This window comes from Schistocerca gregaria, chromosome 8 (assembly GCF_023897955.1).
Source record: "Schistocerca gregaria isolate iqSchGreg1 chromosome 8, iqSchGreg1.2, whole genome shotgun sequence".
In the NCBI taxonomy this organism is placed as follows: domain Eukaryota; kingdom Metazoa; phylum Arthropoda; class Insecta; order Orthoptera; family Acrididae; genus Schistocerca; species Schistocerca gregaria.
Window position 1 is genome coordinate 352,391,201 of NC_064927.1, and position 72,089 is coordinate 352,463,289.

Below are 72,089 nucleotides of genomic sequence, written 5' to 3' on the forward strand. Positions count from 1 at the left end.
CAAATCTGACTACAATAGCTGAACCTATATCTACTTTATATGCTCATTTGCAAATCACTTAGCAGTCACAAACACACCATCCGTGCACCTGATACCTCACACAATGACTTAACACATGCTAATAATGGAATGGGGATTCTTCCTGAGTCATCTGTCGAAACTTAGCAAAAATGGTTCAAATTGCTCTGAGCTCTATGGGACATAACATCTATGGTCATCAGTCCCCTAGAACTTATAACTACTTAATCCTAACTAACCACATCACACAACACCCAGCCATCACGAGGCAGAGAAAATCCCTGACCCCGCCGGGAATCGATTCCGGGAACCCGGGCTTGGGAAGTGAGAACGCTACCGCACGACCACGAGATGCGGGCGAAACTTAGGAGTTCTCACACTAACAACAACGTGAGAATGTAGTCAAATCGGAGCCCCGCGCAGGGCGCCAAAAAATATAGTGAACTCCAGAAATTATTTTCTGACGTCAGATACGATGAAAATTACCAATCAGGTCGCCCCAAGGGGGGCGCCAATAATGAAGTGATCTCTCTCAGTATTCTTTGTCGTTCGTCGTGTACTGGTGTCGGCTGCAGGTGCTGCGCGAATCGGCTGTCCTCATCAGCAATTGCGGCTTTGCGGCTGGGCCCAGGTACGATCTCTGCGTTGTCTGCCCGTTGTCGGTTGCGTCGCCGAAGCTGAGCAATCACGATGTCGGAAGGCGGATCTTGACGTTGGGTGGTAGAGCGTCCATGTACTTAGGCTTCCACGATGTTTCCACGACTCCCCTCTCGCTTGTGATCCCTCTGACAGCTCCTCTTTGAAATTTTCTTCCTTTCAGCGTTGTAATTGGTGGACGATATTTTCAATGCAACCCAATAACAGATGGCCGTTTCATCGCCACGCCTCTCAGTGTGGGTTGGAAATTTACTGTCTGACATGGGTGGGCGTGTGGCAAGTGAATTGCCATCTTTACCTAGATTTCACATTTTTAAGATGTTTTCCTGCATTTCGAGGCTGTTTGGAGAGCTGTTACGCAATGAGCCATGGTAAAAGTTGCTGTTTTGAAGAGCGCGCCGCAGCGCGTAGTGTGAAGCAGTCGACCTCCGTTTCTGGCGGTGGTGCCGCTGTTACAATCGCAGCTTTGGTGTCTCCCTCTGGTGGGAAAGAGGAAAGGTTGCCTCTTCACGTGCATTTCATGAGCTCGCCAGTGGGTCAGTCTCTCGTCCCCATTTGTAAGGCAGCTAGTGTCTGTCGTTCAGAGTGCTAGTATGTCTGTCGTTCAGATCAAAAGGAGAGTCTTTCCACACCGCCAGTAAGAGAACTCAGAGAGTGGTCACTCGGTCGGGGTTTCGTGCATCTGAGTCTGCGCGTTAGGCCGCCAGTCTGCTCGAGTTTGCTCAGGCAGTGGTTATTGGCGGTTGGATTGATCGGTTGGTCGGGCGCGCACTGACGCACAAGATGACTTGTCCGTCTTGAACGTCGACGCATGTGAGGTCGCCACATGAGTCCAGTGGGCCTCGCCGCATAGGAAGGGGTAATGACTTGGTGGTCGACACGAGAGCAACACGAGTCAACCCACGACATCAGTCTGGCCGGTGCGAGCTGCGACGCCGTGGGACGGGAGATCGCGCGCCTTCCTGCGTCCGTTGAAGCGGCTAACAGCGGACGGTTCGGGACAGCGATTTGAGGGTCTTCTCGAGAAATCGAAGTTTATTAGATGTTCAGTGATTGGTGCTGTGTCCAACAACATAACAATTCCAGTATTAGATTTTCACTCTGCAGCGGAGTGTGCGCTGATATGAAACTTCCTGGCAGATTAAAACTGTGTGCCCGACCGAGACTCGAACTCGGGACCTTTGCCTTTCGCGGGCAAGTGCTCTACCATCTGAGCTACCGAAGCACGACTCACGCCCGGTACTCACAGCTTTACTTCTGCCAGTATCCGTCTCCTACCTTCCAAACTTTACAGAAGCTCTCCTGCGAAACATGCAGAACTAGCACTCCTGGAAGGTAGGAGACGGATACTGGCAGAAGTAAAGCTGTGAGTACCGGGCGTGAGTCGTGCTTTGGTAGCTCAGATGGTAGAGCACTTGCCCGCGAAAGGCAAAGGACCCGAGTTCGAGTCTCGGTCGGGCACACAGTTTTAATCTGCCAGGAAGTTTCACCATTACTGTCGTTTGCGTTATTTGGACTGCGTCCGTCACATTTCAGACGTGTTAAACAATGTCACTGGGTCCTGTCTTCAAGGTATCTAAGACATTTCTTCCAACAAGATAACAAAAGATCGCTTGTCAATACAGAAGCACTTCGACTGTTGCCTTGGCCTGCACTCTCACCAACTGAAACATTTCATAACAGGATCCTGAGAGACTGGCATGCCACCACATGCTCCCCCCCCCCCCCCCCCCAATCCCTCTCCCTGCAGTACCTGACGAACTTTGGCATGGAACTCACACAGTTCTATGCAAAGAACGGAGTAGAACAGACAAGTGTAGCACAGCAGTGGGAGTCAATTAGCGGAATGGACTGTTCCAGATTTTCTGGTCGAGAGTATTGCTGAAAGTATGAAATTTAAGAAACATAACTGAGATTTTCAAATTGTGGAGTTCCACGTCTTTTGCGCTTGACATATGTGTTACTTTCTAGAAAGAATGAGAGGAAAGTAATTGTTTAGCGCAATTGCAGTTATTAATGTCATTGCATGTTTTCTAAGGTAAGTACTCTTTCCGAAAGTAATGATTGCTTTGAAGCAAGCTATGAATATAGTAATCTTATAGGTATTTCCTCAAATGTTACACATTTTAACATCTCCACGTGTAAATTCTCTAACGAAGCTCGCCGTGTGTGTGTGTGTGTGTGTGTGTGTGTGTGTGTGTGTGTGTGTGTGTGTGTGTGTTTGTCGGTAAGTGTATGCTTGCTACGAGCACGTGAAAGCAGAGGTAAAACTTACTTTACAACGTGTTTATGCACTTCATTGTTTTCGATGTCTTTTGTGTGGCTGATTGGAATACCTGTGATGCCCAGAATAATAAAACGAATAAACAGGTTATTTTCCCCGGCAGTTGAAGTAACCCTAAAGTGCTCGTAACGTTCGTGCTCGCCCAGTCCATGGAGCTTCCGTAACCTCTGGTGAAGCTCCAAACGATGGTTGTGGACAGCGTACCGTCTTGCGGTACCCCAGTAAATCTTGCAACGAACTGCTCAGTGGACTTCCTCCGAAACGTGCTTCGGCGGATCAGGATTATTTCTCTGCAGTGCTACATGTATACAATCAAATTAGGGTCGCAGCCTCACTTTGACCCGCGACACAGAGATAAAATAGTAATTTCCATACCCTTTATCTGTACCCTGCAGCAACCCAACCATTTTCAGAGCACTCCCAAATCCAACCAGTGGATCGGGCAACTAACATTGGAGTCAGCTACGATAACCTTGCCGATCTTCTTCTCTATGTTCTATACAGGATTATAGCAAAAATCAAACAGGATAAGCACACACACACACGCACACACACACAGACACACAAACAAACACACACAAAAGAAATCTATACTTCAGATTTTTATTGGAAGAAACTGGAATTATTTTCTTCTAATAGTCCTCCAACTTCGCTTCGTGCATGAAACAATACTTCCAGCTAGCTATCTGCTCCACATTCTGCTAGGCGGCCCATCCCTACAGTTCCGCATATTCTCGTTCAACAGGAACGCCTACCCTGAAAATGATTAACTGATTAAACTGGTTCGGATGCCAGTGAATGGTATTGCCCTCCCGAGAAAATTTTCTGTACTACCAGGCAGTTGGCACCAGAACTGGTGTTGTAATCCCACCATGGCAGTGCATGCCAGTGATAGCAGACTTGCCAAGCACAGTCCCATACTGAGGCTACTGACAGCATGGAGTGACAGTGAACAGGATATGTTGGGGGGACAAAGACGCAGTATCAACCTAGAATCAGCACCGGGAGCATAGATGGCTGCGGGACGAGGCATACAAGTGCAACGTAAGGCCACAGTTGGTGCGCTGTCTGGTTTCGTTTATACTCCAGTGTACTTGGCTTGAGAAGTTGGCTGGTGAGAGGTGTGCACCGGGAAGGACATGTGGCACCTGTCTGCTGCTGACAGAGCCCCATCCATTTGGAGTACTGGGTAGCTGCCGTCATCACGAGAGTTGTGTGGAGCTCCAGCAGTGACGAGGCTTGTTGAAGATGACCAGTGAGAGGACACTATAGGAAGCGAGAATCTCGGAAGGTAGTCTACTTTACAACACAGAAGAGGAAAAGTGTGCACCAATCTGTGATGGCGTTTGGGATTTGAGCTTGTTGTGGCTTGCTACCAACATGGGGCATTAGTTCCTGCCTGGGCAAATGGACGTCTTGGCGTCTTGCATCGTAAAAAAGGTGGCTGGCAAGGTACAAGCTGATGTTAGCTGTGGTGTGTACGACCACAGTGGTATAAAAAGAGCGTGTACCAGTTGTGTTAGGTGCAAAATTTCAGATATGCAGACTCTTGTACTTGGTTGGGTTTCATTTTAGGTTGGGCGCGTTATTACATTGCCAAAATAGCGAATCCGCTGAAGGACGTAGCGTTTTGAACTCTAAGGGACCTATTTTATTGTTAATTTTGCTCAACGACATTTCTATTCTTTCTCTTACTGCTGGCTCTGGTTGATTTACACTGACGTGAGGAATATCACAGGATAGTGACATCCACGTATAAAGATGGCGATAGTATCATCTACACGAAATTAAAAAGGGCAGTTCAATGGCGGAGCTGTCATCTACAATCAGGTGATTAATATGAAATTGGGTGCAGACGGGAATTAACAGACTTTGAAGGCAGAATGATTGTCGGAGTTAGATGCATGTGATATTCCATTTCAGAAGGGGTAAGGAACTCTGCTTTCCGAAATCAACAGTGTCGAGAGAGTGCCGACAATACCATATTTCAGGCATTACTTTTCTCCGTGGACAACACAGTGGCTAACGGCATTCACTTAACGACCGAGGACATCGACTTTTGCATAGAGTTCTCGGTGTTAACAGACAACACTACTTGAAATAACGGTAGAAATCGATGTTGGGAGTACGGCGAATCCGTTAGGACAGCGCCGTTGAACTTGGCGTTAATGGGCTATGACCTTAGACCACCGGCGCCCATGCCTTCGGTAACAGCACGACGTCAGCACAGTAACTCTCCTGGGCTCGTGACCATATCGGTTGAATCCCAGACGCCTGGAAAACTGTAGCCCGGTCGGAGGAGTCCCGATTTCGGTTGGGAATAGTTGATGGTAGGGATCAAGTGTGGCACAGATCCCATGACACAATGGACCCTTGTTGTCAAGAAGGCACTGTGAAAGCTGGTGGTGACTCCGTAATGGTGTTTACATGGAATGGACTGGGTTATCTTGTCCACCTGAACCGATCATTGACTGTAAATGGTTATTTTCAGCTACTTGGAGACCCTTTCCAGCCATTTGTTGACTTCATGTTTCCAAACAACGATGAAATTTTTATGGATGACAATGTGCCATGTAATTGGGCCAAAATAGTTCGAGAATGGTTGGAAGAAAATTTTGGAAAATGTAAACTTTCACGGCCGGAACTGTCATGATTAATAAAATTCTTTTCCGGGCTATTATGCCGTGGTCTGATGGATTTCGCATTGTAACCCAACGTTTCGTCCCCATCTGCGGAGGACATCTTCAAGGGGGTTCGTGGCTTCTGTTAACTTCCGAAACACTCACTGAGTAGTGAGACAGTGTATGCTTCGGAAGTTAACAGAAGCCACGAACCCCCTTGAAGATGTCCTCCGCAGATGGGGACGAAACGTTGGGTTACAATGCGAAATCCATCAGACCACGGCGTAATAGCCCGGAAAAGAATTTTATTAATCATGAGAACATTTTGGACAATGTGAGCCAATGATTAGGCCACGCAGATCGCCTTACATGAATCTCATCGTTTATAGCAATAATTGAGAGGTCAGTTCGTGCAAAAAATCCTGCATCGACAAAACTTTCGCAACTGTGTACGGCTCAATATTCCTGCACGGGACTTCGAACTTGTTGAGTCCATGCCACGTCAAGTCGCTTTACTACGCCGGCTAACAGGAGGTCCGACACGATATTAGTAGGTATCTCATGACTCTTGTCACCTCATTGTATTTGCTATGTTTGTATATTGTTTCGTGCCCTCCTGATTATTATTATGAAGCAGAATATTCTGTTGTTTGTTATATTCAACTAGGTATTAAGGTTTGAATTCTGGTGAATCGAGCGCTGACTATCTGAAGTGGGCATGGCTTGATTCATGCACTCCAATTTGCTGAGGAGCAATGCAAATGCTGTTCAGGATTTACACCCACACCGCCACCAGCCACCTTCTGCTCCCATCGTTTCCTGAGTCACTTCCCACTTCCACTGTTTCCAACGCTACAGAACAGTTAGATAATCTTTGCTGTACGAGTAACTCATCATGAATTACTTTATGGTAAAATCCACTTTATTGTACCGCTGCGGTATGACAATTAATTCACTTTGTCCTATTCCCCTAAGAGTTGTCAGCAGCCGATTTTCATTTATGGGTAAATTCAATCGTAAGGAGAAATTTTCAAGGCATTAAAGCCAGAGACCTAATATTCTGTGTACTCACAGGTTTAAGTTAGAACGTAGTGGTGGATTTCGAATTGACATCACTCCTGACTATACTACGTTTTCTTGTCGCCTTCGTTTCTCTCTTACTCACTCACTAGAAACCGTCTGCTTATCTACCTCGTGCTAACATCGCGAACATATCGTCTACGACACTTGCATGTTCTTTCCGTCAACACACATGTGTACACTGATACTCATCGACGTCAGTCTTGAGTTGGTTTTCCCTAACCCATCTGATATTTTGCCACCTCGTGGCTACAGCAAATAGTGATCTAGAAAATGCAAATGTGGGTTCTATGACATATGCTTTCTTGGATGGTGGAGAAAGATAAATGTGTAAATTTGAGACTGGTCCAGAAACGACAAAGTTTATTGTTAAGAAGTAAAACGTGTTGTGGGATTACTCTGCCAGTCCACTACAAATTTATGAATTTTTTCTGAGTGCCGGCTGACATTTCGGGGCTGAGAAACGACCAATATCTCGAAGTAAATCATCACTGGTTGGCAAAGGTAACTCCACTAATGCATTGCAGTTGCGTAATATTTGCTCTGACGTGTACAGTTATCAAAGAAAGGTGTGTGACGTTGCATCCTGTGTTACCTATTTCTAGTGTAACATTTGAAATATATCCAGATACAATATTGGCGTATCTGCGCAACGGACCAAATATTTGAATCCTTCTTAAAATAGAGTAGAAGTCTCTTTGGAGCGCTGACGCACTTGTGACCACCAATGCCAAACGCTATGGTCTGTTTGCTCCAATCTGTTATACAGATCAGCGAAGTAGTATAGATCGACGTGCGAAAGTCACTGTATGTAAGGGGTTTTGTCGTGCCCACAACCACAAGCTGAATAAACTTGCTCCATCTTGTTTTCAAAGAATCCTACGCCATTCGCACCCACGTAACAGGCCAAAAGAAAAGTGGTAAAAAATATCATAACCGATAGGTACAAGAGATGAATGTCACAGATTTCAGTAACACCTGGTTCCAAAGCCAACAGGAAACATTGCTTGCAGGAAATGCAGATGCATCTCTACTAGTTTCCCAGAGAGTGCTGCGGAGGTAACTGTAATGTCAAAAGCCTTTTGCAGCGCGGACCACTGCTAGAGGCGTAGGATGAGTTAGTGAATTTCTGGAAGGTAACGCCTAGGATATGTTGCCATGCCGACCTCACTGACATGGATAGCTTGCGCTAGATTTCTCGGTTGAGTATCTATGGCACGAACAGCCCGATTCGGTTTGAACCTGGGCTTTTTGGTGGCCGGGGGAATACGGCAAATTCATCCCTTTGTCCTTCAAACCAAGCACAAAGTGTGGGAGCTGACTGACACGTTGCTTTGTCCTGATGTTAGATGCCTTATTTCCGAGGGAAATCAAACTGCATGTGGAAGTGGACGTGGTTCCAGAAATACATGCATACTTGTGTTGATTCATTGTGCCTTTCGGAATGACGAGATCACCCAGGGAATGCCACGAAAACAATTCCCCAGGCGATAACGCTCCCTCCTCCTGTCTTAGCCCTTGTGACGATTGTTGCAGAGTGTTTGCTTTCAGATGCTTCACGCCGTACATGCCAAAGCCCTTCTCTCCTATGGAGCATAAACATGATTCATCTGGAGAGGCTACCTGTCACTACTCGGTGGACGTCCAGTTGCGTTATTGATCGCCGATTAACAATACTCATGGTAGGTTCATGGACCAGGCTCCTTTTGCCGAAGCCCATACGGAGCAATGTTTACTGAACAATCGTTGAGGAGACACAGTTGATAGCCCCTTGGTTAACCTGGGCGGTCTTCTTCTTGACAGTTGCACCTCTATGGACTTTCATCTCCAGGTTCGTCATTCACCCCCTGTCATCTATGGCCCGTGGTACAACAAAGCTGCTTCGGCATCAGTTTTGGGTAGCAACATTTAGCCATGCACGGTATACTTTGATCACGGCGGCACGCGGACAATTTGAAAAGTGAGCCGTTTCGGAAGTGCTTCCAGCATTGACTTGAAAGGCAGTGATCATGCCCTGTTGGGCGTCGCATAAATCGCTCTGTTTCTGCATTACGACAACGAGAGCAGTGTACTCCGCGACCTCCCAATATCTGAGGCGTATTCGGAAAGTAAGATCCGATTAGGCGCAATATGTAAACCACTGTGAAAATCCGGTGCCACTTTGCACAGATGTGTGGGGGCAGCGACTTTAGTGTGCCTGTCGATCGCTTCACGCCACTCTTTTCAGTTCAGTGTGCAAAGTGATCACTTAGAAATGCCTAAAACAACAGTGTCTCCCGCCAAGTATGTGGATCTGGTGAGAGATTTCGCCTGAAGCTGTGCAGTCCACATAGCAAATATCATGAGCTTCTTTCTTCAAGACAATTTTCATCCTCATTCTACAGGGGCAATGCTGACGCCCCTGCAGCGTTTTCGATGAGAAGTATTTGATCACCAACAATACAGCGCTTAATCGGCTCCATCCGTTGTCCATCTTTGCTGACATGAACCTCTGGCTACGAAGGCCACGTTTTGGTACAAACAACGAAAGGCAGACCAGCGTAGCGAATTGGCAGAAAGAACAGGCAGCTGCTTTTTGTGACGAGGCTAGTGGAAAGTTCGTGCAGCGTCACGACAACTTTCTAAGTCGAAGCGGCGACTATTTAGAAGGTAGCTGAAAGGTGTGGCTAACTGTAGCGAATAAAAATTTTTGATTTTCACTGTGGCTTTCATTTCGCGACCGATCGGACCCTACTTTTCGAACAGCCCTCGTACTTCATATGCGATCCTTTGTTAGTGCATCAACCTGCCTTCTGGGAGTGGTTGCTGCACGCTCACGGAGAATATAGGCGGCGGTTACCTTAATGTGACACATTCAGTGGACATTTAGATTCGGCTACCGCACTAAAGTCTATTTCTCATAGCAACAAATAAAGCAGCTTGTCTTCATTCAGCTAAACAACACAGAAATTGGGCAGAACCTGGCTGGAAGCGTGTAATGTGATTTACCGAGATTATTCAGGTGGTACAGTCCATCGAGAGCAAACAATGGTCCAGCAACGCGTTCACCAATAGCATGTAGTGGATGAAGTTGATGTTGGAGACGGTACGGTTCTGTGCCGGTTTAAGTGTATCTTTCATACCAAGAATTGGCTTCAGTAATCCAGATTACCGTGAACGTGAACCAGGACGTTTGTTTAAACGTTCTTGCCCTTTCGTTGACGCCTCCATGCTGATTATATTGCAGTCACGACATGATCTCAGCATCACATCAACCAAATTCACGGAGCCGGACATAAACTCTTAGGATCCTGTCATACTTTCACAGTTCCGCTAAATCACTCTACCCTAATCCGTCAGAAAACGTCAGAGACTGTTTGAAATAACAGGTGATACTTAGTAATGGTCAACCTTGCAATTTGATTGTTCTTCGTATTTCAGTTATCAGGGTGCGTCTTCAGTAGGACATGGATGAAGGAATTTCTGGACTCTCTTTGTCTAGAAATTGGCGCTATTATCAATGCTTGCTGTGATGTTTCACAGTGCTAGAGTGATGTCTCAATAAGGTGACATATTTTTTATCCGATGTCCTAATGTTTTGCCTGTACAGACTAGCAAATGGAAACTGTAAGCTGCCACAGAATACTGAACATATTCTCAAACACACTACACATGTTTATTAAAAATTATGGAAGCGATTTCAAAAATCCATTCTAGTTAGATTAAGTGACATATTGTTACAAAATTCAACAATGAAATAGAAAAACTGAAAAAGTTTTGTACTTTTTCAGGCACTCTTCAAATTTCTGCCATGGGAGCGCAGCAGTGAAAGGGTGAACACGATGGCGACAGGCGCCGAGAAATTGTACATTGTGCTTGAAATTCATCCACATTAATTTGCCTTTCCAGTGCAACGATATTTCAGAGCGAAGTTCAACAAAGATCCACAAACTGCCAACTTTATATGTCGATGGTGTGCACAGCTTAAAGCTTCAGGATGCCTCTTCAAGTGGAAATCAACAGGTCGGCCTGCAATGAGTGTAGAATCGATTAACCGCGTGCAGGTGAATTTTAAACGTAGCACAAAGAGGTCGACGAACAAAGCAAGCAGAGAGCTGAACGTATCACAACCGATTATTAACGAAACGACGGAAGCTGAAGCATTACCACCTGAAAATGCTACAACCCATGATTCCTGACGATAAATTCAGAAGCTTTGAATTGTCAGCGCACTTACAAAAGCTTATGCTTAAAATGGCTCTGAGCACTATGGGACTTAACTTCTGAGGTCATTAGTCCCCTAGAACGTAGAACTACTTAAACCTAACTAACCAAAGTAGATCCCCGAGGCAGGATTCGAACCTGCGACCGTAGCGGTCTGCGCTTCCAGACTGTAGCGCCTTGAAACGCTCTGCCACTTCTGCCGGCAGCTTATGTAAGAGGCTGGGTTTCGAGAAATTCATCTTGCGTGATCAACCAACGTTTTTTTGTGAATGACACATTGAACAGGTAACTTGTGGGAATCTAGGGGGCAGAGAATCGCCAAACTATCATACAGCACATTTGAGATTCATCAAAAGACTATTTATTCCGTGCCGTCTCACATTTTACGGTATACAGTCCGTTTTTATTCTGTGAAAAGGCTGTTACACGACGCGTGTGTCTGGACATGTTGGAAAAGTGACTCAGTGTGGAACTGATCAACCATCGGGATGGTGATCCACTCCGCTTCCATCATAATATTCGTAAATTCTTAAGCAGGAAATGGAAAAACCGTTGGATCTGTCGTGGTAGGACTGATGATTAGTAATTCATATTATGGCCTCCACACTCCCCATAAATAAACCTACACAAACTTCTTGGGTGGTGGTATGTGAAATATCTGGTGGTTACGCCTCCTTTACCAATAAGCCGACTAGAACTTCGACCCTGCATCAAAAGTGTTTATGGAGAGGGTGATAGGGACATGTTGTGCCAAATATACTCATATGGATATGGTGTCTGTTCTTTCGGACGTTTCCGAAAGAACAGACAGCATTGATGACCTGCAGCCGTCTAGAACGAAATGGGAATTGTAAAATAATACCTTCAGCTGTTGACGGTCGTTTATATATATCAACGGGGACAGGTCAAAATGTGTGCCTCGACCGGGACTCGAACGCGGGATCTCCTGCTAACAGGGCAGACGCTCTATCCATCTATCGGAGATGTCCGAAAGAACAGACACCATGACCATATAAATATAAAGTTATGGTAATACCAGCTATGACCTTCCTCTCCTGTGCGGAGGCACACATGTCACCCTCACTCTTACGGGGACTTGGTAAGAATGTCTTCCACGAGTAATGAGTGTGCTGGGGAAGGAACACTACGAATGTAGTGTGTGGACATTCAGGGTGGCGCAGGAAATGTGTTACCATTTTGTTTTTGAATATAAACTTTATTGTCAATACAATCTGAAAGGAACATGTACTACAATGAAGAGCCGTCCATGGAGATTTGTTCTAACTCAGCACATGCTCAATGTGTCCACCATTTTGTTTCCTAACTTCCATCAAACGAACACTGAAGTTAATGATTACCATACGGCACATGTCTTCCGTAATTTCACTGCAAGCTTGAAGAGTGAGTCTTCTGAGCTTTATTAAATCACGTGGAAGTTTCGGGAAAATGTTTTCCTTTTTCCCCACACAGAAAAAAATCACATGGATTTAGGTCTGGACTATTGGGAGGCCAATTTCGTCCGTCATTGAAGCGACCTGGAAACCTGAGTGAAATAATCCGCACGTCGAAATGCTACTGTAAAAACTCCAGCAGAGTGTTTGCAGTATGTGGTTTGCTCTATCTTGCATGAACTACTGCGTGTTGAAGGGCAAGGCAGTAGCAAGAAGCTGTGGAATGAAGCTATTGCGAAACATGCTCAAATAACGCCCGCTGTTCACAGTTTCTTCATAGAAAAAGTGTCCAATGAGTCCGTGACAGGAAATTGCTGCCCACGCTGTAATCCTCGGAACATAATGTTGTCGTTCATGAAGCACTTGTGGGTTTTCAGAGGCCCAAAAGCGTACATTTTGTTTGTTAACCAAACCGTCTAAATGAAAATGCGCCTCGTCTGAAAACCAAACGTTGTTGAGAGTTTCTTCCCTATCCTCCGCCCACTGAGCAAACAGTAGTCTCTGCTACTTGTGTTCTTCAGTGAGCTTCTGTGCACAGGTCATCTTGTATGGGTACATATGGAGGTCACTTTTAAGAATGCGTTAAACGGAGCGTCTGGATATTCGCAGTTGCCCTGTTGCCTTTCTACACGATTTCCCGGGACTTCTCTGTACAGCAACTCGTACCGCTTCAGTATTCTCCAGCGAACAAACAGGCTTACGCCAAGGTCGCTTCGCTTCCAATACTGTTCCTTCCTGTACAAATTTATCGTACACCCTGTTGATGGTCTTCTTGCAAGGGACCCATCATGTGTTAAACTGTTGTCAAAAACGCCTCTGAATCACAACAAGGCTTTTCGTTTCATGAAAAAGTAACACAATTGCCGATCGCTGCTGTGTCGTCAGTCTTTCATTGTTACAAATTGTTGCTTACTAGTCTCCTAGCGGCTGTATAGTGAATTACATGTCACTTCGTAACTCATTTCTTTTTCCAAAATCTGCTGGTACTGGTGTAGGGATGCCAGCGGGATATCTAATGTGCGTCGTAAATTGTGAAAGAAACAATTGGTAACACATTTCGTGCGCCACCCTGTATAAGCTGAGAATCTAGATCTCGCGGGAGGCGTACGCGAGAGAGTCCCTGCAGTCGCACTATCCTTTGTGCCCTCGGTGGTTCAGATGGATAGAACATCTGCCATGTAAGCAGGAGATCCCCGGTTCGAGTCCCGGTCGGGGCACACATTTTCACCTATCTACGTTGACATATATCAATGCACGTCAGCAGCTGAATGTATTAATATATAATTCAAATTTTGTCGGGCTGAACGTGGAAAGATTTTGATTTTCGACTTGATATCTGCAGACTCATAAGATTGCACATTCACTGAGGTGATAAAATTCATGGCGTACCTCCTAATATCGTGTTGGATCTCCTTTTGGCTGGTACATTGCAGCAGCTCGACGTGGCAAGGACTCAACAAGTTGATGGAAGTCCCCTGCAGAAATATTGAGCCATGTTGCCTCTATAACCACGAAAGCGTTGCAGATGCACGACTTTGAGCATGAACTGACCTCTCGATTATGTCTCACATATTTTCGATGGGATACATGTTGGACGACCTGTGTGGCCAAATGAATCTCTCGAACTGTATAGAGTGTTCTTCAAACCAATCACAAACAATTGTGGGCCGATGATACGGCGCATTGTTATCTATAAAAATTCCGTCGTTGTTCGGGAACATGAAATCCAGGCATGGCTACAAATGTTTTCCAAGTAGTCGACATAACCAGAGGACCTAGTCGATTCCACATAGACATCCCACATCATTGTGGAGCAACTCCAGCTTGCACAGCATCTTCATAAAAACTTTGGTCCAAGGCTCGTAGGGTCTAAGCCACACTCTAAACCTACCATCAACTTTTAACAACTGAAATATGGACTCATCCCATCCAGGCCACGGTTTTCCAGTCGTCTAGGGTCTAACGGATGCGGTTACTAGCTCAAGAGAGGCGCTGCAGACGATGTCATGCTGTCAACAAAGCTAACTGCGTCGGTCGTCTGCTGCCATAGCGCTGTCCTAACAGATATGTTCGTCTACGTCCCATATTGACTTCTGCTGTTATTTCACGGTGTTGCTTGTCTGTTAGTACTGACAAATGCGCGAACGCTACTACTCTCGGTCGTTAACTGAAGTCCGTCGGCCACTGCGTTGTCCATGGTGAGAGGTGACGCCTGAAACGTGCTATTCTCCGCACATTCTTGACGCTTTAGATTTCGGAATGTAGAATTTCCTAACGATTTCCTAAACGTAATGTGCTATGCGTCTAACCACCGCGTTAAAAATCTGTTAATTCCCTGGTGCGGTCATAATCAGGTCGGAAACGTTTTCACATGAATAACTTGACTACAAACAATAGCCTCGCCAATGCACTGTCCTTTTATACCTTATGTACCAGATACTATCGCCATCTGTGTGTGTGCATATCGCTATTCCATGACTTTTGTCCTCTTAGTATATGGGCGCTTGGGTATGTCAAAAAAACCTTTTGAGTTCTCTACCGGTGTGCAGAGTCCTGTGACAATATGGTAAACAATACAGCTACAGCAAATCTGAGAAATCGCTTCAGTCATTTATAATAATCCCCTGTTTCTGAACCTGTTTACGGAAAATAGATACCACAATGCAGCGATCAGGAGGACAGCGTATCGTTTGTTTGGTGTTAGCAGAAGAGCCGACACCGTGTTACGAGTGGTGGCCGAAATGCACGCGCTTTAGCTCACGCAGGCTGACGTGAGAAGGGAAGAACTATACTGACGTGAGGTCTGAAACATAAGGAATGAGAGGAATTCAGAAAGCGGACGTAATGAGTTTGATACTTAACTTTACTCCATTAATGATGAACGTCGCTCTTGACGGTAAATAATTCACAATATTATCTGTTCAGAATACATTCTTGAAATAATTATAGGAACTGAATATGGAGCCTTGCTAGGTCGTAGCAAATGACGTGGCTGAAGGCTATGCTAAACTGTGGTCTCTGCAAATGAGAGCGTATTTAGACAGTGAACCATCGCTAGCAAAGTCGGCTGTACAACTGGGGCGAGTGCTAGGGAGTCTCTATAGACTAGACCTGCCGTGTGGCGGTGCTCGGTCTGCAATCACTGATAGTGGCGACGCGCGGGTCCGACGTATGCTAACGGACCGCGGCCGATTTAAAGGCTACCATCTCGCATGTAGTGCTCCCTGCCGCCGTTGAATAAGCAGCTGCAGCAGCAAGTCGTATAACCCTGGCTTACTTATTTGTTAGATAGTTTAATTAATTTCTTTGCGTGTTTTTGGGTACTTGCATTGTTTAATTCATATATTTCGGGCGTATTATAGTATTTGAGAGTTGTAGCATCGCGCCTTAGTACCTGAATAGTGTAAATTCGCGTAGTCGTCTGTCTTCTGCTTTTGTTTTGAACGGCCAGTGTCGGTTGGTCACAACCAGTGTGCTCCCTGCCGCCGTTGGATAAGCAGCTGCAGCAGCAAGTCGTATAACCCTAGCTTACTTATTTGTTAGATAGTTTAATTAATTTCTTTGCGTGTTTTTCGGTACTTGCATTGTTTAATTCATATATTTTGGGCGTATTATAGTATTTGACAGTTGTAGCATCGCGCTTTAGTGTTTACTTCGTAGATTATTATTTAATTGCGTGTGAGTTTCGTATAGGAGGTGCAATTTCGAGTTTTAGTCACTGCAATCGTAAATTCAGCAGATTTTAGCGCAGTCGTTACGCATTTGTACAGGTTAGTTGATACATTATTTGCGTGTTTCGCTTGCGTTATCTAGGCACGGACTCGTGTTTCGGTAACTGTTGTTCAACATCGATTAGAATGGACAGGGACTGCGATTGCTGTGTTCGGATGAGGGCTGACTTGGCGTCCCTTCGCTCACAGCTGCAATCGGCGCTGACTTCGGTCGCGCAGCTTGAGGCTGTTGCCAATGGGTATCACGGGGATGTCAACCTCGTCCCGTCTGTCCCCAGATCGGTTTGCCGCTGTGGTTGCCCCGGTTGCTGCCCGCAGTGGGGCTGAGCCCTCGCCTGTGGTTGATTGGGAGGTCGTTCCAACGCGTGGCAGGCAGCGAAAGGCGTCCCCGGAGGCTGATCAGAAAGCCTCCCCGGTGCGTCTGACAAACCGGTTTCAGGCACTGTCTCTGGCTGAGCCAGATGCAGCTGCCTGCCCTGTTTCAGAGGATCATTCTCAGCCTTCAAGGTCAGGGCAATCGCCGAGGGTGGGCTTACTGGTAGTTGGGAGCTCCAATGTTAGGCGCGTAATGGGGCCCCTAAGGGATACGGCGGCTAAGGAGGGGAAGACATCCAGTGTGCACTCCGTGTGCATTCCGGGAGGAGTCATTCCTGATGTGGAAAGGGTCCTTCGGGATGCCATGAAGAGCACAGGGTGCAGCCAGCTGCAGGTGGTGGCACATGTCGGCACTAATGACGTGTGTCGCTTTGGATCTGAGGAAATTCTCTCTGGATTCCAGCGGCTATCTGATTTGGTGAAGGCTGCCGGTCTTGCTTATGAGATGAAGGCGGAGCTCACCATCTGCAGCATCGTTGACAGAACCGACTGTGGACCTTTGGTGCAGAGCTGGGTGGAGGGTCTGAATCAGAGGCTCAGACGGTTTTGCGACCGTATTGGCTGCAGATTCCTTGACTTGCGCCATAGGGTGGTGGGGTTTCGGGTTCCGCTGAATAGGTCAGCAGTTCACTACACTCAGCTGGCGGCTACACGGGTAGCGGAGGCTGTTTGGCGTGGACTGGGTGGTTTTTTAGGTTAGAAGGCCTCGGGAAAGTGCGGGATGGACTGCAATGTCAAAGGGTGCATGGCAATTACAGGACGTGCTTGGATCAAGGAACAGTCGGAATTATAGTTGTAAATTGTTGTAGTTGCGCTGGAAAAGTCCCTGAGCTTCAAGCGCTAATAGAAAGCACAGAAGCTGATATCGTTATAGGTACAGAAAGCTGGCTAAAGCCTGAAATAAGTTCTGCAGAAATTTTTACGAAGTCTCAGACGGTGTTCAGGAAAGATAGATTAGGCAGAATTGGTGGTGGAGTGTTTGTGTCTGTCAGTAGTGGTTTATCTTGTAGTGAAGTCGAAGTAGATACTCCGTGCGAATTGGTATGGGTGGAGGTTATACTTAACAGCCGAATTAAGTTAATAATTGGCTCCTTCTACCGACCCCCAGACTCCGATTATACAGTTGCGGAACAGTTCAGAGAAAGTTTGAGTCTCGTAACAAATAAATACCCCACTCATACGGTTATAGTTGGTGGGGACTTCAACCTACCCTCGGTATGTTGGCAAAAATACTTGTTCAAAACCGGTGGTAGGCAGAAAACGTCTTCTGAGATTGTCCTAAATGCTTTCTCCGAAAATTATTTCGAGCAGTTAGTCTACGAACCCACGCGAATTGTAAATGGTTGCGAAAACACACTTGACCTCTTAGCCACAAACAATCCAGAGCTGATAGAGAGCATCATGACTGATACAGGGATTAGTGATCACAAGGTCATTGTAGCTAGGCTCAATACCATTTCTTCCAAATCCATCAGAAACAAACGCAAAATAATTTTATTTAAAACAGCGGATAAAGTGCCACTAGAAGCCTTCCTAAAAGACAATTTCCATTCCTTCCGAACTGACTATGCGAATGTAGACGAGATGTGTCTCAAATTCAAAGATATAGTAGCAACAGCAATTGAGATATTCATACCTCATAAATTGGTAAGAGATGGAACGGATCCCCCGTGGTACACAAAAAAGGTCCGAACGCTGTTGCAGAGGCAACGGAAAAAGCATGCGAAGTTCAGAAAAACGCGAAATCCCGAAGATGGGCTAAAATTTACAGACGCGCGAAATTTGGCACGTACTTCGATGCGAGATGCCTTTAATAGGTTCCACAACGAAACATTATCTCGAAATTTGGTAGAAATACGAAGAAATTCTGGTCGTATGTAAAGTACACAAGCGGCAAGACGCAGTCAATACCTTCGCTGCTCAGTGCCGATGGTACTGTTATCGACGACTGTGCCGATAAAGCGGAGTTATTGAACGCAGTTTTCCGAAATTCCTTCACCAGGGAAGACGAATGGAATATTCCAGAATTTGAAACACGAACATCTGCTAGCATGAGTTTCTTAGAAGTAGATACCTTAGGGGTTGCGAAGCAACTCAAATCGCTTGATTCGGGCAAGTCTTCAGGTCCAGATTGTATACCGATTAGGTTCCTTTCAGATTACGCTGATACTATAGCTCCCTACTTAGCACTCATATACAACCGCTCGCTCACCGATAGATCTGTACCTACAGATTGGAAAATTGCGCAGGTCGCACCAGTGTTCATGAAGGGTAGTAGGAGTAATCCATTTAACTACAGACCTATATCATTGACGTCGGTTTGCAGTAGGGTTTTGGAGCATATACTGTATTCAAACATTATGAATCACCTCGAAGGGAACGATCTATTGACACGTAATAAGCATGGCTTCAGAAAACATCACTCTTGTGCAACGCAGCTAGCTCTTTATTCGCACGAAGTAATGGCCGCTATCGACAGGGGATCTCAAGTTGATTCCGTATTTCTAGATTTCCGGAAATCTTTTGACACCGTTCCTCATAAGCGACTTCTAATCAAGCTGCGGAGCTATGGGGTATCGTCTCAGTTGTGCGACTGGATTCGTGATTTCCTGTCAGGAAGGTCGCAGTTCGTAGTAATAGACGGCAAATCATCGAGTAAAACTGAAGTGATATCAGGTGTTCCCCAGGGAAGCGTCCTGGGACCTCTACTGTTCCTGATCTATATAAATGATCTGGGTGACAAACTGAGCAGTTCTCTTAGACTGTTCGCAGATGATGCTGTAATTTATCGTCTAGTAAGGTCATCCGAAGACCAGTATCAGTTGCAAAGCGATTTAGAAAAGATTGCTGTATGGTGTGTCAGGTGGCAGTTTACGCTAAATAACGAAAAGTGTGAGATGATCCACATGAGTTCCAAAAGAAATCCGTTGGAATTCGATTACTCGATAAATAGTACAATTCTCAAGGCTGTCAATTCAACTAAGTACCTGGGTGTTAAAATTACGAACAACTTCAGTTGGAAGGACCACATAGATAATATTGTCGGGAAGGCGAGCCAAAGGTTGCGTTTCATTGGCAGGACACTTAGAAGATGCAACAAGTCCACTAAAGAGACAGCTTACACTACACTCGTTCGTCGTCTGTTAGAATATTGCTGCGCGGTGTGGGATCCTTACCAGGTGGGATTGACGGAGGATATCGAAAGGGTGCAAAAAAGGGCAGCTCGTTTTGTATTATCACGTTATAGGGGAGAGAGTGTGGCAGATATGATACACGAGTTGGGATGGAAGTCATTACAGCATAGACGTTTTTCGTCGCGGCGAGATCTTTTTACGAAATTTCAGTCACCAACTTTCTCTTCCGAACGCGAAAATATTTTGTTGAGCCCAACCTACATAGGTAGGAATGATCAACAAAATAAAATAAGAGAAATCAGAACTCGAACAGAAAAGTTTAGGTATTCGTTTTTCTCGCTCGCTGTTCGGGAGTGGAATAGTAGAGAGATAGTATGATTGTGGTTCGATGAACCCTCTGCCAAGCACTTAAATGTGAATTGCAGAGTAGTCATGTAGATGTAGATGTAGATGTAGATGTAGATGTAGTGGTGTCTGGTTTTGAAATCACAGTTTGGCCTTCCAACTTGGAAGACGCAACACTTGCAAGAGGAAATGTGGAACATTCAACCATCACTGGATCACTTGCACTTGAAATGGATGCCGTGCACAATATTGCATTGAATGTAATACGGAATCATTAGTTGCACCCTTACAACTTGCAAAAAGTTGTAGACTTAACCACGGCTGACTTAGGACTGCGAGTGATTTTGAGCAAGTTTGTGTAGTAGAGCTGTATGGTATGTCCTCTCCTGGGAAGCTTGTATTCTTTTCTTGGTGGCTGAAGGTTGTTCTGCTACAAGGAGATTGTTCAATACTCTCAACAGTCATACATAGGCTGCTGAGAATGCCAAAACCTACAGTTGTCAAGAACCATCCACTTAGATTTTCAGTGCACTTTTCAATGTTATTTTTCAAGCTCTTACTCGATTCCTTTCCGTTTAACAGCACCATAGTACACTGTGTTTGCAAATCTCCTCGTCGTTGGAGGATATCGTACTTCATCTTCGTGAACGTGTGTTAATCTTGTATTATAAAACTACTAATCAATTTCGCACGTGCCGCCCGGGGTAGCCGTTTGGTCTAGGGGCGTCTTCTCACGGTCCGCATGGTTTCCCACGTCGGTGGTTCGAGACCTCCCTCAGGCATGGATGTGTGTGTTGTCCATAGCGTATGCTAGTTGAAGTTAGATGAAGTAGTGCGTAATCTTAGGGACCGGTGAGCTAAGCAGTTTGGTCCCATAATATCTTACCACAAATTTACAAATTTCGCACTTTTTCCCTGTGAACTCCTGCGTCAGACATTCTACGTTAATAGGAAGAGGAGGTCTTGCTTGTTAGCCAGTGTGATCACCTGATCTAATTCCACTTTATATCGTCCTGCTGGGTCATGTGAAAAGTTTTGTGTATGAGGCGCCTTTTTAGGTTCTCCTTTCGAGAATTGAGGCCATAGTTATTTGGACAATAAAGTTTTATTAGAACAAATACGACGTAACATTGAATAACGATGGCAAGCGCGCACACAGCAGTAGTATTGACTTTGAGTTAGCAGATGAATGAAATTATTACAAACGGTTTTATCAACGCCCCTAACCAACGTTAAATTGTCGTGCTAGGTGGTGTAGCGGTAAAGCGCGTGCTTGCCAATTGAGAGGATAGAGGAATCGAGTCCTGTTCGGTGAACTGAAATGTTCAACCTTTACCTTTCAACAATGTGAGGGTCTCCAGGGGCGACACGTGATTCAGATTCCACGTTAAATAGCAGGTTACCTTGGATAACTGGGGTGGGATGGGACACGCAAGTTCCTGAAGTGGCGTCCTAGAAAAACACTTTCTCCCGGCGTTTGAGTCACACACACGCAACGAACGTTCAAGTGCTAAGTATTTTATTGTCGCTTGTAACTTACGACTCAATCACTTGCTGGTTATGTGTTTCAAAATGAGAATATTGTCCTGGGAATTTCTATCTGTTCTACAGTGGTGTTCAATTAATTGTGAGTGTGGGGGATTGCTGCATACTAGCACGATAGTCTGTACCGTGTGGCACATCCCCAACAGCTGCGTTTTGTGACATCTGTCAGTATCCACACCATGCAGCAAGGAGGAACAAGTAACTACACGGAACATTCTCAATCGATCCTTGTGGTTTGCACCCATAGCTAACTCCACAGATTCCAGCCTTTACATTTGCAGCTCGATTTACGCATAACGTAATATCTACTATGTGGAGATTGATGCGTCTGCTGCGGTGGACTTTCGTCTTTTGAAACTCAAAGATGGTTTAATTAACGACCAACACAAGTCACTTTTCCCAGCCTCGATTATAACATGATGTCAGTAAGTTTGAGCATGTGTTGGTCCTGTAGACAGCTACATAGTACGGACTTAAATTTGTGAATCGTCATGGTCTGTCAGATTCGTGAGTCGGTATGGTTTTTCAGTAATGTATGACATCATGTCGATTACATGTTATGATGAGGCGCCACTTGTATCAAAGCGAGAAGAAGTACTACACACTAGTAGCAAGGTGTCTCAGTGTCGTAAGTTGAAGAAAACCCAGCAGTTGTAGCAGTAGGAGTAATAATAATAATAATAGTAATAATAGTTTATCTGCTTTAATATCGTTTTACAATAATAGTGAACAAGTCAGCTTGATGTGAAAAGGTAATATAATAAATCAATTAGTTTTTAAATTAATTAATTATACGCAGATCTACTTTCATAAAGGTTCACGTCTTGCGTATAACGCTGAACTGTGTGTATGTACATGGAAACGAAGTACATGATAGCGCTGAAATTTGTTACATTTCTGAATAAAATCGCTTCCACAGCGACTACACATACTTATGACTAAAGCAAGGGCCAAAACAATCCTACTGATTTCCCGTCATGTACGGCGTTCTTTGCAAATAGTCTGCCTGAAAAAGAATCTCATATCTTTCCGCAATGAATAAGACGCTGAACTAAGGAAAATGATAATGGGTTTCTGTTGGTGTTATGTATCTTAGATCACGTGCGAAAGATTTTCCAGTATGATACATTATCCGGTAAATGTTTGCCGTAGGATGATGCAGCCTCTTCTTTTTCTTAAATTAATGTGTATTACCTTTCTATCAACCTGTTGTTCCCTTATCCAAATAAATATTCGACTATTATTATCTGAGAAGTTTATTTCCAATGCCTATTTGAATTGTTGAGTTCAGAATTTCTCTCCAGTAACTTTGGGCAATAAATTGTATAATTTGACAGAGTATACCGTTTTGGGCTAATTTTTCTTGGTCAGTGTAAGATAAACCTAGCTCTTGTCACAAGGTCACGTAATGAATTGTATTCGTAGTGCATTTAATGCACTGGTACATGTACTTTCACGATGCCGTTAGATTCAACAACTTTTAAAAAGGTCTGTACCTCTTAAAATTGATGTATATTTCTACTCGAGGTGTCTTCTAGAACGATTCGTCTGACGTCGCAGATCTGTGTGGTGCACATGAATGAAGACAGAAACTAAAAGTTTATCTTGTTGTCACATGTAAATTGTTGAAGTTAATCTAAATAAGCCCTTTGTAGGGAAGCAGCCTACTCATGCCGTATAAAATTCACATCAGTCTTTCATTATGTGCCAGCCAGTCCGCTTTAACTAGCTCTGACGTCATAAATGATGCGTAATACTTTAAAATTCAAGTAAATAACCTGAAACGTTGGTAGCATGTTAGGAGTAATACTAAATCAGTATGTTTTGATTATCAGTTCAATATCATCTTTGGTTGTCGGGTGTTCTGCCGGATATCAGCGTTGTACTTGCACGATATTTCGGTCACGTAGCTCGTAACCTTCATCAGGTGCGATCTGAGACTGCTCCTCGAGTGCACCTGGTTCAGTATTTATGCCTATGGCCTTCCCCCTCCACCGACGGCTGTAGGCGCTTCCTCTGCGGTCCGCGCCCACCAAGCCCGCTCCTGGGGGTTTCATCTACGGAGAAAACTGTTTTGAGACGTTCTATCTCTATAGGTAGATTCTCTTGGTCTGACAGGGCACGTGCTCTGTGGACCAAAGTCTTCATAACCCCATTCTTCTGTGCAGGGTGGTGACAGCTGCTGGCCTGCAGATATAAATCAGTGTGTGTTGGTTTTCGGTACACACTGTGGCCAATTGATCCATCTGCTTTCCTTTGGATTAGTACATCCAGAAATGGCAGCTGGCCATTCTTCTCCAGTTCCATGGTGAACTTGATATTAGAGTGGTATGAGTTAAGATGTTCAAGAAACTCATTGACCCTGTCCATCCCATGTGGCCAGATCACGAAGGTGTCATCCACATACGTAAAGAAGCATGTGGATTTAAATGTGGCTGTCTCCAATGCTCTCTCCTCAAAACTCTCCATAAACATGTTGGCAACCACTGCTGGCGAGTGTCAAAGACGACTTGGGGTTACGAAAACCAGGGATTTACAATGTACCTTGTCAATGTGGCATGTCCTACATTGGCCAGACGACAAGAACTGTGGAGATCAGGTGCAAAGAACATCAGAGGCACATTAGATTAAGACAGGTTACTACGTCAGACATAGCTGATCACTGTCTAGAACTAGATCATGCCATGAAGTACGAGGATACCAAGAGTCTAGCACAAACACCCAGATTTTGGGACAGTGTTATAAGAGAATCGATAGAAATAAAATGGCTCACGATCTTACGAACCATGACACAGGGTACCAGCTAAGCAGAGCCTGGGATCCGGCTCTGGAATTTTTAAAGGAGCAACGGGGCCAGCTGCAACTCTACGCAAACAGAAGAACCAGAGACATGGAGATGGAAAACGAGCCCCTATCGGACTGCCAGGCCCACCAGACCGAAGATGGAACACCCAGAAGTGGGACTGGTGGGCGCGGACCGCAGAGGGAACATCCAGAGCCGCAGCGGACGAAAAACGGAGCGGCAACGCTCCAACAGATCGTGGTGAGAGGGCGCGGACCGCAAGCGGAACGCTTTGTACCCCAGACCGTAGATGAAAACCCCTAGAACCGCAGCGGACGGAAAACGGAGCTCAAGTCCACTATCATCTAACTACATCAAGTGTTAGAATGTAGCATTTACCCGAAGGCATTTACTACACCGGCTGAGAGTCGGAAAAGAGAAACGTCAGGATTTTCTCTATTGTCGTCTAAAGATGTGGTGTTGGGAACGGACTATCTGGGGGAACTGAAGTTTCTGTATGTTGCAACTGCCATCGTTATCGAAGCAGCAGCGCAACGGGCCTCTGATAGAGGTCACGGCCAACTATAGGCGCCCTAAGGGTCATGATAAGGGGATTATGCGATGCAGCAGCTTTGTCATACATCTTCTGTGCGATGGCCTGAAATCGAGCGAGCACTTCCTGTTCTTGGACAGCTTCATGCAGATATCGCGCCGGAAACTGCGGATGGACGTGGAAGATCCGGCGAAGAGCCTTATTCTGCTGCGCCTGCAGGCGATGAAGGTGTCGATGCGCCGCATTTCCCCAAGCACCACAGGCATAATCTATAACAGGACGCACGAAAATCCGGTAGATGAGGAGCCCATTGTTGACAGAGAGCGCCGAGTGCTCGTTCAGCAGGGGATAAAGCGCCCCCAGCCGCTGCTCAACCTTCCGACGAACTTCCAGCACCTGCTGCTGCCAGATGAGTTGGCGATCCATGACAACCCCGAGATAGGTGGCCGTCGGCGTCCAGGGGATGACCTGGCCGAATAACTGCAGCTGCTGATCGTGTGGCGGGGTCCTCTTGCGCGTGAAGACCACAGCTTGGCTCTTCTGAGCGTTGAACTGTACACGCCAAACAGTCGCCCACGCCTTGAGGGTGGCGCACGCATCCTGGAGACGGCGATACATGGCTTGGGGCCATCGGCTGCGTGTGAAGATCGCCGTTTCTTCGGCGTACATCGCGCGCTACACCCGGGGAGAGGTAGCACGGTCAGCCGTATACAATGAGTACAGGGTCAGACCGAGGACCGAGCCCTGCGGGACGCCGGCGGCAATAGGATGGAGCGTCGAAGTGGAGTCATCAATGCGGACCACAAAGGTGCGCCCCCGCAGATAGCTAGCCATCAGGCGGATGAGGGACCGAGGAAATCCATGCATATGGAGCTTCCACAGCAGCCCGGAATGCCACACGCTGTCGAAGGTCTTGGTGACATCAAGGAAAATGGCGCCATAGTACTCCTGGTTGTTGAAGGCCGTAGTAATTGCCTCAACAATGCGGACGAGTTGCTGCGTAGAGGAGTGGCCACCCCGGAATCCAAACTGCTCCGGAGGCAACAGGCGACGACGGTCTATAATAATCTTGAGACGGTGAAGGAGGAGCCGCTCGAATATCTTGTTGAGCTGCGGAAGCAAGCTGATGAGCCAGTAGTTGTTGGGATTCTTCCTGTCCTTACCCGGCTTGGGTATGGCGACTACAACAGCGTGCTTCCAGGCAGCTGGATAGGTGTGTGTCACCTGAATGGCAGTGAATAGGCGGGCCAGATAAGCATAAGCTGCAGGAGGCAGTTCCCTGAGCGCCCTCCCAGGGACGTCGTCGGTGCCAGGAGCCTTGTTAGCAGCCGTCGCCCGGATGCAGGTGGTCACTTCATTGGTGGTGAAGACGGGAAGATGATCGTCATCAGGGCGGTCGACAGAGAGGTAGGCCTCGAGGCCACGGTCCAAATCATGAACGAACTGATCGTCCACAGGGTCGTCGAGTGGGACGAAGTTCGCCTGAAAGACATCAGCAAGGGCATTAGCCTTATCCACAGGTGTATACGCAACACCAGTCGGCGAGTCCAGAGGGGGCAGAGCGTGCTTCTGCTTGATAAAGAAGCGCACCGCATCCAATGCATTGGGATCCGGGGTGAACGATGCCAGCTTCTGAGCCCACTGCTCGTTCTTGTGAGCACTGATGGCGGCCTTAATGTCACGGCGAAGAAGATTGACGCGGCGCTTCAGAAGGGGATCGTGGGTAAGGCGCCATTCCTTGCTGAGACGGTTCCTCACACGGATGAGATCCAAGATGTCGGCCGGTAGTCCCGGGCGCCGGGGAAGCGAACCCCGGGACGGCGGCGTGGATCGGAGCAGCGCTGAGTGGACGACAGTGGCGAAGGCAGTGACGTCAGCATCGACGTCGTCGGCGTCAAGACATGGCAGCACACGGGCGAAGACATCGGCACGGTAGGCACGCCAATCTGTGCGCCGAAGATTAAGGCGAGGAGAGTTGACGGCGGGATCAACAGCAAGATTGAAGAGGACCGGCAGATGGTTGCAGTTGAACTCATGGACGACATCAGCCGTCATGAATTGATGCAGGCCATTAGTGATGGCGAAATGAAGGACGTCCGGCGTGCTGCGGGACAGGTAGCAGGTCGACTCTTCAGGCCCGGAAGCATAAGCGCCAACCCTGTCGATGACGTGTTGAAACTGGCGGCCGCTGTGGGTGGTGTGCATGACGTGTTGAAACTGGCGGCCGCTGTGGGTGGTGTGCAGAGAATTCCACGCCGCATGTTTGACGTTAAAGTCGCCGGCCAAAAAGAGCTTCCCCAGGAGACGGAGCAGTTCATAGGCATCGTCTATGTCCAGCAGGTAGCGAGGAGGACGGTAGACGGAGACGAAGGTGACCACCCCTGCTGATGTCACCACAGCCACAGCCGTCGCCTCCATCTGTCGTAATGGTGGAGTAGGTACGACATAGTGGCGGATGTTCCGCTTGACGTAGATCGCGGTGCCGCCTTCAGGTGCGTCTCCGTCACGAGAAAGATTTCGGTGTTGTGAGCTTCAAGGAAGTGCTTAACTTCCAAAAGATCGCTGAAAAGTCCGTCGACATTGTTTGTTGAAATACGGAGTTCCTCGAAGCGTCGCACCCCATCCATGAAGTTGGGGAGCGTCATTGGTGGTGTGAAGAACGCTTCGGATCGTGGATTCGACGGTGGCAGTAAGTGTGGCGGGCAACGCCTGGATGGCGCGGCTCATCTCGGTGACCGCCGTCATCATGGTTTGGCGTAAGGTGAAGAGGTCGTGGGAGGGGAGTCGACACTCAGCTGCAGGCCGTGCTGCGGAGTGTGGTCGACGGGATGGCGGCGAAGCAACGGTGGAAAGGCGGCAGGCCTTCTGGAACGTCCGTCGGAGCGGCAGAGGACGCAGGGGCGTCTCTGCGGATGACAAATGGTGCAGCAAGTGGACGCTGCCAGGCGTTAGGAGGACGAGACTGCGAGAGTGAGCCCTGTCCCTGCTGCGGGGCGGAAGCTGGCAGGAGTGCTGCTGACGACGGTGGTCCTTCGGCGGCGATCCCTGGCGGTGAGCGGGTGAAGCCCTCGTTGCCGTCGGCTGGCCTCCTTATGTTTTGGACACGACCTGAAGTTGGCGGGGTGTCGTCCACCACACAGGCCACACTTCGCTGGTTCTTCCCTAGGTACCGGGCATTGCCGGCTGTCATGGGCGCCGCCGCACTTGACACAAACAAAGGGGATCGTACAACCACGAGCCACATGGTTGAAGCCCTGGCACCGGTAACATTGCGTCACCCCACGTGACTTGCGGAGTGTTTCTGCAGACATAACAAGTCCGCAAAGGCGGGTGACGTTGAAAATCTTGCGATGGTCCGGCGTGTCAGGAAGGATTACAATTCTGAGGCCTGACCGACGGTTAGTGCCCGGAATTTTGTGGTAGTCCACGATCGTGGCGGCGAAGCCGAGGTCTTCTAGTTCTTCTTTGACCCAGTCGTTAGGGAGTGAATCCAGAATCCCACGAAGAACCACCTTCAGCGTCGGCGGCCGAACGACCGGGAAAGTGTAATTTGGAATCCCTTGCGCACCCAGGAAGTCCATAACGGTGGTGTAATCGTCGAGGGTGGAGACCGAAAGCTTCAGTTTGTCACCGCCCGTCTGCCGAGCGGTGAAAGGCTGCTTTAAGTGCTGCTTTAACCACTCGTAAAATTCTTTATACGACGAGGGAAGCTGCAGCACGATAGGCGGAATGCGCTTCTGCTGTTGCGGTTGCTGCTGCTGCTGCGCCTGGTGCTGGAGACTGGCCTGAGCTGCATCGTCAGTGTCTTCATGGATGTCATCAAACCGATTGTGTACCGCAATATCCGCAGCCTGCGGTTGTGCTTGCGCCGCCCGCGCTTGACGCTTCTTCGGTGGCTTGCGGAAGCCATCGTCTGGCACGTCGGCCGAGCGTGAACCACCATCAGTGCCCCTCTTCTGCCGAGAAGATGCCGTTGATGGTGTCTGCCTCAGGACGACGTCGTCGTCGATGGAAGTGTCGGAGAAATCAGGCCAAATCGAGGTCCATAGTCGAAGCCGGGTCCGTCATATTCTTGTTCCTCTCCTCCATAGCCCTGGTCGTCATAGATGGGGGGCCGGATGAGGGCAAGCCCCGCCGGACGGCGATCTGCCACACCCTTCGCTCCGCACACGTCTGTCAGCTGCGACATCTCGCACTCGAATGGAAAACGGAGCAGCAACGCTCCAGCAGGTCGCAGGGAATGGGCGCGGACCACAGAGGAAGCGCTGGTGAAGGGGGAAGGCCATAGGCATAAATGCTGTACCAGGTCCACTCGAGGAGCAGTCCCAGGTCGCACCTGATGCAGGTTACGAGCTACGTGACCGAAATATCGTGCAAGTACGACGCTGATATCCGGCAGAGCACCCGACAACCCAAGATGTCATTAGATCGCCGGGAAAGCCTGAAGAGTAACATCAGTTCAATAACTTCAACCACATTCGAAATTTGGACATTTTTCTGTAAAAAACATTGGCGCAACAGAAAAGAGCTAGAAACTTAAAAATTTATATTTAGATTCCTTTTGCATAATAATGTAGCAGAAACAGTATTCTGGATCTCACAAATTAATATTTTAGTTGAAATTCATGATTATCTGGTTTTTGTCTTAGAAATTAAGGAAGCAAGATATATTAAGTAGGTGAACAAATAAAGCTAGGATGTTTAAACTTAAGTAGAAGGTAGATCCGCTATAATCATAAAAATGTGAGAAGTTTCAACAGAATAACTATAAAACTATAGCTATAGCGTATCTCCAAAGAGCAAGTTCAGAGCTCATCTACTGCGTGTAGTTTAATTAAATGAATTATCTCGCCCAAAATATGTGACTGAGCCACGTCAGACTTTTATTGTGATTACTTACCTGTGTGCACCACTGATTTTTACAGAAAAACATCCAAATTTCGAAAATGGTTAAAGTTATTGAACTGATATCCAATACATATTGATTTTGTATTTCTCCTGACATGCTAGAAACGTTTCAGGTTATTTACTTCATTTTAAAGCATTGCACAATATTTATGACGCCAGAGCTAGTTACATCGGACTAGGCTGGCACACAGTGGAAAGATTGAGATGAATTTTGTAAGGCGTGAGTATGCTGCTTCCCTACACAATCACGACTACATGTGGAAAACTTTATTTCTGAGGAGGACGGAGCACCACTGCTGTCGCATATGTAAGTAAGGGCGTTTTTTAACAATGAGCTGCCTCAACTAATGACCAGCTGCAAGGACTATAACTGAGATATATCTATAAAATATAGGATGGGTTGCACTATAGTCTAGATTTTGTCGTGCGTCCAGAAGAGGCACTTTAAACATTTGTAAAAAGCAAAGGAAATGTCTGATCGCAAATATAAAAAGGTCTACGTGCGTATATGTAAAACATATACCCCCTTGTAAAACCGTGTTCCTTAAAAAAAAAACTTTGCATATTGTGCGTAATTCAAAATTCATCCCTATTTCATCTACATTTGTACTGAAGATTGAATCCTGTGACACAAGGTGAGTCATTTTGAAACGTCCAGTACGACGGAAAAGAGTGCAGCTACAAGGCACTAGTAGTTACAACCTTATGACAAGACTCCATACGGATGATTATGAGCGGAGGGACGCTATAGGCAGCCTACGGAAGAGGGACAGGTGCCATGCAGCACCAAGAAACACTGTCAAGTCCGCAGAAACAGAGGGGCGCAAAGTGCCGGTAATGATCGAGTGTGGATGGACGAGAGCTGCGACATAAAACCAGACTGTCCTAACGACGGCGTGTGGCAGACGTTACGCAGGCGAGTCTGGCTCTGTTCGCTGTCCTCCCACCTCTTTTACTGCCTTTCCAGAGAGGGTAGAGAGCTCCGAAACAGCTAAAGTCCACGTTTATAGTCCGAGCGGGTTCTTCCATTCACGATACTCCCTCTCCTGCGAACCCGCACCCCCCATAGCAACCGCCCACGTCGCCGTGTTTCACTGTGAACACCCCTTAAACGTCAAATTTTAATACCTGTACTGAGAGTCGGATGTAAAACATGTTCAAAACTGTTATTTTGTTACTCGTAGTCATCAAGGTGGAAGGCTGCATTTGTCCAGAGAGAATGTGTTCCTCACAGCCGTTTTCTGATTTTACAGATATTGCAGATCTTCGTTTAACGGCGTCTAATACAAGATGTCTACTTTTTGTGTCCACCTAAATTTTCTTAACGTTTAAGACGATATTTATAGCCTCCTCGAGATTTCATCCAGGTGTCTTTGTTGCTGGTTTCAAACTTGAAATAACGTAGGTGTTTAATTGATTGTTATTATCTGATTCAAGCTGAAATTATTTAACAAATGAGGAGCTGGGGGTGTTTTGGTGCAAGGGCAGAAAAACGTAACACGTCACCCATAAAAGACTTCACTTAACAAATTTGCAAATATTATTTTTCTTTGAAACACGTGAGATTTAACGATCCCAACACAATGCAATAACAGAGCAAAATATTGAATATTTGCAAATTAAGAATGTCTCAAATCGAAAAAAGCACCATATGAAATTATGCCTCAGTAGAACAGACAAGATTTCACTTAAAAGTAAAGTGTATCTGTTATCACCAAATATTAGTCAACACAATAAGCCCAGCAAGTCGGAAAAACCGATGGGCATCTATAAAATACTATAGATGAAATATAAGCTTCACAGAAATATACACTGACAGAAAATATCGCACACCCAAAAGTAATTAATGTAGAGTAATGAAATTTCAGGAAAACATCTGTCTAGGTAATATATTTAAGATCAAGATCATAGGTTAATGTAACTGCGAGATAAGTCATTGCAAATGTGAAACGGTGGTACGTTAATAGCCGGCGTCATCGAGAGATTTTCGACTGCAAGAATAAAAACGTGCATCCATTGTGTTTTACAGGCGTCAGATATCAGTTTGTGGGATGGAAGTCCTTGCTTGTTGCACTTGGTCAACCAATACAGGGCCGATTAATGTTGTATATGGATGAAGCTGGAGTTGTCGTCTGATGTGTGCTAGATTGGAGACAACTTTGGGGATTGAGCAGGTCAAGAAAAATTTCGACACTCTGTAGAGTGTTACAACAGCGGAATGTGGGTGAGCTTATCCTGTTGAGAAACACCCACTGGAATATCGTTTTTGAATGCCAGCACAAGAGGTCGAATCACCAGACTGAAATACAAACTTGGACTCACTGTGCGTCGGATAACCACGAGAGTGCTCCTGCTGACATACGCAGTCACATTCTAGACCATAACTCCAGGTATACGTCCACTGTTTTTCACCCAGACAGGTAGTTTGTAGGTCTTCAACTGGGCTCCTTCTAGCCAACATACGACCATCTCTGGCAGCGAGGCAGACTCAGCTTTCATTACCCTGCCATTCAATGAGCTCTCGGTTGACGCTGCTGAAGTCGCAAATGGCGGTGGCTTGGGATCAGTGGAACGTATGTTACAGGGCATGTCTCGGAGCTGAGGTAACCGATCTGTAACAGTTCGTTGTGTCACTTAAATGCCAACACCTGCTCAATGAACTGCTGCAGATGCAGTACGATGCGCCAGAGCCATACGCCGAACACACGTGGACGTCTAGAGGCCGGTCTTTCTGCACCGTACACACCCGTGAGCACCGCTGCCAGCAATCAAGTACAGTGGCTACATTCCTGCCAGACATACCTGAAAAACGCAGAAGAAACATCTACCTTCTTGCAGCTCTATTAGACGACATCGTTCAAACTCAGAAGGGTGTTGAAAATGTTATCGCCTTCTAATGAAATGGTTCAAATGGCTCTGAGCACTATGGGACTTCGCTTCTGCGGTTATCACTTCCCTAGAACTTAGAACTACTTAAACCTAACTAACCTAAGGACATCACACACATCCATGCCCGAGGCAGGATTCGAACCTACGACCTTAGCTGTTGCGCGGTTCCGGACTGTAGCGCCTAGAACCGCTCGGCCACTCCAGCAGGCTGTCGCCTTCAAATATAACATCATCACGTCAAGTCTCACACAAAACTAACGCTCAAGAACGGTACAGCGTATATTTAAAGCAAGCCTGGTTTGCGTCCCCAAATGACGCTACTAGTGCTACCCTTATGCGACTGGAGAGAAACTTATGGGTACATCGTCTTGCAGGTGTAGAAACACGTCTACCAACGTTCGTACAATTCCATCATGGTGTGGTGATATTTTTTCCGTCCTTGTAATTGAACTCTTGAAGTTGGATTCAAATAAGTCAAGCTGCTACTGTAAAAAATCTATAAATAGAATTTAAACACTAATGCCCACTAGGTATCAACTAAAACAGCAATCGGGAAATTAAACCTGAGCTCAAAAATGAATTACGTATAGCGAGCACATGTACTGTTCACAAATTACAAACCAGGCTCAAACCCGTTACATGCGGATTACTGTGACATAAATCATCAGAAACCTTTCCAAATGTATGTAATAGAAACTGGAATATGGAAAGTCCTTGATTAGAATCGGGTTTAGCTCAACGGGAAACGTGACATAAAGAACCGTGCGGCAGAGCGGGTAGTTCCGAATAATTTCCAAAGTCAATACACTGTGTGCTTACCAAACAACGTCCAATCAGCACCGGTGACCACGGCTCATTAATCCCAATTTGTCTTCGAATTCAGTAGCAACAAATGGCAGATCGAGTTCCAGGCCAGCCTTTCATCAAAATCGACTGACGAGATTCTGGGGGACGCAATTGATTTAATACTGATTTTTTTTTCCTTTTGGATCATCGGTTTCCCGACTTGTTTGATGCGGTCCGCCACAAATTCCTCTTCCGTGCTAGCCACTTCAGCCTAGCACATGTCCTCTACGTCCAGAATTATTTACTGGATGCATTAAATCTCCGTGTCCCCTACAGTTTTCGTCTTTTACAGCTTCCTCTAGGACTAGGAAGGGTAAACGGTAGTGCCTTTAACACATGCACTGTCATCCAGTTCGGTCTTCCTGCCAGTCTTTCTCTACAGGTTCCTTTCTTCGCCGATTCTTCAGAGAATCTCCTTATTAGTCTACCGAATTTTCAACATGACAAACGCTTCGATTTTCTCATTGTCCATGCTTCTCTAACGTGCAATGCTGCGCTCCGAATGTACATTATCAGAAATTTCTTCCACGAATTAAGGTATATTTTAGGTACCAGTAGACTTCTCTTGGCCAGGAATGCCCTGTTTGCCAGTGTTAGTCTGATTTTTATGTCCTCCTTGCTCCGTCCATCATGGGTTATTTTGCTGTCTCTATAGCACAATTCCTTAACTTTGTGTACTTCGTGGTAACCAGCTGTGATGCTAAGATTCTCTCTTTTCTCGTATCTGCTATTACTCTTTACTTCCAGGCTTGCTCTCAGATTAATTAGACTGATTATTCCATTCAAAACGCCCTCTAATTATTCCTTCACTCATTATAGCAACTTCATCATTGAATCTTATCACTGATACTTTTTCACCCTGAATTTTAATCCTACTCTTGAACTATATCCGCCACTGCTTCTTCGATGTATAGATTGAGCAGTAGGGGCAAAGACTACATATACGTCTTACGCCCTTTTTAATGTGAGCAGTTCACTCTTAGTAGTCCAATCTCATTCTTCTTTCCCGGTCTTCTGTATACTATTGCACATAATCAGTCCTTCCCTGTAGCTTACGCAAATTTTTGTTCAAAATCTCGAACATCTTGCACTACTTCATATTGTCGAATGCTTTGTCTGTGTCAATAAATCCTAAGACCTTACCTCGATTTCTCTTCACTATTGCTTCCATTATAAAATGCGAAGTCAGAACTGCTCTCTGATGCCTTTACCTTTCCTAAAACCAAAATGCTGTCATCTTAAACGTAATTAATTTTTTTCCGTTCATCTTATCAGAAGGTTGGTTGCTTGAGATTATGTTGACTCTGCAATAGTTTTCACACCTATCTACCATCATCATATAGCTGCTCTAAATGTTATTCAGTCTTGGATGATTCTCATAACGTCCTTCTGCCACATGACTGCCGGCACTTTTCCTTGATTTCTGTGCAGCGAACGGCGTTAAACAAGGGAGAGTGAGCTCGCACATATAGCCGTTAGGTCGGCGTATCATAGAGCCGCATGCCCTCTAGGGAGACATGAATTAGGCGAGTGCTTACTTAGGTACACTGGCAAAGAGAATACATATTGAATCCACCCACGGGTCATAAGTACTTCATATTTCACTTGTACTTTTCTACTTAATGCAGTCTCCGTTAAAAGTCGTGGCTTTGTGCTGTGTTCTGGCGTAGTCTTTTTCATATGCAATTTTACCACTCTTATCAACCTCTTCTCCAAGAAGACTAATCAAGTTGTTAGAACCCGCCAGTTTCTGACAGTATAATGGATAGGGCACCATAGCCCACTCTAACAAAGCAATAACTTAACTTATTGTCAAAGTGATGTACTGCTGTGACTTGTCAAGACTAGCGTGGATCACTTTCAACTTCCTTTGCGCTCTCTTTACCTTCTTGACTTTCTTTAAAGTTCTTGAGTGTCTTCTACGAATGGATTCTTTATCCCTATGCATAAGCGTCCCACCTACATTAATGATATCGAGAAATAGTGAGTCTTTACTTCTTTTGAGAGGTTCAGACAGTCACGGTCGTGTGTCACCAGCTTAGGTACTCACATCACACATACTTCACTCCCTCCCAAATCTTCTCTTAATTTATGTGCGGCCCTGTGACACAGTCCACTTCGGCAACGAGATCGTTGGCTGCGACTTGTCTGTTCTTGCCAGTCACTTCGCCTACACATTTATTTTCCGTGGCTCATGTCATAGTTAATGGTCAATGATTGTGCTGTTTGTTTTACACACTGATTGCAGCTTCTGTATCCATCCATTCATATTGCCGTTATCTATGACGACATGTTCATACACACTCTGCAGTTTTGCCCCACTCCTCTTACAACAGCACCCTCCGTATGAGGGTATGTCCAGCGTCGTCTAACAGGATCGTTTCAGTGTCCAGGTGTTGTAGCGGGGGGCTAGGTGTAGCTCTGCATTGGAGTATTAACATCCAGATTACTGACCACACTACAATCTCTGCTCAACGTTTTTGTGACACAGTATTCCCTGAACATGTATAACACAACAGTGATACATATGGACCAGATTTCCGTATTGTCGATGACAATGAAATACCACATCAAACGGTGAAGGTGTAGCAGCTTTGGAAACAAGAGAATATTGGGCGAATCGACTTTTAGTCCGCTCTCCCGTCTCAAACGCTATCGAGTTTGAGTGGGATGCGTTGGATGGACGAACTGCAGCGGCATCCACATGCACCAACAAACATGCAGTTTGCGGGCTTTCAAAAATGAAATGATGAATGGATGGTGGTGTTGTGGCCCTCAGCTACGCACCCTAACCTCAGTGTTGAAATATTATAGGTTTTTCTATCCCTCGCGACCATGCGCAAACCGCTCAACACTCCAAGTCTCTCTCACGACCCTGCGTCCGTCGTGCCGTCGCGTCTTGCACTTCCTGTGTCCCGTGCCACACTGTGCAACGGACCCTCGCGCCGCACTGTTCACCACTGCCTCAGGTCCACTCCGGTAAATAATTCTCCTCTCCCACTTCCATACAGTCTCTCCTTGTGTCCTTTTTGGAACGATCGCTGTGACTGGCTAGAGTGCTCCTGCCCTATCTCCAAGCCAACGCCCACTCACGAACACTTTGAAACACATTCGAAATACTGGATTTATATTTATATAACTTGAAATTAAATAAGCATTCGTACGTCTGGACCATAAACACGTTCTAAAACACATTATTCAATAGATAAATAAATTAAATAAACATATATCAAAGGAATAGCAAGCAAAGGTAGGCCAGTTGCCTAATGTCTTCATGAATAGGATATATCTGATATATACAAAGACACAGATGACTAAATAGCATGCTGCTACGGCTTTTTCGTGTAACTGTGGAGCAGTTGTAGTCCGGATGCGATCGATAGTAATTGACTACTTTGACCTCCAATAACTCATGTACTATTCAAGTTACAGGCCTGTAATGTATACCAATTTAGGTTGACACTAATAGCTTCCTAGAGACCTGTCGACCGACGAAATCGGATGAACCATTTAGATTTTGGAAATTTGTTGCTGGGTATCACTTGTATAGTTTACCATCAGATACTAAACTTTAAGCTAATAGAGATATTGAAAATCTGATTACACCATCAGAATCGTCGTGCATATAATATTAATGTACATGTTTCTTTTTGAGGTATCATGATTTGTCTGGCTACTATTAGTTTTTATACAAACTGTGAAATGTCTGCCATGGGGGATTCACAATATCCGCCATATTTGGTACTCTCCTTCATCGAAACAAGGTCACCGTGGAATTCCCAACCACGCAGCTGGACCACTCACTGGGGATGCCTCTCATGCTCAGCTAACATTCTGTACCATGTGATTGCTGCTGGGCCACGGTCTACCTAGAGGCTCCCATGCAGCCTCGCCAACTCTGAACTTAGAATAATTCCAGGCATCACATCTCTCCCGTTACCTCACAAGCTGTTGTCAGTTCTGGTCGTGGAGGAATAGAGCACCTTACAACAGGATTAGCATGACCGTATGTTGCAGTGCATGTACTGGTGTCACACTCACAATTAAGTACCGCCTTTTGTAATGTCTAGCGAAGCATCATGAATTGCGGCGACTTCAGTGAAATTACTGCTTTCGAATGAAAGTGTTATTTCTATTCATCTCACTGCATATTTCTTTCAGTTACCTTGTTTACTATACTGTAGCAGTATTTTCTGTGTATAGTTCATGTTTCATCGACATATATTACTTAGCAGTGGCATATGATGTGAAAGGTACCTAAGACTCAAATTTTGCACACAAGTGCATTTTATCTTATAACGTAGTCTAGTGACGAAGGTCTGCACTCGTGGTCTCGAGGTAGCGTTATCACTTCCCGAGCAAAGGATCCTGGGTTCGATTCCCGGCAGGGTAAGGGATTTTCACGTGCCCTGAGATGACTGGGTGTTGTGTCGTCTTCATCATCATCATTCACCCCCATTATGGTCAGAGGACATTGCCTAGTACGGCAGTGCGGGTGTCCTGCATCGTTCCCATATGCTCTGTGAAACAGTTTGGGACTTAATTTCATTTCATTAGTAAGGAGGTATAATTCCAGTTACTAATAATGATTGTGTGAATAACAGTAAGTGGTAGGGCTGAATTGAGTGGTAATATTTTTAAGTCTTTTATTTAAAAACTTGGCAAAAGTTAAGTTTTACAACATTATTGTTTTAAAAAAGAACTAAAAAGAGCAATGCGTTAAAATCAACCACAAGTGGAGGTGAGACGTGGTATTTAATTGTGCTAAGGAAAATGTGGAAGGGAGGACCCACCAATGTAACTTCCTTTTCACACAATCTGTTTATTTTCCAACATATAATCACAAAATTGTTTTCCTTACAAATTAACAAACTTGTGAAATGAATAAGCTTTTACAAGAGAAATAAAAACAAGAACAACATTACAATTATTACAAGGGCCTGGACCTGCAGCCCGTCCATTATAGGGTGAAACAGAGATGTTTACTACCATGTTGGACACAGTTTCTCTTATTAAATGCCCTTCTGAAGCACATGAAAACATATAAGTAATATTCCAGAATGAGATTTTCACTCTGCAGCGGAGTGTGCGCTGATATGAAACTTCCTGGCAGATTAAAACTGTGTGCCCGACCGAGACTCGAACTCGGGACCTTTGCCTTTCGCGGGCAAGTGCTCTACCATTTTTTTTTTGTTTTTTAATCTCATTTTGTTCGCTTTTGTTCGTTTCATCTGGTCAGGGCGGACGTCGTAAGACATCCATTTATGTTCGTTTTTGATCGATTGACTCCGTTTTTTTTTATTACAGAGGGCGCGTAACCCTCTGACCGAACACGCTGAGCTACCGTGCCCGCTTGTTAAAATTCTGGAGGCGCTGGGTATCGATCCCAGTACCTCTCGCACGCTAAGCGAGCGCTCTACCATCTGAGCTACGCCCCCCCCCCCCCCCCCCCCCCCAAACATCTGAGCTACCGAAGCACTTGCCCAGGAAAGGCAAAGGTCCCGACTTCGATTCTCGGTCGGGCACACAGTTTTAATCTACCAGGATGTTTCATATAAGTAATATTGATTACAATATGTAACACGCCTAGGAGTACTAATGGGGGTGGGGGCCCAAAAGCTCGTTGTCATTTCTGCTCTTCTTGACCGTACGCCCTGTTCACACCACGTACCCGATAATCCCGCAGCGGTCGTAGAGTTCAGCTTCACAATGCTGCTGGCTTGCCTGAAATTATCGTCCAAATATGTAAGCGGGTTTAGGGGAGCCACTCAACGTTAAAACGCAACACTGTCCGACGTTTGGTGTGAAGAACTATATTCTGAGACGCAGGTTGCACAGTTTACATCTTAATTCAGGAGTGTTATCCCATTTAATGGATGATTACCAGTCCACAATATCATTCGGACGAGCGCACGCTTAACCGACCCCACGCAGCTGATTGTTGATAATGCGGAACGCGATGACCGAACGCACGTTCTCACGGTCGCTACAAAACACTGGCACTTGACTGCAACATCTTATGGTGACTAATTTTTTACTGATTCACATCAGTTTATTCTGTGAGACCGTACACGGCGCGGATGATTGATACAGTACAGTACGACACTCATCGAGCGGATACACAAATACGTTATCAGCAGCACTGCTCATTTTAAAATTACTTCTTGACGCACTTTGCTCTGAATCATTTACTTATTTTATCACTTTACTGTAATAACAATTGCAGGAACACTTCAATTTCCATACTAACAATGTCTCTCACATGCAGAGCTACACACTACACAATATAACAGTTCCGTGTCGACTGATGCGGCTGCCCGCAAAGATACTCCACAACTAAACCAGCGATATGACAAGACACTTATATTCCCGCACGCAAAAGTTTTCGAATTGTCGAAGAGAATATCGAAATCTAGATAATTCCCTACTACAGGGGGTTAAAGAGATAGTGTAAGGGGAGGGGGTACACTGACCCATCCCACAGGCATAGACCCATTGCCACATTGTGGACCAGACGTGAGTTACTCACAATCATGGAATTATAAAGAACAATTGTCAAAGACACAAAATTTTCATAATAAAAGAACCCTGCCTACAGTGCAAGCTGTATAGCAAAACACAGTTAGAATACAGTGGATAAACAAAGAGTTCATACAATAAGACACAAGAATATTAAGTATAGCAAAACACAGTTACAATACAGTGGATAAACAAAGAGTTCATACAATAAGAGACAAGAATATTAAGTCCCTGAAAAAGAAAATTTTACAATTACAATTACTATAGATTAGATATGATAGGCAGGTGCCTGAAAGAAGGAGATAAAAAAAGTAATAGAAAAACACAAACATTCACTGCTACTCCAAGTAGTCAGTATCACTCGTGTCACTATTAGACAAAAACTAAAGAACCTTCATCAGCACTAGGCCGTAAAAAATCCAGATGAAAAATGAAATTATTTCATTTCTCACAGCACTGCGTCACAAGGGAGCATTCTCTACACTAAAAGGGGGTGGGGAGTGGCTGTAGTGTCGATGCTGCGCCTACTAGCAGATGTGCAGTATAGTCGTCAGCTCGCCACTCTCGCCTCGTGGTAATCCGTCCACTGGCGTACATGAAACAGGTTAATGGTGCTCTCAGTGTTGCCGTAGCAATGCCTATTCAACTTAGCCTTAGTCTGTTACTACTACAATACACATTACGATGTTCTATAAGACATAATAAGCACATAAGCTATTAAAAATACACTCCTGTGTCAGACCCACCATACTTGCTCCGGACACTGCGAGAGGGCTGTACAAGCAATGATCACACGCACGGCACAGCGGACACACCAGGAACCGCGGTGTTGGCTGTCGAATGGCGCTAGCTGCGCAGCATTTGTGCACCGCCGCCGTCAGTGTCAGCCAGTTTGCCGTGGCATACGAGCTGCATCGCAGTCTTTAACACTGGTAGCATGCCGCGACAGCGTGGACGTGAACCGTATGTGCAGTTGACCGACTTTGAGCGAGGGCGTATAGTGGGCATGCGGGAGGCCGGGTGGACGTACCGCCGAATTGCTCAACACGTGGGGCGTGAGGTCTCCACAATACATCGATGTTGTCGCCAGTGGTCGGCGGAAGGTGCACGTGCCCGTCGACCTGGGACCGGACCGCAGCGACGCACGGATGCACGCCAAGACCGTAGGAGCCTACGCAGTGCCGTAGGGGACCGCACCGCCACTTCCCAGCAAATTAGGGACACTGTTGCTCCTGGGGTATCGGCGAGGACCATTCTCAACCGTCTCCATGAGGCTGGGCTACGGTCCCGCACACCGTTAGGCCGTCTTCCGCTCACGCCCCAACATCGTGCAGCCCGCCTCCAGTGGTGTCGCGACAGGCGTGAATGGAGGGACGAATGGAGACGTGTCGTCTTCAGCGATGAGAGTCGCTTCTGCCTTGGTGCCAATGATGCTCGTATGCGTGTTTGGCGCCGTGCAGGTGAGCGCCACAATCAGGTATGCATACGACCGAGGCACACAGGGCCAACACCTGGCATCATGGTGTGGGGAGCGATCTCCTACACTGGCCGTACACCTCTGGTGATCGTCGAGGGGACACTGAATAGTGCACGGTACATCCAAACCGTCATCGAACCCATCGTTCTACCATTCCTAGACCGGCAAGGGAACTTGCTGTTCCAACAGGACAATGCACGTCCGCATGTATCCCGTGCCACCCAACGTGCTCTAGAAGGTGTAAGTCAACTACCCTGGCCAGCAAGATCTCCGGGTCTGTCCCCCATTGAGCATGTTTGGGACTGGATGAAGCGTCGTCTCACGCGGTCTGCGCGTCCAGCACGAACGCTGGTCCAACTGAGGCGCCAGGTGGAAATGGCATGGCAAGCCGTTCCACAGGACTACATCCATCATCTCTACGATCGTCTCCGTGGGAGAATAGCAGCCTGCATTGCTGCGAAAGGTGGATATACACTGTACTAGTGCCGACATTGTGCACGCTCTGTTGCCTGTGTCTATGTGCCTGTGGTTCTGTCAGTGTGATCATGTGATGTATCTGACCCCAGGAATGTGTCAATAAAGTTTCCCCTTCCTGGGACAATGAATTCCGGTGTTCGTATTTCAATTTCCAGGAGTGTATATATGGAAGTCCACTACGTCAAATTTAGTTACTAAGAGCATGTTTCAAAAAAATAATAGCAATCATTAAGCAGGAGTAGTAAGAACTTTTTAAATCAAAAACTTTTGGATAGCACAACATGTATACACTAGACACTAGTAATCACTCAAACCATGTCACTGTGTGATACATATAATGTAGATTATACAGATAGAAAAATGAAAAAAAAAAGTTATTGCATGTGATGGGAACCAATCCTGGTTAAATCTCACCCAATTAGAGTATCGTCATAAAACCTCATAATAATCAGAAATTACTGTCTGTACTTACGACAAAAGCAGCTGACTTGTGTACTGTTCCCAGATGTCACAGAAAACAAAGTCATTAATCTTGCTCACTGTGACATGGTTTAATTTTTTTCCACGTGGTGTTTTCCCTCATGACATGAGGTATGCTACTGATAACGCCCTCAAAATATGTTATATACTCTTTCCACTTGCTATGTTTTCAATTACGCACCTGGTCATCCGTTGCATCGTGCCTTGAGTTCTGATATCCGTAGCCGCCACCGTCGCTTCTGTTACCACCATGGACACAGAAACCACCGTAATGTCTCCTGTCATTATTATTCCAATACCACTCATCATGTCTATTGTTATCGTTTAAATGGGTATCTGTAAAGGATTCGTTGTTCCCTGATACTCTACTATCCCCTTCTCCTCCTCCTGTTCTTCGTGAATGATACAATGTGTCTAATTGTCCCAAGGCTGACTTTATTGCCTCTACGTCATCTCTAGGGATTGCTAGCAACTTATCCTGAACTCCTGTCGGTAATTTACTTATGATCAGGGACACAACTGCTTCTGTCGTCATCGGCTTATCTAAATACAAGTTCCTCTAATAATAATCTTGGAAAAACGTCTTTAAGTTCTGGTCATACCCTCTCTCAAACCTTCTACCTTGGTATAGACTGCTACATACTTCATTTTGCTTCCACCTCCACCGATATTGTTGCAAAAATTCCTTTTCAAATTCAGCAAAGGTTGTACACTTATTTCCTGTTCTCATACCCCAGGTACCAGCTTTACCTTCCAATCTTGCTGCCACGAAGCGTACCTTTGTTTGCTCGTCCCGTAATTCAGGTAACACGCCCTTAAATTTATCTAAGAAATCTTTGCGATGCCATTCCCATTTGGTTCGAAGTTCTTAAAATTCCCTATCCCAAGGAAGACTTCATCATTTTGTATAACAATTAACCTATCTCCAGCAATGCTTCCATCACCTAATAGTAATTTCACTTGACTCTTCACCTGTTGACCGACCTGATCTTTAGTCTTTCCTACCTCACTGTACACCTCTTCTACTCGCCGTGCGTATGCATCCTGGTTAAGCACAACAGCTGATATCCTGTGTTTGCAGTGTTTCACTTCCTCATCCAGTTGTTCGAAATGCTCATCGTAAACCTTAACCTTTTTAGTAAGTTCTTCCCTCACTTCTTTGACTTCCGATTATACCTTTTCAAAACGTTTAGTATTGCCTGCAACGTTCTCCTCAAAGCAAACAGTAAGTTCATCTATCCTCTGACGACTTGACTCGGCCAGTTTCCTTAGAGCCCCATTAGTCTCGTCCATATTCTTACTGAGTCGTTCATTTATCTGCTCTACCAATTGCCTAATTTCTTCCTTTAATTGTTTGTTGTTATGCTCTACTGACCGCCTAATATCTTCTTTTTGGCACATAATATCTTCCCTTAATTGTTTGTTTTCCTGCCTCTCTTGCTTAATGTCTTCCTTAATTTGTTTGTTATCATTCAGTAACAGTTTCAGTTGTTGTCTACTGATCGCTTAATATCTTCCCTTAATTGTTTGTTGTTGTCCTGCAATAAAGTTTTTTGCATGTCAACGATGGACAGGTTAGGCCTAAGGTTACACTCATACCTTCTAGGGGTCTCAATGATTGAGGACGACATTGCATTAGGCCTTTCCATCTCTGTTGATAGATTACTGTCCCTATACCGGAATCCGATACTACACTTACCTTGCTTCTGTTTTCGTCTCCACCTGATTATTTTCGCCTAAAGAGTCTACCTTCACCTCTCTGTCTACTGCAGTTGCACCAATCTCATTATTTGCCATATTGAACCACAGATAAGTTACTCAAGCGATCAATAAACAAATCACAACACTCGTAGCACAGAATGGATGGCAATAGCCACAACCAGACTACAACGTCCTATGCACACAACGCTGTAATTCGTGCTCAGAAGCACACATAGCATACACGATCACGTAAAAAAAAAGAATTAAATATAAGCTAACGAGAATATAGTTCTGCAATTGTATTAACTGTTATTAAAATTTAGACTACTAAATAAGCAGGGTCTGACGGTGACATTTACTTTACTGTACGCTCTGCAAAGTACTTATGGTTCGTAATTTTATGAACAAAAGTATTTCAGCTGTCACTGTGTGTAATTACATAATTATAGAACGCAATCTGCCCTGCCAGTTAATTACTCTCGTTGCTTCAGTTGCAAGAGGTAACGTTGTGATGCGCGACTTACTTTGCATTGTCTTCTGGCTCCGTAGTCGCGGCTGTTGCGTAGCGCCGACTCAGTTGACGCCGTCCGGCTGTCAGCACTGCACCCTCTCAGCAAAGCATGGTAATATTTGCCACGTCGCTCCGAGGCGCCGCTCACGTCGTACAGGGCGATGGCTGCCAAAACATTTTCCCTTTTGCCCATAGGTGACACTGGCGTCGTCTTCCGTAATGGCTGCCAAATAACTGTTCCCTTTCGCACATAGATGCCACTGAGACAATAAAACAAAGTCATAGGTTGCACGGGTTACATCCTAATTCAGAAGTGTTATCCCAATTAATGGATGATTACCAGTCCACAATATCATTCGGACGAGCGCACGCGTAACCGACACGACACGGGTGATTGTTGATGATGCGGAAGCCGAATGATCGCACACAAGTTCTTACGCTCGCCACGCATACACATATTTTCTATGAGTCCTCCTTGAGACTAGAAATGATATAACACACTATTTGCAAAGTTAATTTTTCAGTTCTCAGTTCTCACTTGTACGAGCGTGCGCGTAACCGAAACGACGCAGCTGATTGTTGATAATGCGGAACGCGATGACCGAACGCACGTTCTCACGCTCGCTATAAGACACTGGCACTTGACTGCAACATCTTATGGTGACTAATTTTTTACTGATTCATATCAGTTTATTCTGGGAGACCGAACACGGCTCGGATGATTGATACAGCACAGTACGACACTCATCGAGAGGATACACAGATACGTTATCAGCAGCACTGCTCATTTTAAAATTATTTCTTGACGCACTTTGCTCTGAATCATTTACTTATTTTATCACTTTACTGTAATAGAGCTCTTGTAGCAACACTTCAATTTCCATACTAATAATGCCTCTCACATGCAGAGCTACACACTACACAATGAAATAGTTCCGTGTCCCGTGCTCGACTCGACAGACGTGGCTGCCCGCAAAGATACTCCACAACTAAACCAGCGAAATGACAATTCACCTACAAAGAATGTTTTAATTATTCAAACAAATGATGTAAACTTTTTTATTTGGAATCTTTCTGACGAAAAGTTCGGGTTTAAGATGCGCACCTAAGCTTAAAGGTAAAACAAAGTGGGAAACAATTACGACAAAGCTTGATTCAAAGCGAGGAACCTTTTCATTTCAATCAGCAACACGGTGCGACTGGATACCAACCTGTCCCTTTTGACAGTTTTAACTGAATAACGCCATGGAGACAGTTGGCTGTTAATATGTCAAAAGTTGAATTGCTTCTCAGTTATGAAAGCCGCTCTGAAGGAACGTTTGAAACAATACGTATGAGTACTTATTACAAGAGAACTCACTCGGCGGAACCTCAACATCCAGTTAAAAACACAGCAATAATGGCACAGTCTTTCAAAGGCAGGAACGCACAGCTCAGTACAACAATTAGTTTATATTATCTCAAATACAATTACAATCAAGAAATTGAACCGGTTAACATCTAAATCTAACCACAAGACCCCCGTTTCTTTAACGGCCACCTATGCTTTGGTACCATTATTCCGACTGTATTTCCGACCAGGAGCTGATTCATTGAAACGTTAATGATCGAGTATGAACTAGAAAGAAAGTGCAATATAATATCAGAACAAATTTTCAAACGACGACTAGTGTCTAGTACAATACTACGGTCTACATTTACGACCAATGAGCCGACCGAGTATAACTCTGAGGATCGGGTACAAACCAGAAAATAATAGAACGAAGGCAATACAGTAACGGGGCAAATTTTTAAACGACAGCCAGGGTCTTAGTACAATACTATGGCATATATTTACGACGAAAGGGCCGACCAAGTAAAACTCTGAGGGTCGGATGAAAACCAGGAAATAATTAGGAGCTCGGATAGACAATGACATCAGTCACCACGAGGATTACAGAATGTTACTCCCCTTTATCAGATAGCAGCTCAATGGCTCCAAGTTGCGTCACGACGGTTGCTGAGTGGTCTCGATGACAGCCAGGTAGAACGGGGCAGCCAGGTCACGGGCGGTCGTCCGACACAAAAGTTGCCAACCAGCTGACCGGGTGGTGGCCTGCTTGTAGTTGATGCTGATCCCAGTGCAGTGCTCCGGTATTGTTCTTCTGTGCAGGACCTCCTTGCGTAGCCGACGACCGGACCTCGTGACAGCCTCTTGTTGCGACGCTACTGTCAGTCCACAGACTTGGTGCCTCTCACTGTCGGGTCAGCGAACCCGTATATCTATCAGCAAGCAAAGAGATTCTGAGGACACAACCCACAAATGCCAACTCTTCTCCATAGGTTTTGGCAACGGGACCGCAAGTGGAATAGTCGATACTACCTTTGCGCTAGCGGCGCCAGACAGAACAGTCTAGTAACTCAGTGGCACGAAGGCTCAGGTGGAATAGCAATATATATTCATTAGAATTAATTAAAATACAAAAACAGGCAACTAATATTAAAAACAAATTTCATAATAAAATTACGCTGGAGCAAGCCACAGAATGAGAAAATTTTCAGAAATAACACATACTTAATTCAAAAAAGAACTGACTGCAAATTGGAAAGAGCACCAAATGCAATTTTACTATGACAGTGAATACGTGTGTATGTAAGTATGCTTCGAATAATAGTGTCCACTATCTCTGCCAAGTAACACAACGACAAGACATAAAAAACCGAACAAAATGTAAAACGATTAGTTAGAATTAAGAATTACAACAGACTGAGAGGATGTTTCAACGTTGTACTCAAACTCGACGTTGTGGGCAACAAGATTAACAAAAACGTGCATGGATCATTACTCACTCATTACAAAAAGAACCAGAGGGTAGTTATAACAACGCTGGCAGAAATCATTAAAATCTTCCAAGGACGTGCTTACATCCCCTCGAAAAAGGTTCAGTGACATAATACAATCATTTACTATTGCTGCTCAGCTGGCCGATATGATTACAACACCAGAAGTGAGAATCAAGGGTAAACCATTGCAAAAATACCTAACAGCCACGAATAATTAATAATCATTCTTGCGCAGAGTGAGAATCTATGTACATACCAGTAATGCTTTCTGCTCGCTCCTATAAGCACGACACCAGCGGTATGAGTGAGAGACGTAGCAACGACTCCCACCAGAAATGAGGGAAACTTTGCATTATAACACATTTACACAGATCGAGACGCTGTCCCAAATCGTGTGTTTCAGGAACTGCCAGGAACAGACTGTTCTACAGCAAACAGCACCAGGCGTACCATACTTTCACTCCAGAATGAGATTTTTACTCTGCAGCGGAGTGTGCACTGATATGGATCTTTCCTGGCAGAATAAATCTGTGTGCTGGACCGAGCTGTGTGAAAGGGGCTTCAGTCGTGCTTGGGTAGCTCAGTTGGTAGAGCACTTGCCTGCAAAAGACAAAGGTCCCGAGTTCGAGTCTAGGTCTGGCACACACTTTTAACCCGCCAGGAAAATTTCATATCAGCCCGCACTCCGCTGCAGAGTGAAAATCTCATTCTGGAAACATCCCCCAAGCTGTCGCTAAGTCATGTCACCGCAACATCCTTTCTTTCAGGAGTGCTAGTCCTGCAAGGTTCGCAGGAGAGATTCTGTAAAATTTGGAAGGTAGGATATGAGGTACTGGCTAAAGTAAAGATGTGAGGACGGGGCGTGAGTCGTGCTTGGGTAGCTCAGCTGATAGAGCCCTTGCCCGTGAAAGGCAAGGGTTCCGAGTTCGAGTTTTGGTCCAGCTCACAGTGTTAATCTGCCAGGAAAGTTTTATACTTTCACTATTTGGACAGCACACTCTTCTTTCCAGCTGTCGACCATACCATAGCTTCTCAGATGATCGGCCCAATCTGTCTTGATTGGCTGCTCCATGTTACTCCAGGGTCCCCTCTCATACGAGGGGCTTCCTCCCATGTCACTCATTCTGTCGCACTCACAGTTCCGCCCGATGTACCCAACTGGTCTCGCATGCCGACTTTCTCCAGAGGTGGTGTCGGGACGCAGTCGCTGACAGCACCCTCAAGCAGTTGCTGCTCTGCTCACGCGGCTTTCCAAACTACACAGGCTGCATGTCGTTTTTGACAGCATAGATCTTTAACTTTTTTCCCATCTTTCATTGGCAAAATCCCGGCTAGTGAGAACAAGGTGGACAGCAGGAGGCCTTCCTTCTTTTCAACCAAGTAGTGGGCAGAGGGAATCCTAATTAGCCGGTCGGAGTGGCCGTGCGGTTCTAGGCGCTTCAGTCTGAAACCGCGTGACCGCTACGGTCGCAAGTTCGAATTCTGCCTCGGGCATGGATGTGTGTGATGTCCTTAGGTTAGTTAAGTTTAAGTAGTTCTAAGTTCTAGTAGAGTGAGAACCGCAGAAGTTACGTCCCATAGTGCTCAGAGACATTTGACCCATTTTTTAAAAAATCCTAATTGAGAACGGTTGGGAGGGTATCTCCAGTTACAGCAATTGCCCTATATCCAAGGGAACTGTCCCGAACTGTTTTTATTTATTCTTGGGACAATGTTGTTGAACGCCCCATACAAAAATTAATATATTGAGCGTGTGTAAGGGCTGTGTGTGTATGTATACTATTTCCACCAAGAATAACTCCGAAAGTATTATAGAAGCTGAAAAATTTGTAGGACAAAAGCTGCAAACGACAACGGAGGCCACAATATGACGTAGGTTTTTTGTTGCTAGGTGGCATCGTGTCAGAGATATGAAGGTCAACTTTGTTTGTTTAAATGGATGGTATATTTTGTTACTTATTTTTTAATAGCGGCTGTCGAGGCGAATCCAATGATATGTAACAGTAAGGTCTTTGAAGATAATCGAAGGTCACAGAGGCGGCACGAACGTCCATTTACAGAATGTGTTTGAAGTGATGACCATTGGTATCAATGCAGTGCTGCAATCTTCTATCATGGAATGAGTGGTATTCCCTATCACATCGCAACTTATCGAAGTACAAGCTCTGACAATTCTCTCTTGCATACACTCAGGTGTACTTGGAACGTGTTTATAAACGATGTCTTTTTCGAATCCTCACAAGAAAAAGTACAGACGCATCAAGTTTGGCGAACGAGCCGGCCACGACACATCTCCTCCGTGTCCATTCCAACGAATTGGGAATTGTCTCTGCAGCTCATTTCAAGCCATCGGCGAGAAATGTGCCCGACACCCATCGTGTTGATACCACATCCTGTTCGTTGTTCCTAAAGATATTTCTCGCAATAACAGACCTAATGTTTCTTGCAGGAATGTAGTGTACTTCCAACCATTAATATTTCCTTCGATGAAATAGGTGCCTATAATTCAGTCCCCCAGAAGCCCACACCGTACATTCACCGACCACGCTTCTTGGTGTGCAACTTGGCACAGCCAACATGGATTTTCAGTTCCCCTATAATGCATGTTTTGCAAATTAACATTTCCATGGTTCGTAAATGTAGCCTCGTCAGTAAATAAATCAAATTAATAAATGTGTAATCCCTCTGAAACTCAAGTTGAATCCATTGACAGAATTCAATGCGACTTATACAACCCGTACCAGTTAATTCTTGGTGGAGACTGACGTGGTAAGGATGCTATTTATGGCGATGCAGAACACGAACAGCAATACTCTGCCTCATGCCAGATTCCCTTGCGATTTGACGCGAACTAACACTAGGATATCGAACCACAGTGGCAAGAGTACCAATTTTCGTTTCATCGTTGGTAACTTTCCTTTGCCGGATATGTTTCCGATACATCATACACGTATTTAAATGTACGACGTGTAGCGTCAGTACGTTGAGGATATCTTTTAGCGTATACGTCTCCAGTTCTCATTGAATTTCATTGGCATTCTCCGTAAATGACAAGCATATCGACTTGTTCTGCGAAGGAATACATCACTCACATGCGCTTGATTTGACGATACTAGTCTTACCGTTCGTATTAGTGTTATATCGCGAAACCGCCGAATGGTATCAACATGTCAATGACACGTTAGATAGATATGTCGTATTCGCCGAATAATTAGTACTTGCTCGATATACAAGAGAGAACTGTCAGAGCATGTGTTTCGGTAAATGCAGAAGTAATAAGGAATACCACTCAGTCCATGATAAGAAGATTGCAGCCCTGCGTTGATACCAATGGTCATCACTTCGAACACCTTCTGTAAATCGACGTTCATGCTACCTTTTTGACCTTCGTTGATCATCAAAGCGCTTACTGTTACACATCATTGCATCCGTCTCGATAGCCGCTATCACAAAATAAGTACCAAACTATAGCATCCCATTTAAAAACCAAAGTTGACCTTCATATCTCTGACGCGACCCCACCTAGCAGCAAAAAACCGACGCCATATTATGGGTTCTGTCGTCCCATGCAACATTTGTCCCACAACTTCTCAGTTACTATCATACTTTCGAAGTTATTCTAGGTGGCATCGCATTTGGGAGGACGACGGTTCAATCCCGCGTCCAGCCATCCTGATTTAGGTTTCCTGTGATTTCCCCAAATCGGTCCAGGCAAATGCCGGGTTGGTTCCTTTCAAAGGGCACGGCAGACTTCCTTCCCCGTCCTTCCCTAATCCGGCGAGACCGATGACCTCTCCGTCTGGTCTCCTCCCTAAACAACCCCATCCCAACTACGTGGCAATAGTTACTGACTCACCCTGCATATGTTTGTGACATGTGTTCATGCCACTTAAATATTTTTTTCTGCTTTTAGTGCTACCTACAGTTTATCATAAAAGGATGTTGCTCTTGTAATACCTGTGCAATAACATTAATAAACAAATTTACCAACTGTCCTGCTATATTCGTCTGTAAATTTGCTTCTGAATAGTTTTTTTCCTACAAAAGAGAATAAAGTCATTAATCTTGATGTTGTTTCTTGCTATGTACACGTTACAGATCTTCGAAGCCTACAGGTTTATGCAATTAAGTTCCTACTACCTGACGGTGTATATAGATTGCGTCTAATAGTATAATGTACTAAGATGTCATCAAGATTTTCTTAATTTTGTGCGAATAAACGTCGCAATGATTATTGGTTCTCTTTGGTAACAAACTTGCTTGCGTTGAAACAGATTTTTAGAAATGCAGAAAAGAAATCGGAACAATATATGAAGGAATACCTAGGTGGCCCTAGCACATTAAGTTTACTTAAAGCCAGCTGTCTGATTCTCTGATTTTAGATAAATATTAATAACTCTTGTTATAGCACTCATACGACATAACATATTCATATCCGAGACTTACATATACACAAATTTACTTATTTCTGATAACACACAAGACAATAATTAAAGAAAAACTAGAAACAATTCTGTAAAACATGTCCTTATCGTTTCTCAAGATGAAACAAAGTAAAGGTTTAAAAAACAGTCGTAAAACATGCGGTACGAAGCTAAAAGGAAGATAATTTGTTATTTACAATAACAGATTTAATTTTTCCGAACACTTACTTTTACATCAACCGATAATGCTTTGATATATGGTGGCTGGTCGATTTCTCATCTATCAGTTCATTTCTGTCTATCTTTAATATCCCTGTTTTCATTTTTTCTCTTGCTTGTACAGAAGCACTTTCTTGTTTTTAAATAGCCAGGTTTCCCGATATACAAGTTCGATTAGATTTTTATTGATATTTATTCCCATGTTTACATTTATTTTCTTTTGGGTGCACACGCACAATGCTGCTCACGGCCAGAGAGTCATGCTCCTCCACTATCTCACAGTCTGCCCACGTTAGTTGCTGACGGTAGCGGATGTACATCTCTATAAAAGGTTGATATCTGGCATTAATTTCTGCAGCAGCCTGATTCTTTCTTAATAACCGTTCCTTTACCTCTTAATTTGCACACTTAGCAGTTACCTTCCACTTCATGACTTCACCAAATTTATCTAGCCTCTTCTTCTTTTCCTCGGTACTGACTTTGTTTCTTTGCCTCGATGGAGAGAACGTTGTATAATATTTTGTAATTCTCTCAATTTATAATTGACTTAACTGTTGATGCAGCTGCGGATCCCACCCTTTCTTCATCCTCTACCTTACTAGGTCCCCACCACTTCTCCTGTCCTTTATCTTCTCCTTTTGTTCCATTTAGTTTCATCTCTCTCGTTCCCTTACCGGAACTATTTTCATACCATATACAATTGGCAGTTATTTCGCGTAGAGTTGCCTGTCTGTTATCACTGACAATTCTACGCAAACGATGCTGCTCTCGGTCGTTAATTGAATACCGTCGGCCACTGCTGTGTCCGTGGTGAGAGGTAATGCCTGAAATGTGGTATTCTCAGTGGATCTCAGAATATTGAAATCCCTAAGGATTTTCAAAATCGAATGTCTCTTGCGTCTAGCTGAAATCACCATTCCGCATTCGGCCTGTTAATTCCCGTCGTACAGCCGTAATCACGTCGGTAACCTTTCACATTAATCACCTGAGTGCAAATGACAGCTTCACCAATGCACTGCCCTTTTGTACCTTGTGTATTCGATAGTACCATCAGTTGTACACGTACATATCGCTATCTCTTGACTTGTGGAACCTCAGAATAAACCCTCTCTACAATACTGCAGCAGTTCCTCCTGCACATGTTGCGTGTTTCGCCTAGTTATTTTATTTGGCAGTGCAAAGTTTCTTTCGCTACTAAGTTTTGCACACAAGTTTATTTAGCGGTTGTTAACCGATACCAAAAGATGAAAGTGAACCTGTGGGCGGCACGTCATTTTCCTCTGTGCAACGTTGTAGAGAGATGATGCGGACCTCTGAGCAGCTGTGGTGCAGACCGGACGCCAGAAGTTGGGAGCGCGGATGGCTAGCAGCAATCTGTCGTCCGCAGGCCGGCGCGCCCGCAACGCCTCCCTCGGCTTAGCCGTGAACTCTGCCAACCCCGTCGCTCCACCTCCTGCCCCCTCCCCACCGACCGCCCACCCACGCGCCAAGTGTCCCAGAAGACCAACGTAACGCCCCAGGCAGAACGGCCACCTCCCCGCAAGACTGGCTCACTTCATCACATTTCCGCACGTCGGTCCTCAGGCTGCGCCCGCACACCTCTTAAAGTGATTAGTGGAGGTACCACCTCAGGTGGCTGCAACAACACAGGCTCTTAAGCTTGTTACCTGGCATGATACTGCAGGCTGAAGAACACAGCAGATTACACACTTTAACGTCCGGAGTGGCTATACGAGTTACATGAAATGTATTCGCAGTTGCGAATATGAACTATCGTCAGCTGTATAATGAAATGAGACAATGAAAATTTGTACTTGGCCGGGACTCGAACCCAGATTTGTCGCTTATTGCGAGCGGTCGCCTTACCATTCCGAGTTACGATGCATAGTTCATTCGGAATACATGGGTGTGCTAAGGAACTGGCACTGTGGCGACTACAGCCTCATGAAATACATGACATGCATTCGCAGATGCGAATGTTTCGAAGTCTGGGTCTCGCCGTCAGCCGTGCACAGATATCCAAATGGTGGGAAATACAGGTTCGAGTCACAGTCTGTAATGGTTATTTATTTACGTGACCATTACGGCACTCCAACCGCAATTCTCGATAACAGTAATATCGAACTACTTTTCTGCGAAGTAACAGACATATTTTTGTGACAATATTCAAAGTTGGTTTTATTAATGTATAGGTACTCCGATGTATCGATATATTACAGTGATATGGCTCTTGTGTGCATTCATTTCTGTGAGACTGTCATAATCTTTTACTTACTTGTAATCGTTTTGGCGTGAATGCGCACAGAGCAGTCTTTGTTTCACATTGTAGAAGTTATGTTGTTATTTCGCGTCGTAAAAGAACAGTCAGGTTTTGTGTTTGGTTAAAGTGTAAATTAAATATGTGAAGATTGATAAAAAACTGTTTTCCTGATGATGTAACAAATAAGAAGAAGTATATGTGAATTTAGAAGAAGTCCATTAAAAATGTGGATCGTGAACACCAAGTAAAAAATTATTTCTACCATTGCATTATTCCGATCTGGGATTGTTTGATCATTAAGAATTTCCTGAAGAACGCATTTGTTAGATCTTCAAATATTGCTAAAATACAGATCTGGACCTTCTAGCAGCCAAAGTGGAAGCACCCTAGAATCAACAATATGAGCCATAACGACTTCGACGAAATCTACGTGGGAATCCATTCAAGATCAGTGCCAAATTAATGACTTCATTACAGTGACCTCATTATTTCGATTCTGACGATAACATCCACAGTCAACAGTTTTGTCGTTGCCCGATAAAGCGAACATATGCTGCGTGAGCAACATCATTAATCTGATTTCTAATCTACTTTCCAAGTGGTGGTATTGTTAGAAGTCTGACACAAATTTTCATTGTCATCGTTCCATTATACAGCTTATGGCAGTCCACGTGCGGAACTGCAAATTAATTTCATGTATTCCATGACGGTTTTAGTAGCTGCAGTATTTTTTCTTTTGGGCATGCACGTGTTTCCAAGGAATTTTACACTGTAATTTGGAATAAGAGAGACAATGTAATATCGTATCGTGATTATACCTGGCCTGTGCGGAAAGTAAGGTCTGACAGGTCGCGAAGTGGACACGACAGTGAATCTTTGCATAGATGTGTTGGACAGTGTCTCGAGTATGCCTGTAGATCGTGTCATGTCACTCTTTTCAGTTCTCAGCGCGTAAAGATGCCTAAAACAATAGTGTATCCCGCCAAGCAGGGGTGTCAACTGCGAGGTTTCACCTGATTTCACGCAACCCATGACGTAGCTGTCATGCATTTCCTTCTTCAAGACAATTCTGTGTGGCACACTCCAGGGGCAATCAGAACAACTTTGTTGCGTTGTCAATGGAGAGTGTTTGATCATCCACCATACAGCTCGATTTGGCTCCCTCTGATGTTCATCTCTGCTTGCATGAACCACTGGCTGTGAAGACAACATTTTGGTACAGACAATGAACTGCAACCAGACTGGAGAAGTGGTGCAAAGCACAGGCGGCTGCCTTCTATGACGGGGGTATTGGAATTGGGAAGGTGGTGCAACGCTACGACAAATGTGTAACCCAGAGGCGCGACTACGTAGACAACAAGTTGTAAACTGTTGCAAGTAAACATTTTTGATTTTCATTGTGGTTTCCATTTCGCGACCGACTAGACATTAGTTTCCGAATAGTTCTCAGAATTAAAGTCCAGTTAATTACAGAGGTCCAATGAGGGCTGTAATTATGGTATGACAGCGAAACTTGCTAGACATCCTAAAGTGTTAATGCACAGGTGATTTCCACTGGAAAAAACCTTTTCCAGTTTTGGCCACCAGGTGCAGACCTGCGCCGTGCACAATTTGTATGACAGCCCCGCTATCACTTTACAAGCCATAACGATAGTGGACAGCATGGCTTTTGGCAAAAGAGACCATTCACTGTTAGTGAAACTTTTTTTTTGTGAACGGCAGCAATTACAGTGACCCACTGACAGAGTATTATCGACTGAAACGTCTGAGGAAAAGCCCATTGTCATTAAATGGTTTAACGAACATGATAATTTAAATTTGAAAATACGGGTAAGTTTGTTGTGGCTCATTAAGGCGTCGTACCCCGATGGATGTTATTGGCGAGGTTGCTGTTGATGTGAGTGATCATGCAACATCTGACCTGGGTAGTGATAGTGCTCTTGCAATATCACGAGAACTTTCCATCTCATGGTCAACAGCACGAATTGTTTTGCTGTATATATTAACACTGGTACCCATGCGAGACCTATACGGTACAACAACTGATACCTCATTATCCACAGCAATGTTCGGAATTTGCTCTTCGGTTTCTAACTCATATCCAAGCTGACGATGTGTGACTGGGCAGTATTCTGTGGAATGTCGAGGCGCATTTTATACTACAGGCCGCAGAGAATACACAGGACTGCCGAATTCGGGGTACTGTTAAACAGCGTTTTGTGCATGAAGAGCAACTGCATTCGCTGTGTGTGATTGTGTGGTATGAATTCACAACCTCCTTTTATCTCTGGTCAGTTCCTGTTTGAAGAGAATACACACAGAGGGCCTGTCAGATGTACCTTGACATCTGCATGTTATTGAGAATTCCTCGTACAACCCGTGGTTTCTACAAAGGAAGAACGCAACTGAGAGGAAACAACTGTTTTTATTCAAGATGGTTACTGATAAAATCAATACCGGACCTTCCTCACTTGTTTGACCTTTTCTACCCACGTCCCACTCCTAATCCATTACATGTGGAAACACATCTAGATATGAAACTTCCTGGCAGATTAAAACTGTGTGCCCGACCGAGACTCGAACTCGGGACCTTTGCCTTTCGCGGGCAAGTGCATATCAGCGCACACTCCGCTGCAGAGTGAAAATCTCATTCTGGAAACATCCCCCAGGCTGTGTCTAAGCCCTGTCTCCGCTATATCCTTTCTTTCAGGAGTGCTAGTTCGGCAAGGTTCGCAGAAGAGCTTCTGTAAAGTCTGGAAGATAGGAGACGAGATACTGGCAGAAGTAAGGCTGTGAGTACCGGCCCTGAGTCGTTCTTCGGAAGCTCAGATGTTAAAGCACTTGCCCGCGAAGGCAAAGGTCCCGAGTTCGAGTCTCGGTCGGGCACACACTTTTAATCTGCCAGGAAGTTTCATATCAGCGCACACTCCGCTGCAGAGTGAAAATCTCATTCTCGAAACATCTAGATATCTTTCTCACATTCACGGTGCCACGCATCCTGGTCGCCATAATTATTGGGACTAATTTTTCGCAAGCTGAATCGGTTCCGGATTAACGCATTAGTATATCTACCACGTTTCGCTTACATCATGGACAGATGACAGCTGTTTAGTCCCCCTTAAACATACCCCCCCCCCCCACCCCGCGCTAACACCATGTATCCACAGCCCTCACTGGATCTTTTAATTATAACCACCCGTTACTTGTCGTTCCACGTATAAGATGAAAAGAAAAGCTACAGTCTGCATCTACATCTACGTCATATTCCGCAAACTACCATACGGTGAGTGGTGGAGGATACTACTTACCTCTACAGCCATTTCCTTTCCTGTTCCACTCTCAAATATAGCGAGGGGTAAATGCATGCCGGCCGGGATGGCCGAGTGGTTCTAGGCGCTTTAGTCTGGAACCATGAGACCGCTACGGTCGCAGGTTAGAATCCTGCCTCGGGCATGGATGTGTCTGATGTCCTTAGGTTAGTTAGGTTTAAATAGTTCTAAGTTCTAGGAGACTAATGACCTCAGATGTTAAGTCCCATAGTGCTCAGAGCCATTTGAAATTTTTTTTTGAATAATGACTCTGTATTAACCCTAATTTCTCTTATCTTATTTCGTGGTTTTTAAGTGGTAGTAGAATCCATCTGCAGTCGGCCTCTAATGCTGTCATCAATTCCCCAATAGTGTCACCTGAAGAGAGCGCCGTCTTCCTTCTACAGATTACCATTTGAGTTCACGAAGCATCTTCGTAATGGAGCGATGGAAAAAAATCGCAACATGAACAGTTATTATGTACGATAGGGAAATATTTGGAGTACGTCTAACTAGGTAGCATTGTAAGAGCACAGATTAAGGTAACCGCGAGATAAGCCATTGTAAATTTGAAACGCTGGTACATTTACAGCCAGTGTAACCACCAGAATGTTGAACGCAAGTAAATTTGCATACGAGGTCTGTTCAAAAAATTCGTAATATTGCGCCAATGGTGCGTTGGAGAAATATATGGTTCGCATCCCTGCGTACGCCTGTAGCTAATGTGTAACTGGCGAAGTTTCATTGTTCTTTGTCTGTTCTTGTTCAATGCTGTATTGAAAAGAATGTTGTACCACACAGTTTGGGAATTTCGAGATGGTAGAGTTGGAGGAGCAACTCGTCTGCATAACATTTTGCGCGAAACTCAAGAAAATCTTTGCAGAGGCACACAAAATGATGCAGAAAGTCTACCGTGATGGGTGCCTAAGCTGCACTCGGTGTTGAGAGTGGTACACGCGGATTAAAAATGGCCAGACGGAAGTCCAGGAAGACCCTCTTTCAGGACGGCCTTCGGCGTCTACCAACGACGATCGTGTCAGGAACGTCAACGAAACTATGTTTGCCAACCGAGGACTGATTGTCCGAGAAATTGCAGAAGAATGTAACATTTTAGTTGGACTATGGTACGAAATGCTGACACAGCATCTTAGGACGCATCGTGTTGCCACGAAGTTTGTCCCACGGCTCATGAGTCAGCTCAGAAGGACGTTCACTTCGCTATTTATGAAGAGCTTTTGGACCGCTCAAACGAGAACGAGATGTTCTTTAACAGAATCGTAACTAGTGATGAGACGTATGTCTACGATTATGACGTTGAGACCAGGGATTAATCGTCAGAGTCGGTCTGAAAGATTCTTCGACAAAAAAAAGCTCCTCAGGTGAGGTCAAACGTCAAAGCCATTCTGATAGTTTTCTTTGATTTTGTAGGATTAGTTCATGGTGAACTCGTGTCATAGGGACAACCTGTTAATTGATGGCACTGTCGGGACGTGTTGCGATGCCTGAGAGAAAATTTGAGAACTTACTGACTCACCCTTCGTTTTCTCCAGCTGGCCCCTTCGGCCTTTTTTATTTACAATTTTGGAAGCCCTGTTGAAAGGACGAATATTTACAGTGATAGACGAGATACAAGAAAATTCGCAGACACGCTTCGCGCTATCCACCAAGATGCATACGAAGACTGCGTCCGGAAGTGCAAACGGCGTTGGGAGCGATGAATCAGCTGTGGAGGAGCGTATTTCAGAGACCACGTACAATAAGTAAAAGGTAATGTGGAAAAATGTTGTGAACAAAGTTTCGGAGGTTTTTGAACAGACCTTGTACACTTTGTTGTACAAGTGACGGATGTCAGTTTGTGGAGTTCCATGCCGGTTGCAGTTCGTCGAAGGGGATAATGCTCTTTGTGGATGACGCTGGACCAGCCAACGGATGGTGTGCCATATGTGCTCGATTGGAGAAAGGGCTGATGATGGAGCAGGTCAAGGCAAAATGTCGACAGTCTGTAGAGCAGTATGAAGGCAAATGTTATCCAATACTCCCTGGAACGCTGTTCATGAATGGCAGCAGAAGAGGTCGAATCACCAGACAAACGTATAAATTTGCAGTTAGGGTGCGTGGGATAACCACGAGAATACCTCTGCTTTCTTACGAAATTCCAGCCCAGACCATAACTCCAGTTGTAGGCCTAACGCGTCTAGCACGCAGACAGGTTCGTCGCAGGCCGTCAGTTGGCCTCCTTCTCGCCAACACACAAGCATTACTGACAACGATGCATAACCATCTTTCATCGGTAAACACAACAAATTGTCACCCTGCTCTCCACTGTTACTTCGCTTGAAACCACCGAAGTCACATATGGCGTTGGTCTGAGGTCAGTGGAATGCAAGACAGGGTGATAGGCTCGGAGCTGTCCTTGAAGTAAACGACTTGTAACAGTTCGTTGCGCAAGAGCCATACGCGTGACGCGACAGTCTCCCCTCTAAGCAGTGCCACGTGGCTAACCGAAGTCAAGTCTTTTTGCGACCTTACATTCTCGTGACCACCGCTGCGAGCAATCATGTACCTACATCCCTTCTTGGTCTTCCTGCAGTGTCATTGAGAGAACACCCAGCTTCTCGTAGCCGTAATACACGACCTCGTTCAAACTCAGTGAGGTGTTGGTAACTTCATCTTTGTCGCCTTAAAGGCATTCTTGACTCACACCGATTCACCACGTCCAATCTCAGAGCTAACTACCGCTCATGACCGTTACAGCGTGTATTTAATGGAAACCTGAATTGCATCCTCATAGTGATACCCCCTATGAAACATGCACCGTAGGTGCAACCACAACGGAGGGGTATCTGTTGAGAGGCCAGACACACGTGTGGTTCCCGAAGAGGGGCAGCAGCCTTTTCAGTAGCTGCAGGAGCAACAGTCTGGATGATTGACTGATCTGGCCTTGTAACAATAACAAAAACGGCCTTGCTGTGCTCGTACTGCGAACGGCTGAAAGCAAGGGGAAACTACGGCCGTAATTTTTCCCGAGGGCATGCAGATTTACTGTATGGTTGAATGATGATGGCGTCCTCTTGGGTAAAATATTCCGGTGGTAAAATAGTCCCCCATTCGGATCTCCGGGCAGGGACTACTCAGGAGGATGCCGTTATCAGGAGAAAGAAAACTGGCGTTCTGCGGATCGGAGCGTGGAATGTCAGATCCCTTAATCGGGCAGTTAGGTTAGAAAATTTAAAAAGGGAAATGGTTAGGTTAAATTTAGATATAGTGGGAATTAGTGAAGTTCGGTGGCAGGAGGAACAAGACTTCTGGTCAGGTGAATACAGGGTTATAAATACAAAATCAAATAGAGGAAATGCAGGAGTAGGTTTAATAATGAATAAAAAAAAAGGAATGCGGGTAAGCTACTACAAACAGCATAGTGAACGCATTATTGTGGCCAAGATTGACACGAAGCCCACACCTACTACAGTAGTACAAGTTTATATGCCAAGTAGCTCTGCAGATGACGAAGAAATTGAAGAAATGTATGATGAAATAAAAGAAATTATTCAGGTAGTGAAGGGAGATGAAAATTTAATAGTCATGGGTGACTGGAATTCGACTGTAGGAAAAGGGAGAGAAGGAAACGTAGTAGGTGGATATGGATTGGGGCTAAGAAATGAAAGAGGAAGCCGCCTGGTAGAATTTTGCACAGAACACAACTTAATCATAGCTAACACTTGGTTTAAGAATCATGAAAGAAGGTTGTATACATGGAAGAACCCTGGAGATACTAAAAGGTATCAGATAGATTATATAATGGTAAGACAGAGATTTAGGAACCGGGTTTTAAATTGTAAGACATTTCCAGGGGCAGATGTGGACTTTGACCATAATCTATTGGTTATAACCTGTAGATTAAAACTGAAGAAACTACTACCATATTACGAGCTCATTCCATTTCATATCTCTTTCCAACGCTACGCCTAGATATTTAATCGATGCTACTATGTCAAACAGCACAGTAATAATGCTGTACTCGGAAGTTTTCCCTAGTCATTCGCATCAGTTTACATTTTCGAATACACCTTGTCGTAACCCAAAGAAGCATCAGAAAACAGACGCAGATTTTTATTCACCCTGTCCGCTGGATCATTTGCGTATATACAGAATTAGCAGTCCTTCCGCACTTTCCTGGGACACTCCCGGCGATAGCCTTGTCTTTAATGATCTCTCTCTAATAACGTCCTGTGTTCCATCACTTACAAGGTCTTCGAACTACACACATATCTGGGAACTTAACGCTGTACTCGAAACCTCGTCAGCAGGCTGCAGTGGCGCATCGTGTCAAACGCTTTCCGGAAAACTGCGAATATGAGATGTACCGGTTTCTCTCCATCCATAGTTTCTAGGATACCATGTGACAAAAGGGCAAGTTAAGTTTCGCAGCAGTGATGCTTTCTATATCCGTGCTTATTTGTGAATAGAGGCTTTTCCTCCTCAAGGAAAATTATTATATAGGAATTCAGAATGTGTTCAAGAATTGTGCAGCAAACCAATCCTATGGATTTTGACTTGTAATAATTTGGGTTCGTTCTATTGCATTTCTTATACTCAGTAGTCACCTGTGACTGTTTTTTTCCAGTCGCTTGGGACTTAGAGCTACGAGAAAGATGTGCTATAAATGCAGTTTCAGTTGATAATCTACGCTAAGGGTGCCTATTTCTGTGTCCTCCACGCGAGAGTCTGTGACAGTCAAACGACAATATGTTTGTACGATCCTCCTGCGTGAATAACTTCTTAAACATGGAACCCATGGCTTCAGCCTTCCTTGTGTTGTCATCTACTGCCACTCCAGACTGTTCAAGGACGTCTCCAGAGCGCGATTTATAATTTTTAAAGTTTGCCCATAATTCCTCTAATTCTGTAATGTTAGAACTGAATCATGCCATTCACTGTAAAAGTGGGACACTAACAATTAATTATTTAATAATAAATGAAAAGCACCAGTTTTCTTTTGTTCTACAACATTACTTTTATTGTTAACCGGTTTTCGGCTTACAAGGCCATCTTCAGTCATTTACTATTATCACCAAAGAAGTTACAATAATTACAAGCAACATTGGAAGAGAAGTAACACGCCTAGACTGAAGTAGAAATAATCTTTGACAGTGTGGTGGTAATACAATGAAAAAGTAAAAAGTGAACAGTACATAAATAACAATGGAGTAGACAGGAAAACCTTTAACACAAAATGGGAATAGCATGCCTACATCACAGTTTCTGTTAATAAACAAAAATAATAAAATAAAATAAAATTAGTACTAGACAAGGCTACATCAGGAAGTATGAAAATTGGAGACTAATAAACAAACCAATTAAAAGAAGACATAGTTATCAATGTAACTACAAAATGCATAAGGAACTTAAGCAATATCAATAGGATAAACAGAAATAAATAAATGCAGGAAAATCGAGGCGTTTGAGGGAACCTACAGTAAATGTAATTCTTGAGAGTGTGGTAATACTGCAATTTAACATTAACTTTATAATGTGTAACAGTTTGCATTAAATAAATGAACAAAGTAAAATCTGAACAGTATTTGATGAGAAAACTACAAGGAGTGTTACACATGGACAGTAATACAAGTACCAGTTAAAAGAAAGCCTTAACTATCGAAACTATAGTCTATATGGAATACAAAGACTACTTCAACAAAACAAAAGAACTTAAAGAATAGAGGAAAATGGGAATATGTAGGAAGAGACAGCGTACGAAGTAATGAACAACAGAGATGAATAAATGAAGTTTAGGAGAGGGGAAGTGTTGAGCCCTGTCTGTTCATTTAGGATTAGATCCGGACTGTCAGAATGAGGTTTGTTAATTTCCAGGGCTTCAAGCAGGTTGAGATTATAGCCTTTGTATGCTAGGTGAAGTACAGAGAATACTGGCTGGTAGTTGTGACCCATCACTCAGTACATGCTCAGAAAACGCAGAGTCTGAAATCTGCAACCTTCAGCTGCGTTCATGTTCAGCCAGCCTAGTTGCTATGTGTCTGCTGACTGACCAGTGTAAAATTTGTCACAATCAGAACAGGTGATTTTGTACATCCCACTGTTGGCAATAACAGGATCTTATATTTGCTATTAAAAACACACTCGGCTGTCGTGTTCCTCACATAGTAGGAAAGCCTATACTTGCTGGATTTCCGTGCTTCGGCTACAATCTGTGATATATCACCTAGAAATAGTAGTTTACACCATTTCTTGCAGAAGATGGATGGGGAAGAATGTAGGGCATAGAGTAGGGGTATAATTTTCCGTTTTTGTTTCCTGTGCAAGACATGGTAAAAAGAACTGGATTGTAGTCATTGGGTGCGGCAATAAACTTTATTGTATCTAACTCTCCTTTAAATCTACTCTAGACATGGGGATCGATATGAGACGGTGTATCATTCAGTGGAAAGCTGCATGTTTGTGAGCTATGGGGTGCTGTGAGAAAGAAGGTATTACTGTGTCTGTAGTTGTAGTTCTACTGTAAATTTTCAAACAATGTATGTGTGTGTGTACTGTTATCAATGGTGAGAATGACTTGAGAACTATTTTCAGTTCCAAGGGACTCTTTATAAACAATTACATGACTTAGCTATGGGTTCCCCTCTTAGTACACTGTTGGCTGGAATATCCATGGAACATTTTAAACAAAATTTTCTGAAAAGAGAACCTTTGAGTGCAAATATCAAATACTGGTTTAGATATGTGGATGATATCCTGTTCATGTGCGCACACATTGTTTGAAAATTAACAGGAAAACTACAACTACAGACACAGTACTACCTTCCTGCTCACAACACCGCATAGCTCCCAAACATGCAGCCTTCCAGTTAGTGGTACACCGTCTCATATCCATCCCCATTTCCTGAGTTGATTTTAAAGCAGAGTTAGATACAGTAAAATTTTTGCCACAGCCAATGGCTACAATCCAGTTCTTTTTGACCACATCTTGCACAGGAAACAAAAACGGAAAATTATACCCCTCCCGTATGCCCCACGAGCTTCCCCATCCACTGTCTGCAAGAAATGGTGTACACAATCATCTCTAGGTAAGATATCACAGATTGTAGCCGAAGCACAGAAATCCTGCAAGTATAGGCTCTCCTACTATGTGAGGAACATAACAGCCCATTGTGTTTTTAATAGCAAAGATAAGACCCAGTTATTAGCTAACAGTGGGGTATATAAAATTATCTCTAACTGTGCAATACGATTAAAGGGTCACTTTTTGGAAACCCCGTAATTGCTATGTAGAAGTTTGAAATTATGCTCGAAGGTGCCTGCAATCTTCATCTGTAAAGGTGCAAAAGATTGGCTCCAAAGAGGTTCGCCGGCGCTTCAAGCAGCAAAGTGTCGACTCATTCAAGTAACTCAGAAGCGCATGTGCGATGTAAGGTCGGTTAATGACGTCACGGCGGTTGCATATTTCATCAAAATTCTGCCCAACGCGACCGTGGATGTGTCATAGGATGTGAAGGTCGTCACACCCCACCCCCCTCCCCCTTACTCGCATTTCACGCTTTCTTTTGGTACATCTGCGATGGAGGTCCAAACCGTGACGCCCAGCGTTGAAACCATGCGGTTGGCGGTTGTGTTATTGGTGGCCGAGGAAAACGTATCAGGCACACCACTGATATTCAAGCACCTCACAGTAATTACTAGTTCTATTGAGACGAACCTAACCTGGAGTAAGTAACGGTATCCACCGTTTTTCTGCATATTGTGCTGCGTAGAACGTATACTTGACCCAAATCATAAAGTACGGCAATGCAAACTGATTACGTACAAATGACTAATGTTTGAGAAACTATTCTGCTGATGAACTTGAAACTGTAAATAGCTATTCACCGTTGGCACAAACTTTATTGAAGAGGATGAATCATATTTATGTAAGCTAACAGTGGAACTCATATTACATCAACATTCTTTTCGTCGTCCTGAGAGGCAGAGGTGCCGTTATGTACTCCCAAGAACCCAACGAAAGCAAATAATTATTTTCTGCAGCTTGCAAAAAAATATTTCGAACTAAATTTTGAAAATTCTTGTTTCTCTTTTACCCAGATTTTGATAGGTCGATTTTAATATTTTTGAAGCTTAGCAGTCCGTGCTTTGTCTTCGGTCCTAATTTTCCTTGAGGTTCCTGAATACAGATATAAGGCTGCAGTAATGCGTAATACAATGTGTACCATACAAAATATTTACGCCTCACTTACTGGTTAATCATCTCTAGTCGAATTGCTAGTGAAGTGACAATACTGTCTCGTAAGTTGGCTGCACTTTATCGGAAAGTTGAGTATAGCTGAGTGTTCGCGAGTCAGTTGCGACAAGGTCATATTTTTAGTTAGTTCAATGTTACTTGACTCTCGGGTCTGAGGAGTACCGGTTTTCTGTGGGACACCTTGTACTTGTATCTACCAACGTGTCATATCCCTCATCGATTGCACAACCGATTCTGCTCATTCCTCGTCCCGAAATCATAGTGTTGTTTTCTTGCAGTTCTTTCATGAAGCATGACTTATCGGCCTTCTACACAGCAGATGCCAACATAACAGCAATTTCCGACTTCATGTGAGCTAAAAGTTTCTCATTGTGTTGCCTATTAACAGCATCTCCTCTACATGTTTACTCGAAGTAAACTTCGTAATTTAGCTAATTACTAATCTGAATGGTTTTTAGAAGATGCTTAAGCAGGTCGAACAAGCCTGGAAACCAGAGACGTTAATCTAACTTGTGGTTTGGACGGCCCGCTCTCACAGATTTCTTTCGTTAACGGTGCACTGTCCTTCACGAGCATTTTTAAGTCAGTCTAACAGTTTTTCTTTCACATATTTGCGAGTTTGCTTCGAATCCAGAATTATTATTTCGTGTAAGTCTGTCTTCGCTTTGTAAAATTCACACTTATATTAATGGAACAAAAACCGACTTTGCACACTCCTCAACTTTTAGCGTTTTTTCTATCCTTCGTTTAGTCAAGATTTCAAAGTATTTTCTTTGCCGCTGAAAGCTATTACTGCTCTTGATTCCTTTGGGCTGGGACAGCATTGTTTCCTGATTAGGACTTGTTGACACATTAATCATGGCATCTTGAGACTTGTTTGCTATTTCTTCTATCGTTTCCACAGTTTCTAACTAGACGTCAACATCATTCGAATTAATGACCAATATATTAACCAATAAACAATACATAAGTAGGTGATTTCGACTGCATGCTACGTTCTCCTAATTTCATCTTTGAAAATTTGAGAACGTTAATTATATTCCACATTCTTGTGAAACCCTTGAACCTGCATAATAACAGATGCTATTAGCAGATATATGTGAAGGAAACGCAAGAAACATTCATTCAGTTTCGTCTTCATTATTAACACCTAGCCCACAAAAGAACTAGTTACTATTGTGGATGTTAAATAAGTTGCAAATTCGAGTGAATAGTAAACGTGACATTTTATCAATGGAAAGTGAAATTCGCTTTACAAAGTACAACAATGTTGGGCCCCGTTATCTGTTTACTTTCTTGGCAAATGCAGAAATGATTCCTTTGGGAGGGCACGGGTTATTTCCTTCACCTTCCTTGACACAATCAGAGCTTGTGTTACGTCTCTAGTGACCTCGATGTCGACGGGAAGTTAAACACAATTTTCCCTCCTTCCTGTTTCTGTTTACCGATTCGCCGTCAATCAAGGCTATGCGCCCGCCATGTTGCGCCTGCGAAGTTTGCTACAACTCTGGCTGGGCTATACACCTCAGCAGCTACCTGACGGGCTACTAATTGGCAATGTTCAAAATCTTTAAAAAAAATACGTACAGTGCGTCTTACCAGCTAACATTTTGACACTGTGTTTCTTTCAGGTTATTCTTCCTGTAGAAAAACTTTTCAGGGCAAGTTTCGACGTGTCAGGTTAGACCATTTCTCTCGTAAGGCTTTTTCGAGTTAATGACAAACTGTAAATGTCCAATAAAAGTTATTGGAATTTTAAGGCGATTATTAGAGATGTATGAAACTAAGATGGAAGAATTTTGATCGATTGGAATAACATTTATATAATTACAAAAGACTTCTCAAAATCCTAGACACGTTAATTTAGTAAGCAATTTATGAATATCCACCTCAGCTAACTGGTCGACTCAGAACAACCAGCAGAAACTATATTGTGTGTAGAAAATAATAAACGTACTCTGAAGAGAGTAAATCCTTTGAACAGTGTCAAAACTCAACAAAAATCATGCACAGCATAATGAAGAATTTTATCTGATTATTTAAATTGGCACAAAACTGCTTTCTAATTCTAGGTCATAATGATAACGTCCTCCTTCATAAATGGAAAATGAACAAAGGAACACAATAAACTGCGAACTGATACTATCACACAGACAATATGGTTGTTGTGTAATCCAAAATTATCTTGTGAAGAGTCTCACGACACGATTTCCGAGAAAAATAACTCTCTTGGTAAAGTGGCTTCAGAGGATAAATATTAATAAGTCTCTACAGATTATTGTCATTCTTTATAACGTCTAATGGAAATGATGTAATTTACTGAATATCTTCTCGTTTTCTGTCGCAGAGGAATTGCTTATTTTGTTTAATGAAAAATTTCTACTTTAGTTTGACACAAAACATCTTAAGAAGAAGACTTGCACAGTCTTGAGAAGACTGAGCATTTAGTTGATGTCATGATTACCAAACTGCACCGTTGTTTATTGATTTTTTTTTACTTTAAACACATTTACGGTTGATCTAGCAACAAACTGACTGTAACTAATTATTAATTAACGATTGGAAACATATAAGTGACAATTTCTATTTAAAAGAAGTAGTCCTACTCTACTGGCCACTAAAATTGTTACACCACGAAGATGACGTGCTATAGACGCGGAATTTAACCGACAGGAAGAAGATGCTGTGATATGCAAATGATTAGCTTTTCAGAGCATTCACACAAGGTTCGCACCGGTGGCGACACCTACGACGTGCTGACAAGAGGAATGTTTACAACCGATTTCTCATACAAAAACAGCAGTTGACCGGCGTTGCCTGGTGAAACGTTGTTGTGATGACTCGCGTAATGAGGAGAAATGCGTACCATCACGTATCGGACTTTGTTGCCTATCGCGATTGCGATTAATCGTATCGCGACATTGCTGCTCGCGTTGGTCGAGACCCAATGACTGTTAGCAGAATATGGAATCGGTGGATTCAGGAGGGTAATGCGGAACGCCGTACTGGGTCCCAACGGCCTCGTAACACAAGCAGTCGAAATGATAGACATCTTATCCGCAAGGCTGTTACGGATCGTGCAGCCACGTCTCGATCGCCCTATGACACCCCCCTTCGGCACACCTGAAATCACTCTTACTTCGGAAGACTTCTCTCCATTGAGAATGACATGCTGCGTTCTGTTATCTAGGAACTCCTCAATCCAATCACACAATTGGTCTATAGTCCATATGCTCTTACTTTGTTCATTAAACGACTGTGGGGAATTGTATCGAACGCCTTGCGGAAGTCAAGAAACACGGCATCTACCTGTGAACCTGTGTCTATGGCCCTCTGAGTCTCGTGGAAGAATAGCGCGAGCTGGGTTTCACACGACCGTCTTTTTCGAAAGCCATGCTGATTCCTACAGAGTAGATTTCTAGTCTCTAGAAAAGTCATGATGCTCGAACATAATACGTGTTCCAAAATTCTACAACTGATCGACGTTAGAGATATAGGTCTATAGTTCTGCACATCTGTTCGGCATCCCTTCTTGAAAACGGGGATGACCTGTGCCCTTTTCCAATCCCTTGGAACGCTACGCTCTTCTAGAGACCTACGGTGCACCGCTGCAAGAAGGGGGGGGGGGGGGGCGGGGGGGCAAGTTCCTTCGCGTACTCTGTGTAAAATCGAACTGGTATCCCATCAGGTGCAGCGGACTTTCCTCTTTTGAGCGATTTTAATTGTTTCTCTATCCCTCTATCGTCTATTTCGATATCTACCATTTTGTCATCTGTGTGGCAATCTAGAGAAGGAACTACAGTGCAGTCTTCCTCTGTGAAACAGCTTTGGAAGAAGATATTAAGTATTTCGGCCTTTAGTCTGTCATCCTCTGTTTCGGTACCATTTTGGTCACAGAGTGTCTGGACATTTTGTTTTGATCCACCTACCGCTTTGACAGCAGACCAAATTTTCTTAGGGTTTTCAGCCAAGTCAGTATACAGAACTTGGCTTTCGAATTCATTGAACGCCTCTCGCATAGCCCTCCTCACACTACATTTCGCTTCGCGTAATTTTTGTTTGTCTGCAGGGCTTTGGCTATGTTCATTTTTGCTGTGAAGTTCCTTTGCTTCCGCAGCAGTTTTCCAACTCGGTTGTTGCACCACGGTGGCTCTTTTCCATCTCTTACGATCTTGCTTGGCACATACTCATCTAACGCATATTGTACGATGGTTTTGAACTTTGTCCACTGATCCTCAACACTAACTGTCCTCGAGACAAAACTTTTGTGTTGAGCCGTCAGGTACTCTGTAATCCGCTTATTGTCACTTTTGCTAAACAGAAAAATCTTCATACCTTTTTTAATATTTCTATTTACGGCTGAAATCATCGATGTAGTAACCGCTTTATGATCGCTGATTCCCTGTTCTGCATTAACTGTTTCAAATAGTTCGGGACAGTTTGTCACCAGAAGGTCTAATATATTACCGCCACGAGTCGGTTCTCTGTTTAACTGCTCAAGGTAGTTTTCAGCTAAAGCAGTTTAAAAAAATTCACTGGATTCTTTGTCACTGCCAACCGTTATGAACGTTTGAGTCTCCCAGTCTGTATCCGGCAAATAAAAATCTCCACCCATAATTATAACATGGTGGGGAAATCTACTCGAAATATTTTCCAAATTATTCTTCAGGTGCTCAGCCACAACAGCTGCTGAGCCCGGGGGCCTATAGAGACATCCAATTACCATGTCTGAGCCTACTTTAACCGTGACCTGCACCCAAATCATTTCACATTTCGGATCTCCGTCAATTTCCTTCGATGCTATTGCACTTCTTATCGCTATAAACACGCCTCCCCCTTCACTGTCCAGCCTGTTTCTGCGGTATACATTCCAATCTGAGTTTAGGATTGCATTACTGTTTGCGTCTGGTTTCAGCCAACTTTCTGTCCCTAGTGCGTTGTGACCTGTCTATAGACGCTCCTGCAGTTTACTATTAGCATATTAATATTGTTATTCGCTGTTGCATTTTGCCTACTCCTACCTTGCCGCGTCTCAGGAGGCGTCTTGTCGGGCCTAGGGAGGGAATTCTCTAACCTAAAAAAACCCCATGTGCACTCCACACGTACTCCGCTACCCTCGTAGCCGCTTCCGGCGTGTAGTGCACGCCTGACCTATTCAGGGGGACCCTACATTTCTCCACCCGATAGCGGAGGTCAAGAAATTTGCACCCCAGCTCTCCGCAGAATCGTCTGAGCCTCTGGTTTAAGCCTTCCACTCGGCTCCAAACCAGAGGACCGCGATCGGATCTGGGAACGATACTACAAATAGTTAGCTCTGATTCCACCCTGCGAGCGAGGCTTTCCGCCTTCACCAATTCCGCCATCCGCCTGTACGAACTGAGGATGACCTCTGAATCCAGACGGCAGGAGTCATTGCAGTCGGGTGCACCCAGTGCTCTCTATCTACGCCGGTAGGGCCTCCTCCACATCTCGGATGAGACCCCCCGGCAAGCAGACAGAGTGAACACTGGCCTTCTTCCCCGACCTTTCCGCTATTTCCCTAAGGGGCTCCATCACCCGCCTAACGTTGGAGCTCCCAATAACTAATAAACTCCTTCCCCTGCGTGCCTGCTCGGACCTTGCTGAAGGAGCAGCCACTTGTCCACTCACAGGCAGAGCGGGCGATGCCACACGGCCAGCCTCCACATTTAGCCTCCGCCTCGTGCGCCGCGAACGCCGCTGAACTCGCCACTCCCCTTGGGAAGATGGTGGCCCAACCGCGCCCGGTACCCGAAGATGTCTCGACAGAAGGGACAGTGGGTGAAACATGTAACACCTGGGGTGTACCTTGCGACGCACCAGACTCACCACTGCCGCTACACTCCGAGGCAGCAGCCTGAAGACGGCTCACCGCGGCCATCAACACGCTCAGCTGTTCGCGAAGAGTGGCCAGCTCCTCCTGCGTCCGTACACAGCAGTCACACATCCTATCCATCCTAAGGAATCAATTTACTAAAGAGACTTAATCAACTTTTAACTAGACTGCTAATTCACTAAAGGCGGCTGATTATTGACTAAACTGTGATTGCTAGCCACTTCTTGTAGAAAACAATGAAAATAGCACTACCTGTCTCTGGACTGTATTGAAAACAAACACTAGCACTACTGGCACTATGGCTGACTAAAGGGACTCTCTCTGACTGTATTCAAAACAAACACAAAATCGATGGAACACTAT

At 44.6% G+C, this 72,089-nt stretch overlaps 1 non-coding gene across 1 annotated transcript; it reads right to left on the reverse strand.

The window, feature by feature from the left end:
- Positions 1 to 38,787: 38,787 nt before the first annotated feature.
- On the reverse strand, positions 38,788 to 38,860 carry Trnaa-agc (transfer RNA alanine (anticodon AGC)). The gene has a single exon. It is a non-coding gene; the product is annotated as a tRNA-Ala (tRNA).
- Positions 38,861 to 72,089: the final 33,229 nt, after the last annotated feature.